Genomic DNA, 72,089 nt, shown 5'->3' with positions numbered 1-72,089 from the left:
AGTCCACATACAAGAGGACACACATTAAAAAATGAGCATCATTGTAGATAAAAAAAGAACAAATACCTTACCCACTATAAATTTGGTATGAATCCCAAGGCCTTAGCACTACTCATTCCATGGGACTACCATTCAAATCACCTATGCATATTTTAAAAAACCCTAAATGACATACACCAAATACAAGATGTGCAAGGTACCAACAAGGGAGGGTGCCAAACAAAGTGGTACATTAAGTTCGTAATCAATGAACTGCTAGTGCAATAAGACTTAAAACCAAGAACTCAACTAAATAGAGGGTTACATGGTAAAAAATAATTCATATATTGATAAAACTGCCAAACAAAATGCCAATCCAACAAAGCAATGTGTTGACATATAGAAGGTCAATGAAAATAAATGATGATGATGATGAGAATAATAAAGCTTCCTTTCACAATAATAATGTGCAACTAGATTAATGTTAAAATTGATAGAATAGGGTACAAGTTGTGCTCTTAAAGAGACTTGCTAACCTGACACATGAATTGTCTCCACTATATACAAAAGGTTGGCACAATATGTCATGCACTCAACCTAGTTGGAGTGCCTAATAAGTAACCTAATGTTCTAAGTAAAGCCTCATTTAATTATCAACTAGAGACATATCTTCTTGGATAATTCTAACACTATATGCGCAAAAGGGTTATTAATATTTATGTTGTTTCATGAAGGAAATAAAAAGGAAAGCATAAAAAACTTGGAAATGAAAATTGCATTATAAAGAATTGGTGTGGGTTACTTGAAAAGTGACTCAATAGTGGCTATGAGTAACACTATATTGACTTGTAGATGCCTAAAATTAATTAAAATAATATTTAATTAATTTAGCCTCTTCACATTATTAATTATATTAATTATGCCAATCCTCCCTCTTCTCATGCACGATAACAAAAGGTCCCTCAAGCACCCCAAAAAGTCAATTCATTGCCAAGTCAAGAAAAAGAAGCCAAGTCTGAAGAAAATCTTAAAATGTAGAAGCTTCTTGTACAAAAACCAAAAGCTCTTGTTGAAACAGTGAGTCTTTTTATATCATTACTGTGATTACCTATATGGTTTCAACAAAAAAATTGAACAAGAACCTTTCAGAACCTGTGCCCTTGAACAAAAGTTAGCTTTATCCCCAAAAATCAATAGGAGTGGTCATATTTCATTGTCCTACCTTCCTCAATGAGAGATCCGATATTGAGTAGCTTCCCATCTTGGGTAACCTTCCCTTTTTCATTCTTTATCAATTCATTATTTGATAATCATCTTCCTTTCATCCTTGAGGACTTAGCATATCAAATTTGATCAATCATTTAATCCAAATTTTGACTATCGATCATCAATCCTAAACCAAGGTCAACACTTTGCAAAGTATGATTTAGATCTTTATTATTCATTGATCCCTAATTAGAATGGTGCTTGAGAAACTATCTATCTCAATTACCTTGATCAATTAGTCTTGATCATTTGGGTCTATCCAAACCCTAATCCTTTGTCTAACTTTGTTTAGGAACTTAGCCTATCCTAAGTAGAGGAATACTTAACCAAATCAATTCCTAATTCAAAGATTTAAATTAATCATATCTTGGTTGTTACCTTACTCTTGGCTCACATAATTAATTCTTATACTTTGCCTAATCCTAATCTAAGGACTAAGGTGTCATCCAAATCCTAATCAACCTTGTTCTAATCTAAGGACCAACCTTTTCACCCTATCCAATCCAATCATATCAAACTAGTTCTAAATCTGCACTTATCCAACTAAGGTTACTAAGTCCTAGTCCTCATTATCATCTCACATCCCCTCGTCATTTCTTGAACAACTGTATTTATTCACTCTCAATCCATCTTCCATCCTTGTCCATCTTGAGGTTACCTTTGCATGGTCTACATGATCACCCAAAAGAAAAAGATGGCTTCCCAAAGAGATGAATGTCTTGATCCCAGCCCTCATACAAGAAGCCATCTAATCAAAATCTAAAACCCACATCTAAGAATCATGGGTTGGTTTGAAAAAATGGTTATGGAAGTTCAAGGATATATGTTAAACCCCATTCCTCAAACTATACCCCAACCCATCCAACCTATCAACCATGCCCATCCAACTCATGCATGCCTCAAAGGACCATCCCAATCCCACTTAGTCATGTCCCCCACTTCAATTCACTTTCCAAGTCAATCTCATAACCTCTGATCCACATACCATATCTCCCTTCATTATACCTCAACCAATTATATCCAATCACAATCCATCTCCCATTTTACACTTCCTCTACCTCTAACAAGGAAAGTCCATCTTATTCCTCATCCATGTCTTTGTATTATCCCTCACCCACATACCCCTCCCATCTAACATCTATACCTCCATCTTCTCCCCTAACCAAATCTCAATCCCCATATTTGTATAAGCCCTCCATCACCCCTACCCATAATCCAAGTCCATTACACTACAATACTCATAATCCCTCAACTCACAAGCCAATATTCTATCTACTCCCAAACATTCACATAATCCTAATCCTCCAAAATCCACATCATCCCCATCCTCCAAGTCCTTTCTTCATAATTTTATCCAAGAAATACTAGTAAAGGAGACTAAATCCCCACCTCAAACCATAGTTACCCAATCTCCCCAGGTCATACATCCACTTCCAACCCCTCCAAATAAAGACAAGCCTCAATCCCCTAAGCTTCATAATACTACCATCCTCCATATCAAAATCCATTTGGAGGGGATGAAAGTGGATGCATGACTTGGGGAGATTGGGCAACTTTGGTTTGAGGTGGACACTTAGTCTTTATCATTTCATCCACTATGTTTTATTCTTCTTTGATATAACACCACTTCATTATGCTATATTAAAGAGGGGCAAAATGTAGACACCTAAAATTAATTAAATTGATGTTTAATTAATTTAGTCTTTTCACATAATTAATTATATTAATTATGTTAGTCCTCCTTAAAATTAATTAAATTATATTTCAATTAATTTGGTCACCTTGGCCTTATAATTAATTTATTAAAATTAATTATATCCCATTCTTCTATATTATTTCAATTCTCAACCTTAGCCAATATTTCTTCTACATCCTAATTAGTTAATTAATTTCAATTAATTAAATAATGCCCTGATTCCTATAAATAACCTTCTTAATTCCCATTATTTAGCCTAACTAATCCTAGCCTAATCATCATCACCATTTTTCCTCTATTTTATATTCCTCCACTCATTCTCTCTCCTCATGTCCCATACTCCTAACTTTCTCACTTGCACTCAAATTCCTCATTAACTCACCTAATCACTTCCCCTAATAATTTTCACATCTCTAATCACCTTCATTCAGTATGGGTGAGCTATTCTCCATAAAAGGCTTTCCCATCTCATCCTCCAACCTTAAATGCTATCTACTTTTGTCTATCCAATGAATTTTAAATTCCTTGAATCTCCTCATACCCTCTCTTCCCAAGGAATTTTTAATTCCTTTATCCTTTATTCTCCCCATGCTTCCTCTTTCTTGGGAATTATTAATTCCCCTTGTCCTCTTCCAAGTAATTTTTAATTCATTTCCTCCCTTCCCAAGGTACTTGGGGAACTCTTCCCCATGTACTTCAGAAGTGTGGAGACAATAAATGCCTTTATGGAAAATCTCTTGGATCACCCACTTGTCCTATCAAATCCCCTTCCACTCACATTCAATCCTAGCCTTCCATTCCTCTTCAATCTTGTTCATCCATTCTAGGCCCCTCCAATCTATAAATTGGAGTCTCCTCTCCTCTCAATTCATCCATCATTTCCACATTGTCATGTTGTTAATTTGAGCCATAAAATCGTCAATTGCACCAACATTATTCCCAAATCTTTCTATAGCTAATTCATCATCCATGAATCTAATCTTATCAATTTGTTTTTTAGTGGAGAGCAATCCACATTCCTCAATCATAAGGAGCAAAGCAAGTGGATATCAAGGGCACACTTCCACTTCCTGCTCAATCAGAGGAGGTGAGGAAAGAAGGTATATCAAGGTTGTTTTGTATGTTTTAATGCTTAATTGTGTTTTATTTCATATTGTATGCATTTAATCTTGTTAACTTGCATTTAATTATCCTTATGACTCAACTAAGTGACTATATTAACACAACTCATAAACTAACCAAAAATAATTAAGAGAATAATTATAATTTATCTAATGCATGCATAAATGAAAGTAATCTAATAGAAAGAAAGGGAGAGTTACACTACCTCAAGTGGCCCTTGCTTAAGGAATGAAATCTCCAGAAAACAACAATATTCTAACTCGAAGTATAATAATCATTTCTTATTCATATTCATATGTTCATACCAATGACAATGATATTCAACTAATTTATTTTGTATCATTCATAAATGACTACCTACTAACTAATTTGGAAAAACTGTATATTCGAGAAGAAGAATTATCTCAAACAAAACTCACCTTTTAAAATAGTCTGAGAGAGTGGAGCATTTACTTCTTCAAACTAAGCCTAAAACATGTATAGTCTTTTATTTGTCAGTAATAAAAAAACAAGAACATGTATAGGTACATTGAAATGAATTTATGAGGCACAACCTCATCATTCTCCACAATGCTACATATTCTCTCTATATTTGTTTGACAAATAGAGTCAATAGAGACTCAACATGACCACACTTATTCTTGCAATCCCTTAATAGCTTCCACATGAACCATCACGGTGAATCTTCTTTTGGTTGCGGGCGAACAATGATCTCTTGAGTTGTGTGTTGGTTGTAGTTTCTTCAGCTACATGTTAATCCTTTAGAACAAGAATTCATCCACATAAATTATCATCTACAACATATTGATTATATAAATTATAAAAACACATAAAATATTTGTATATCAATATGTCATGTTTATACCATAAACAAGATGATAGTATGGTACAGGAGATAGTAAAAACACATAATAAATTTGTTAGAAATACTAAGATATAAGTAAAATAGGGACAATTATGGGACTCATCTTCCCCCAAACTTTACATTTTTATTGTCCTAAAATAGAATACAGCCTAAGGTTTAATCATAACTCATCTATCCTATAGTTTATAAAATCAATAACCCTTGAGAATTGTTTCAAGTAGAAGCCTTTATATCATATGATCCCCTTGCCTCATCATGAATATCACTCGCTTTCCTATCTAATGTGGTACTAGATAAAGAAGAAGGGGAGGATGAAAGATGAGTAGGATCTAGGATGTTTCATATTCTTCTAAGGCCTTCATGTACTCACATGCTCTTAGATCCAATGCACTAAAATGATGGATGGAGTGTGGCTCCCTCCTTTTTAGCTCTTAGAATAATTTTGCGCATCGGTTGTGGTAGTGACCCATAGTATTTTCCTTATTTCATACATAAAGGTTTTGAGAATATGATAATTATGTTCTCTGCATTCACAAATCTTCATGGCTACCTTTGGCATATTGGTCATCCTAATCCATTCAACCACAATATTGTTCTAGGATCAATTGACTCTACTCTAATCATCAATGGGTGTGACTTGTCCCTTTCTTGATAATCTTGGTTTAGTTCCCATCATTCCCAATCGGTTTTAAAGTATGATGTTAATTATTTTAGCTACACATCCCCTACATAAAGCAATGGATTCCACTCAATATTGTAAGGGATTTCCAAATTATGGAAATAGAAAATCCCACATCTAATCAATGTGTGTAATGGGTAGCTCTAGATTATACAATAAGGAATGACCTCAGTGTAATAATAGATATAAGTATATTGCTGAGTAATTGGCTAATCTAAAAATAAATAAAAATATTCTTGCAAGTAGAACACATAAACTCTAGCATGAAGTTGACAACTCCTGAGTTGATTGGCTGAATCAACCATCTTCTCCAAATTAATATTCAATTTATTGATCTATCCCCTTTGCTTTTGATTCTACCTCATAAGTATCCCTAAGTGTTTTCTTTTCTTTTTCCCATTGATTTATGTGCTATTAAAATTTCAAATGTGTCGTTCATAAATCAATGACAAGGGTGAGTACGGTGAGAAGTGCTTGTGTATCTTTCTCGTTAATAGTAGGGGACCCTTTCTTCTATAGTTCCATAAGAGCCAAAATGGCTAAATTATATAATCTCACCCCTTCTTTCTATTGGATTATCAATTGTGTCTCTAACTCTTTCACTCTTCCCTTTAATCCCATATCTCTCTATATTGTGCCAACTATTGCTCTAAATCCTTTATTTTTTAAGGGTTGCTTTTAACTCATCATTATTTTCCTTTCCTTCTAGGATGTGCTCTAGACCAAGAAAGATGTCATCCCTTGCACCAGTTTCATCATTGCCACCATAGTCCTCCATTGGAGGTATTCTCTCATGTTGTCTTGGTTTTGGTGCTTTAGTGTCCCTTTTCTTTCCAATGTAAGGGTCATCATCATCGATTTCATGCTTAGAATCACACCACTCTTGTCCTCATGCCTTTTTTCCCCTTCTAGTGTCCCTTCACCCTCAATAGAAGTCTAATGATTTCTAATTGAGTATTCTCTCTCTGAATCAATATCAACTTTTATAGTATCTTGTTTAGACAGTTCTTATTTAGATGAAGTCTCCTTCTTTGAAAGATGATTTGAGTGTCTCTCTAGTCTTTGTGGACCATGAAGCCCCTTTTCTTTTGTATTTTTATGTTGGGACTATTTCTCAACCCTTGGTGTTTCAAGTTTTTCCTTAGGTTTCTAATTTTATGACCATCTATTTTATTCTGCTTGTAGGACACATGCTTGTAAAAATTTACTTCAATATTTTGTTTCTTGCATTTTGATGTTGAAGAGGAGGTAGATTTTTTTTTTTCTCTTTGCAAGTGAAGTGGGTGACTTAGGGCTCTATTTTTAGGATGAAATAGGGGTTTTACCAAAGGTTTCAAGTGTCTTAACTAATGGTGCATGTAAAGCTTCTAGTTCACTATCATTGTCACTTCCGTGTTCCAATTATTTCTCCTCCAACTTCCTAGGGCTTTGGTTAGGTGAAGTTGAAGGCATTAAGCTATCCTCATTCACTCATGATTAGTCTCCTATGAGGGTTTCAATTTATTTTGTACCTCTTGTTTGTTATCCTTCCCCCTCAATTATACCAAATCCTTCAACCCTATCATCTACATTTCTCAAAAAAATTCTGAAGAGCCTATTGTAAATATTGTCACATTATTTGAATTACTACCAAGATTCAAAAATTGAGAAGATAAAGTCCTTCTTACCAGAAGATCAATTAGACAATTATGGGACAAGGAAGAGGGTTTCCTCATTTTTCTATAATAAATAGCCATTTTTGTCAACATGTGATGGAAATAATTTTGCACATTGACTAACCTATTGTGATAGAAATGACTTATTAACTTGAAATGCATAGTGTAGAGAAAAGAGTTTATGTCATCGTACGTAAAATACTTCATAATTTGGGATGCTACCACTATCCATGGTTGAGTTAGGGGAAGCCATTGAGTGTGTTTAGAGGTAGATTCAAAAATTTCATGAGGGTAGGAAAACTATACTCTTATTGACACCACATCTAGATATGTTGAGAATTCTTCTTTGTTTTATGGAAGAATAGATACTTTGAATATGGTGATCATTGATGCATCAACTCTTAGTATCTTGATAATGTCTTCATTATTATGGAAGGTTATCACAATTTTTGTTGTCATCTCGTCATTATAATCTATCAACTTCAAACAATAATGTACCTAGCCTTCTCTTTTAAATAATGACAAAGATTCTACATCTATAAGAAACATGGTATGATCTATGGGGTCTAATCTCATGCAGTCATTAGCCATTTTGCTTATTTACTCAACTCCTTGTTTCTTTTTGTCTTTTTGTTTGTCTTATTTGTAAATTATCTATTCCTCTTTTGAAAAAACTTTCCATTCCCCATTATTTTAGCTCAATTTTCTCATTAAATCCTTAGTTCACTTGGTTCTACAATTTCTTCTATCAACTTCAAATGTTCTTGCGAACCCAAGTCCCTCTAATTTCAACAATGCATGGGTAATTGTATGATTGTAATGAAAAAACTTGTTTACTCTATTAGCTAAGGTATATACTTTGCCACTAGACTTCATCAAATAATCACAAAAATTATTTCGATAAATTGCAAACAAAAACAATCATGACTACTACTCAAACATGAATAATCATGATGATACCAAAAAAAAGGTATGAATATTATGAAGATATCCCCCCAACTTGAGATATTAATTTATCCTCAAATTAATTTCAAAGGAAGTAGGGTATGATCGATAGGAGCTGAGATTGAGAATTAGGAAGGTGATATGTAAATATAAATATGCACATGTGAATTTTCAAATTGATTATAAAATAAATAATGTCATAAATGAAATTTAATTTGAATCATACATGTATAAGTTTCATTGAATGAATGAGAACATGCATAGTGAGTTTGCAGAGAACAATGTGGAAGATATGCAAATCAAGTGGAATGAGTTGATATAATTGATGTGATTTAAAAGATAGATATGATGATAGTCATACTGATGATAAAGAAAGAAAGAACGATGACACCACATGGAAAGATTTGAATTTCAAGGTAGAAAAATGGTGCATATGAATGGAAAGATGAAGTGATATTGCATGCATGTAGATGATTAAATGGTTACTAAGGCAATGTGCCAGTTCCAAACTATATGTCCTAAAAGGTTACTCAAGAAAAGAAAAAGAACATAAATAAAGATATGTGTGTTGGTATTATGGATGTGTTGTATTGGTTTTGTCATTGATGTCAACACTTGTCAACACTTATCAGCACTGGAGATCTTTGGTTATGTTCACCGGTGTGTTCAATGACTTATGTATAGTTGATGGTATTTGGTTCACTGACAGGTTACATTGTTCACCAGCATAGAGGATGACTTGTTATCATCTGGAAATTACTTGTTAATATAGAAGACATGGTTTGAACACTTGGTTTTGGTGATTTGGTTATTGGTCTAATCAAGTTTGCATATTTGTTGTTACCGACAAATTGGTCTAGGTTATGGACCGGCAAGCGTTATCTATTCCAGATCTGTTGGCATTTTTGAAGATGATGTTGTGATTGTCATTGATGGACATACACTTGCTTTGAGATCACTTTTTGTATGTATGAGTTATGCTCAACCGGTAATTGTTCCAACTGGTATTATGTATTATAGTCTTTAGACTATTGGTGTTTTGCAAAAAGTTTTTACCGATCTCAAGCGGTATGAAGACCCAAAGCGGTATGAAGACCTCAAGCGGTTTGAGGATCCCAAAGCGGTACAAAGGAACAAAGCAGTTGTTATCATTTTTCCTAGTCTTCATTTTGACAACCAGTAATTGGTTAAATTGTAATGAACTGGTATTTTTGTGATGAGTTATCATCCACCAACACTTTGGCAGTGATTTTGTGTCATGTTACCAAATGTGTCTAGATGTACTGAACCTAGGAACTTGCAATGTAATCCTATTGGACCGACATGAAATCAGATTCCTTTATAAGGACATCATGTCTAGGGTTTTAGGTGTTGTAAGGGTTTTAGAAGTGTATGAGTTTTTTGTATGTACGATTACAGAAGAGAAGATTAGGTCTATGTGAAGAAACAGAGTGTGGAGATACTAAAGACTTAAGTAATGCTAAATGTGCATTAACAATGAGCTATCAAGGATCTAACCAAGCATACTGTGCTAATATCTAGATCACTCACTTGTTGATTACTCACATCTTTGACAAGTCTGAAACCCTTAACCAGGTAGGCCTGGCAAAGCCTTTGTAAATCCTCTAACAAGGTGGTTCACAACTGTGGATCTGAAATCCTCTCACAAGGTAGTCTTTAATCGAACTTATCTCATAATAGAGATCTATATTCCTAATAGGATCTGTTCTTCTGAAGAACATTGTATGACCTTAATTGGTCTGACCTTAACTAGTCTGGTTACTATCTTGCAGATAGTTACTTGTGATTTTCAGCTCACCATGGTTTTTCCCATTTGGGTTTCCATGTCAAAACCTCTTGTGTTATGGTAATTGTGCTCTTGTGGGTAAATGGTTTATTTTCTATTTGGTTTGCATTTGTCTTAACTAGTTTGTTAGGAAATCTATTATACTGGTTAACTACTAAACTATTTAAGAGTTTAAGTTTAGTATTTTTGGGTATAGTAATTCACCCCCCCTCTTAGTATTCATCAATTGGTATCAGAGCCAACCTTTCTATAAGTTTAACCACTTGGAAGGAGATATGGGGGAATACACCATGAGGGAGCTTACTCATCATCTCACTCAAACTAAGAAAGCCTTTGATGAACTTAAAGTCAAATATAAAGCCTCTCTAGCAAAGAGAAGAGAGCATGTTGAAAAACTGATGGAGCTTACTGAAAATAGTTCTTCTGATGAAGCAGACATGGAAGCCCTAGTTGAAGAAGTTGAAAAACTGAATGAATCCAATGCTAACCTGAGAAGCGAACTACAAGGACTAACTTTCAGAATGTGTCAAGAGCTTGAGAACCAGAGGAAAGCTGAAGACCTAGTAAAAGATAAAGATCATGAGATCTCCAAGCTAAAGCAAGAAATCAGTGCCCTTACCGCTCATCTCCAAGAGAGTAAAGTGGAAAAAGAAGAAATGCAAGGTGAACTAAACATGGCTATTTCTGAGAATGCAACCTTGAAGGAATCCCATGCTTCTATTACCAAGGAACTCACTAAGTCAAAGGAAATCCTTGCCAAATTCAATCAGAGTGCAGCTAAGCTAGAGCAAAAGCTTGAATCAACTAAATCGGCAAAGAATACTAATGGACTTGGTTTCTCTGGATATGAGGAAGGTGAATCCTCTGGAGCAAAATATATGGCATCAAAGAAGCAACCAACACCAAAGGAAAAAGGTAAGAAAAAATTCAAACCTATTTGCTTTAATTGTCTCAAGGAGGGACATACAGCAATGTATGTAGAAATAAAGCTTACAACAATTTTCCTTATTTTCTAAATAATAAGCCTAGATCCAGTAGATTCAATGGAAACTGTTATGCATACAACAAGTTTGGGCATAGAGAATTTGAATCTAGGTTTGTTGTGCACAACACTGGTAGATATCCTCAAAGGAGTCAAGGAGTTTTTCCTGAATCCTCTGTGAACTGGAATCCAAACTGGTATAATGCCTATGACCATCAGTCAGGTGGTGGTGGCTATCAAACTGCAACCAGTTGGAGAGCAACCTATATGATCTGTCATGGTAGTGGTCATACTACTCTGACATGCAAAAGGAATAATGGAAATGTGAATAATGGACCATGGAGAGCACCTAGAATGGTATGCTATCACTAAAACAAACCGGGTCACACTGCTAGAATCTGTAGGATGGGAAAGAACATATCCGATGATATACCAGTCACTCTGGAAGGAAAGACTAATGTTGAAACTATTCAAGCAGATATGAAGACAACGTGGAAGAAGAAACCTGAAGAAGTGTCATAGGAAGAATCGGTTTCTGCACCTAGTGTGGAAATCTCTGAACTGACAAACTAAGCTTCATAAAAGCTTAGAGGGAGCAAATTGGTAAAATATTTTGAACCCCCAGTTTATATCGATAAAAGAACTTAATCGATATGTGTTACCTATCAATCGATAGAAGACCAGAAATGGTAAAAGGCAAAATTAGGGTTTACTCCCTAATGGTGGTGCATTTATTATGGTAGGTGAAGAATTTGTTTATAAGGGATTCTTAACATCATTTTCACTTATCAATTTGCAAGTGAAGAAATTTCCAAGTGCAGAGCGACTATAGGCAATTCATTTTGCGATTCAGAGAGATTTCAAAACTTTGAAGTAGAATTCGAAGATAGTATCAATCAGTCAAGAACACAAAGCGGTAATCTAGCAACCGAAGTGGTGTGTAGTGAAGCTGAATTTGCAAACCCTAAATTTCAAAATTCTAAAGGTATTTATCAAAATTCTTGTTTATCAGTTTATCACGGCTTTTGCATCACACTCTAGTTCTAGTGCACCTGTTGATTCAGAAGATTTTATCCAATGGAAGATGAAATACAATGCCCTATCCCAGATACCCGCTGGAGTTATAGTGGAAGATGATATTTCAGGGTACATTGATTGTAAGTTGGAAGACCTAGGATCTCTAGTGATCCATTCCCAGCTAGGTCTATTCTGCGGGGATGACAAAAAGATCAAACCAAAATACAACATCTCAGAGAGGAAGAAACTTCACAATGTGGTGTACTTTCTTGAAGAATTTATGGAAGATCACATCCACATCATTTTGAGTAGAGTGCATGGCGACAAGATGTATCTCGAGAGGACACATGATATTATACCTGAAGCCATTCATGTCATCACTGGTTTCTGCAACACTAGTGAGGTGCCAGTCCTAAGAAAATTCATCAAGACAGAAATGACTAAGCTCACCAGTTCTATGAGTGACCAACAAGGAATGACCATCAACACCATCAAGGATGATTTGGTCAAGTATGCTTGCATGGTGATCAAATACCGGACATTCTACGCTAGCATAATAAACTTTGTCTCTGTAGCTGTGGTGAATGCCGCCTACAAAATGATCATGGAAGATGCCTCATTTGATCTATGCACCTGTATGCAGAGGCAACTTCTGGTAAACCTGAATTCTATCAAACAGGACAATGCCTTAAGATTTAAATTTGGACAACTCTTGGTAGGTTTGTTTTTCTACTTTCAAGGCTATTTTTCGAGAGTCGGTGATATTCAATGGTCTGCTGACCAACTGGTTACCAAACAAATCAAAGAAAGTCTTCAAGTGGTGGGAATCAGATATCCTGAAGTCTTGAATAAATACTTTGATGAATTCAAGCGAAAGATGAGCCAACGGATGAGGATATTTGGCAACATTTTTAAGAAGTATGAAGAGGACATTTGATTTACCATTAGAGTAGATGAGTGCATAATGGAGGTGGTGGAGCCTAGAAAAGAAAAAGTTGAACCCATGGGATATGAGGTGATGTATGACATGCTAGATGGGTATGCCTCTACCCTACGTGCCTTGCATCTTGATCTGAAGAAGAAGAGAACCGACACCTACTTGGAAAGGATAAAACTAGTTGAAGAACCTTCAGTAAAGAAGGGAAAGGCAATGTCATCGATATCAGCACTAGTTACCTTAGCAAGTCCTAAAGTGACCAAGCGGTCACCTGCCAAGAAGAAATCAAAAGTTGCACCCGCCAAGGTCTTTAAAAGAAAGTGGAAGACTAAGAGAAAATCACCAGATTCTGAGGATATAGAACCTGAAGTGCAGGCTAAGAAGACTGGGCAAACAAGGAAGAAGGCAAAGACAACCAGCAATGAACTAGCATCGTCGACACTGGTAAATATAGACATTTCCTCTTACAAACCCTTGACACATTGTCAAAGGACTATCAAGAATGTTAGGAGAAAAGTGCTAAGTGATTTAATAGATCACTTTGATGATTTTAATGATAATGAAAAAGAGGAAGTTGAACAGGAAGTCATCCAATATCTATGTATTAATGATCGGTCGCCATCAAAAATTAGATCTGTGACACTAGATTCTTTATACAATTCTTTAGATAACAAATGATGCATTGCCATAGAAAAGGAACAAGAAATAAGAGAGGAAATATTTGCACAATATTTTCTTGATGTGTCAAATTCTGAGCTCTATGAAATCATGGATAAGTACAAAGGCCTCTTCTTCATGAGAAGAAGAAGACTCTTTTTAGTTGAAGGCAAAGTCTCTAAAGTGGTGAAAGATACACACTCCCATGCCAAAGCCGCTCTGAGGTTGCACCATATTTCCCAAAAGATACTCCAAAGGTTAGATCACACACTACAAACACCATATCAAAGAAACAATATACACATTCAAGGTTGATCCGACTTGGAATGAATATATCCTCAAATTTCCACAAGAACATGCTTCTGAAGTGTAAAGAACATGATCTAGCTTAGCATAAAGAAAGTTAAAGACATGAATAGAAGACCATCAAAGGATATCAAAAAATGGAGGAAATTGGAGCTCATAGAACTATCAAACACTACACAACCAAATATATCTCTGGAGCACAACATCCAGAGCACAAATTTTAGAGAACCAAAACTAGAATACAACAATCTCAAGTGATTACCACCAACATATTTGCAATGAAACAAAAATATGAAGCTCTGCAATCTTGAGAGTTATCAACTGACTACCACTAGACTGCATATCATTAAAGCATATACATCTAGAACATGAAACCAATTACCACAAATAACACCAAAAGTTAGACACTATGAGAAACATATCCACATACTGACACTACATAATTTCAAAGCAACAATCTATCGGAAGAGTATACCAACAACATACTTACAATGATCGTTGACTACCTTTCATACATACATACATACCTATCTTCCACTGTTCTACACTACCAATACTTTGCACACTTATCATATACTATGGATTGCAATATCCCAACCAATCTAGATCACCAGGATTGACATGAATGACAACCAATCAAGTATTTCTAACATTATTATGTGGTAGTGGTTGTCAAACTTGGTATTTTTTTATTATTCGGTAACATGATTCAATTAGGAGTTTAATATTAATTAGTATGTCATGTATTCATAATGAAACATCTTATTAAATAAATCTATAATGTTACAGGATTATGAATAAATTATTGTTGCATACTTGAAAAGGTAGTAGGACAAGTGGAAAAAATAAAATAAAGACTTATCTAGAGAATCACAAAGTCGAACCCTAGGGATATACATTATTTTAGCTAACCAAGTATGTGATGATTCAGGTTCAAAAAGTCAAACTATCAAGCCTCTAATCTTGTTACATAGCAAGGCCATCTTAGACTAACCCTGAAGGGATAGGTTAGGCCCTTAGATATTGTCCCTTGTAAATTACTATGAAAATTATTTGTTAGGTTGATGCTTCAATTTAAAATTTAGCTATGACACTTCAAACCAATTTTTTGATTTGAAATAATTTTATAACATGAATTGATGATTGCATGTTTAATTGTGTCTATATTTTGATGATTTATTTACATTGCAAAACAAAAAAAATTATAGGTCAAGTTTTAGTGGATGGTTATTGTGTTATGTGTTGTGTCCTTGTTTGTGTAGTAGACACCAAAAAATATCCATTTCATTTAAATCACCTAGTTCATATGATCATCACCTAGGTTCCAATTTCATTTAAGTCATCTAATCATCATATCACCTAGTACATAAATGACACCACTTTATCACCTAATGCCTAATGAATTAATTAAATAATTCCCAAGCTATTTAATTAATGCCATTCATAAATTTACCCCTTTTCACCATCTTTAATTAAATATTTTTATTGTTTAATTAATTAATTTATTTTCCCTCATACACATTGATTAAATAATTTTTAATTATTAAATTAATTAAATTAATTTATTTTGGTTCATAATAATTAAATAATTTTAATTATTTAATTAGCTAATATTTCCTCCACAATTGAATAAATATATTTAATTCCTCTTTTCATAATGTGTTTCCTCTAAAAATAAATAAAATAAATATTTAATTTATTTCATTGTACACTTGAATTAAATAATTTTAAATTATATAATTCTATGGATAAATCATCATACACCTCTAAAACATTAGTTCACACACACTCACTTTTAATATATTCAATAATCAATTTCACTATGCTAATCAATGCATTCAATTAACTCTTCGATTTAGCTTATCACAAAGATACATGTCACATGCACATTCATCAAATCCTCTCAATTGTTTTGATCCATTGATCTTCCTATTCAATATTGCTCATTGATAGATGTCATTCCAAATATATAAATCAAACTTCTCTCTCATCATTCATCAATCATTCAAACATTATCAAGGACTATCATTTAAATTTGTATCAAGGTATCATAAAGTATAAAGTGTCAATCTTGTATCTAGCAAACTATTTCATTATGCTAACAAAATAAGCAACCAACATATCAAAGACCAATGAAGATAAGAATGGTTTATGTGTGAAGATATTGAGGCTTTTTATTTATTATTTTTATTTCATGTATTTGTCTCATGCTTGTTGAACACAACTAGATGTCCGGGGGGGGGGGGGGGGAGGTGTGAATCAACATAAATCAAATTATAACTATTCATTAATTTTAGAAACTTTTAAAGAAAATTTGTAGAAGCAAAGAATAAAGCATAATATACACAACATAGGGAAACTAATACATTTATTTGGAAAACCCAACAAGGGAAAAACCATGGTGAGGATTAACTTACAATATATGAAACAAGTGATTACAAAGTTTATTTTAGGTTCACTGCCAGGGAAGCTCGTTGCTCCTTGAATTGAATTGCAAGCTAATGTGCACTCCCCTAGGGAAAGAAAATATTTGCAATGTGAAGATCACTTCTCTAGAGAAAGGTATAATGAGATTACAATAACATATATAATGTGAACTTTTGCAGAAGAAGCATCTGACAAATGTTGGTAGTGTAGTACTCTTTGTAGCCCAAATACTCTGTCATATAGATTATGCACACCCCATAATCATTTGAGATACCACTAATTTATTTCATACATATTCACATGAACTCTCACTACTCCACAAATGATTTGTTCTTCTATTAGAAACTTGAGTTGTGTTGCCTATGTTGCCATTGATGTTGAAACCTATCTAGCGATGTCCTTGATGTCACTATATGCGATTGTTGTAATTATTCAACTGTGCAGATGTTGTAGATGGTTCAAAAATGACTTCAAATGTTGTTATGACATCTGGTGGTGATTTTGAGTAAGTATGAGGTGTTTTTGGAAGGCTAGTTAGTGGAAGTTTTAATATGCATGAAATAATATTTAAATATTGTCACATAAGAATGCTCTGCATACTTGTAGTTCTTGATGATGGCCTATAGTCCTAGACATAATGTTTACATTCTATGGATGTTGCACTATCATATTTTTTAGGTCATCATTTTCTCAAATTATGTAGTTAGTAATGGTAGTTTATTGATAGTGAGGTTATCTATCATGAATCATCTCTAGAATGATCCACATTTCTCCACTATGTGGATTCAAATGTTGAATCTTGATGGACATGTTCCTATGGTTTATGTAGTGTTCTAGTTTAGTTTTCTAGTGTTGGTTTGATCAACTAGTGAAGTTATGTTGTTCTATGTTTAGTGTTGTCAATTATGTTGATCTCCGACTAACTCAAGTGGTGTATCTTATTTGGATCATACCTTTTTTGGTTTGGATATCCATTGGAGGTTGTGTTAAAATATTAATTTGGATCTGACGAATGACATGTGTAGATTTGAATTAGTATTTTACATTGGGTGATATCTTTGGACCAACTAATTAATGTGTTTCATTTTTGTTTTACAAATTACGATTGATGTTGATGTTGGAGAAAGTTCTAGTGTGTGTAGTTCATTGGAACTGATGTAGGAATACATGTTGTGATGTATATGGGTCCCCTTGATCTCCTAATGGACTACATTTTTTATTTTTGTCTTAGATGCTTGAATTTATTGTTAGATTCAATGACAGTCCCAAAGACATTGAGAGGGGAGGGGAGTAAATTAGTGTCTAACCAGTTGAATAAATATTTAAACTTATTTATAACTTTGCAACCCAAAACAATGTACTGGTAAATAAGAATAAATGCAATAAACACAAATAACAGAGACAAAATAGAAACACACCATAACACAAGATATTTTAACAAGGAAAACCAGTGTGGGAAAAATCTCGGTGGGATTTGTGACCCACAATATTTACTCACTAGCCAATGAATAAATACTACTTACAATAGGGGCCTGCACATGTAGGGAGACCAACAACCTAGAGCTCACTGCCCAATGAAGAGTCTCACTGACTAAAAAAATGGATAATTAAATCCAATACAATTTACTTCTCAAAACAACATCTCTAATGCCAGGTTCAGTACCGGTTTAAGCTCAGATAGATACCTTAACCAAAAACCTTTGCTGCCACTAAACGCTTATCTTCTACCATACATCTCTATCATTCCTTCATTACAAAATGATCTATAAAATCTCATACATATATGAGTCTTTTAAAATATACCAAGTTGGCTTACAAAAGATAATTATATTACAATAAACAGAAGTTCATCCCATGTCAGCCTAAGTGTCAGTATGCTTTGTTGCCGATGTAATCTAAATGTCGGTGCCAATGTCTATTGGTGTATGTAGAAACCTATTGTCAGTTGGTTTCCAATTGGTTGCCATCAATGACAACATCAACTATTATCATATGAGTGTAGAATGCCAACAATCTCCTCCTTTGGCATTGATGGCAACACTCATGAGAAAAATCAAAACTATTATCCCAAAACTGAAATCCCCCTGAGCAAGTGATCTCCTCTATGCATGCATTTTTCTCTCTACTAGTCCCCCTTTGACATCAATGACAAAGGATGTCATAAATAATCAAAAGAGTACAAAAATGCTACCTCAAGGTCTGTAACCAGTTGGGGTGAACTCACAAAGCTGGTTCCCACTTTTTGGTACATCCTGATTTTTGCTGAAATCATACATTTTTTGGAAAATATAATTATTTAAGCTTTAAGAGGTCCCATTTGAAGTAATTAATTGAAGAGAGTTAGATCAAAGGCTCTTAGATCAAAATTTCTTGGATAGAACCTCTCTACTTCTAAATCATACTTGCAATGGAGTCTCCTTTGCATCTATCAAATGCTGATGAAAAACCAATTTTACATTAGCTTTTGAGGGGTCAAATGAGTTCATTTAGAAGTTTTGTTTTCTTAAGGATTTAGTCCTTATTATAAGCTTTCCAAATAGTATAATTTTTAATATATTTAAGTTTATTAATATATTTTTATTTTATTTTTTATGAATGTAGGTTTTTCACCGAACATGAACTTCTTTGTTCAATGCATTGGGAAAAATAGCAAACTAATTCAAAAAAATTCTGAAAAATATCTATGCCCTAGGTATTGATGTCTTCTTTCTAACAAAAAAAATAAAACTTAATTTTGATATATATAGAGCAATTTATGTGTTCAAACGTACACCTATATCTAAATTATAATTAGTCGGACTTCAAAACTTAATAAAATAAAAAATATTCAACATATCACTATCAAACCAACTGCATGCCCTGGGTATTGATGTTACAAACCAAAATTTAAAAGAGATAAGTTTTTATCATTTATAGAAAAAAATTTATACATTTCGGGATTCACATCACTCTTAAAAAATGTTGTTTCCTGTAAAAAACTACTTTTGAGGGAGATGGAAAAATCAAAAAAAAATTATTCAAAAAAATTTGAAAAAAATATATTTAGAATCTACAAAAAGGATGTTACAAATCACTAGTTTACATCATCTTCAAATTCTTAACGATTTAAAAGATATAGGTGTCGGAAAGTGAAGGTTTTTTGCAAAATGTTCATCTAAGTGTCAAAGTTGGTCAAAAAGTGGGAACCAGTATTGTGAGTTCACCCGTTGGTTACTATCTGAAAAATGTCTACCAAAACTAGATTCAAACTCTGCATAAATTTGTTGATGTCAGTTAGAGTTGCCTCAGTCTACTGGATCATACCAGTGAGATAGTGCATTTGTTGCTCCGGTGATCATTCTCCAGTAATTATTGCCTTATTTCAGCTTTCTGAGTAATCAGACTATCTAACCTCAAACCAAGTTTATTCTTTAGTTCTTAGGCTTTGGACCTTATTCTTGCCTTTTCTTTCTCAAGCTTTTCCAACTTCTCCTCAAAAAATGTCATTTCCTCCTCAAAAACTGAGATAATTTCACATGAACCTATCATATTATCTACAATGTCATCAATTTCTTTTTATGTCTTCTTAATCTCATCATCAATGTCCTCTATCAAACAATGAGGTTTACATGCTTCTCTATATAACTCCTTATACTCCAAAATTGTAGAATTAAGTACCAGTAAAAGTGTGTCCAAGTGATCAGTACATTTCTTTATGGTGTTCTCAAAGAATGTATTTTCTCTTTGTCAACTCTCTCCTTAATAGTATCCTCATTAACCTTTTCCAGAATTATTACATTATCAGCAATGAATTTGGACAATGTGTTCAATTTACCTAAAGAATCATTAATGTGCTCTACTTACAATTAGGTGAAATCATCTTTAGGATAGGTAATGTGTTATCAATTTCCTTAAATGCTAAGGCATTGAAATCTATTATCCTCTTGATGGAATCCAATAGAACCTCTATTATGTTAGTAGGTCTAAATTCACCTGTAGATGTGCTTGGCCTGCTATGGGTTTCTTCTCAACAGATGTTTGTCCAATTACCTTTACTATATCCTCTTTATTTCCATTAGATGCATCCACTTTAGTTATATTTTCTTCCAGTGGATTTGTCTGTGTATGTGCCTCTTCCTTTGATGGTTTCTCATTTTGATTAAGCACCTCTACAATTGTCGGTTTCCCAGACTCAACATGAACCTCTGCCTCAGATTAGTTCTTAGTCTATACAACTATCGGTTTCTCTGATTCTGGTTTCCCTATGTTATTTGTCTTGTCCTCTATAGGTTTCTTAGTCTCTGATTGCTCTGCTTGAGTTGGTATCTCAATGTTCTGAGAATCAATAGTTTGTGATGGTATCTCAGAGACCTTGTTGTCTTTGATATCATCTGCCTTAACCTCTACAATTTATTTATCCACAACAATGTTTATATCTTGAGTATCTACACTCATGGTGAAAAGTATCTTAGACTTTGGGTTAGTATCATCATGAGTTATACCTTCAGTAGCCATATTTGGTGGATTGGTTGTATGAACTGGTGATGTTGAAGTTAATGGAGGAGTGTCTTGATCCGGTGGAGGGATGTTATCAGTTACTTTTATAGAAGGTACACCACCTATTTTACCTTTTCCCTTATCTTTTTTATATTCCTTGAATGTCTTTTCCACTTTCGATCTATTTCTTTCCTCTTGCTTTTCCTTCTCAACAAAAAATATGTCCCATTTATTTGCACTCTCATCTACAATTTCCTTAACCCTTCTAGCCATCAGGCTTACTTGCCGGTGTCCACTGACAAATACTGACCGATTAGCTTCAGATATAAGCTCATCTATCTCTTCCTTATAATTTACCAGATGTACAACCAAGAGTGCTTCAACTTTCAACTTCTTATCTAGTTCCATCATAGATAGCCTTTTAGCTTCTAATCTCAAGTATAAATCATTGGGTAAATCATCAATTACTTCTATCAAAAATTTCTTGTAGATATCTAAATGTAGAATAATGCTTTCTTCAATAGTTTTTTGTTATAATCCTTAAAAGAATTATACCATTTATTTACATTTACCAGATTACCTTCCTGTGCAATCTCATTTAGTAGATCATCTAGTGTAGGGGTAACCGGTGTCTATTTCTTCTTTGGTGTAAGCTTCTTCTGCAGTTCCCTAACTGCCTATTGCTTTTTCCTTAGTGTCCTTATTTTCTTAGGAGGAGGAGAAGGTATCGGTGGGGTTTTCCTTTTCCTTTTCCTTTCCACTCTCTTAAACTCTACAACCTTGCCTCTGTCACTATCAGAAGATGTTACAACTAGTGAAACATGTGCTTCTGGTTGCAGTCCTTTAATCTCACTAGTTGATATACCACTGATGTTCATGATAATTTCTTTAATTTCACTGGCCTTCTTAGAGGCATCTCTAATAAACTTGTCTCTTGTCTTCCTTTCTTTCTGCATAGATACATTACTTGCAATAGTTTCTGTATTACCAAATATTCCTTCAGATGGCTCCCTAGGTGCATCAAGTAGCGCTTTTGCATATATTTCCAGAACAGGTAGGTCTACCTCATAACCCATCTCAGTAACCCAAACAGTTCTAGGGCTTACTACTTCCATCCAAGTCTCATCTCGCTTAATGACAAAATAGATTTGCTTGTCATATTTATCAACTATGCTCTGTGGTAATCTCTCTCTTGCTCTCATCTTAGTTTGAAATGTTTTGAAGTAACCTACAATGTTCTTATCACAGTCAGTGCCCATATCAGTGAAAGCTTCCTATATCTATTTTCCTACCAAGATGTCATAACCAAAATCCTTGTGACCTATGTCAGGTATCTTTTTGGTAAAGTATAGCATTAAGCATACTAGTAGGTTCCCAAAATGGAAAGTACCTTTATTATCTCCCTTAATCTTCTTCAAAATGTCAATTAGTTCATCTTTAAGACATTCACAAACATCTATCTTAGCATTATTGTTCACCATTTCATATGCACTCTGAATACAAAGGCTAGAAACTGAATTCAGTCTATTGGCATGTGTTGCTTTATATCCAAGTATCATACTAATATATCTCACATTTGTATCCTTGACATCATTGACTCTAAGTGACCTGCTATAAAATGTGGCTCTAGTTAACTCCATAACCCCCTTGTTAGGTATTTTCTTGGTTTTATCACGCATACTACCAGTTGAAGGTAAAATAGTAACAACCTTAATTTCTTCCTTGGTTAACTTGCAAACTGACTCTAATCACATGAACTCTCCATGGACTCTGGTTTTATCATGCATACTACCAGTTGAAGGTAAAATAGTAACTACCTTAATTTCTTCCTTGGTTAACTTGCAAACTGACTCTAATCACATGAACTCTCCATCTATCTTAGCATTATTGTTCACCATTTCATATGCACTGTGAATACAAAGGCTAGAAACTGAATTCAGTCTATTGGCATGTGTTGCTTTATATCCAAGTATCATACTAATATATCTCACATTTGTATCCTTGACATCATTGACTCTAAGTGACCTGCTATCAAATGTGGCTTTGGTTAACTCCATAACCCCCTTGTTAGGTATTTTCTTGGTTTTATCACGCATACTACTAGTTGAAGGTAAAATAGTAACTACCTTAATTTCTTCCTTGGTTAACTTGCAAACTGACTCTAATCACATGAACTCTCCATGGACTCTAATCACATGAACTCTCCATGAACTAATATATCTCACATTTGTATCCTTGACATCATTGACTCTAAGTGACCTGCTATCAAATGTGGTTCTGGTTAACTCCATAACCCCCTTGTTAGGTATTTTCTTGGTTTTATCATGCATACTACCAGTTGAAGGTAAAATAGTAACTACCTTAATTTCTTCCTTGGTTAACTTGCAAACTGACTCTAATCACATGAACTCTCCATGGACTCTGCTCAATACAAGTCTTAAAACTTCCTTTGGAAATTCAGGAATGTTCAGTATTTCTACAAAACATAAATCTTCCACAATCTTATGTTTATTTTTAATCACACCTTTTTCACCGGTGATAACCTCATTAAACATTCTCTTCAAATCCCCAGTCCCTAGGTTTTCTATGTTGCAATGTATGTAGATTCTAGGGTCTTCTACAAATGCTACACCCTTCAGAATTTTCAAAAAAGCTCTGACAAAATCATCCTGTTTTGCAATCTCAGGGATAATCTTAAATATGGGTCTAGGGTGTTTGATGTTTTCAACAATGATAGGTTTTACAATAAACTCAGGAATAGAAGATGAGATTGCCATTTTGATAAATACCTCTTAACTGAAGTTCTCTAAATGCCTAAAAAATCACTTCGCATCTTCGCATCTTCGCCTTACGATGCCTTGCTCAGTTTTGCGCTCTCTGATTGTTTGAATGCTTGGTGAGTCAAAATGAGGGTTTTTCAGTTCTTTATAGCCAAAAAGGTTCTTTAAACCACATTAAATGCTCACCGATTAAGAGAAAACTTAACACATCTACTGATAAAGAAGAAATGTATCTTCTCACCATCAACCGAGGGTAAAATGCATGATTTTCAATTTGCTGCAATACCCCCTAAGGATTATTCCTTAGTTATATGAAGAATCTCCTATCAGTGGAGGGTTACTTTGTTCTACCAGTGCAGAGATAGATTCATCAACTTTCTGATCTGCCTTCTTAATCCATTGTTTTGAAAAATCTTGCTTTATTTCATTTACCTTTTCTTTTCCCTTCACATTAGATCCTTTATTGTTCGCCAGTATAGTCTTGATTCTACAAAATTTTACAATATGTCCAATCTTGTTACATGAATAACAAGTTACATTATTCCTCTGAATAGCTTTTCCATATCCTTGACCGGTTTGTGATTTGCATTGATTAGATAAATGCCCAAATCTACCACAAACATAGCATTTCACATTCATTTTGCAATTTTCTAAATTATGACCAACTTTGTTACATTTGGAACATTGACCAGTGGGTGAGTTTGTATTCTGATTATTTCTACATCTACAATGATTTTCTCTATGACCATATTTATTGCAATTGAAACATTTCCCATTAAATTTATAAGCATTAGGTTATCTTACCAGTGTGTTCAGATCTTGATTATTTGCAGTACCATAAATTTATCCAATTTCAAATCCAAGTCCATCATTAGCATATCAATTTAATGACTGAGTCTCAGATTTTCATTTCTTGCATCATTAAGTCTCCTAGTCAAGTGTTCTTCATTATTCTTCCTATCTTCAATATCCTTACATAACCTCATAGTCATATCTTGTATTTCATTCTTCATATTATTGTTCTCTTGCCTTAACTTATTTGCAATGTCTCTAAGAGTTTCATTTTCATCATCATCATTCTACATTTTCTCATGAAGTTCCTTGCTCTTATTTTGTGCTATAACCAGGTTCTCCTAAATTCCTTTAATGAATTCCTTAGAAGTCCTCAGATCATCTTCAAATTTGATATTCTTCAATTTTTCTGCATCAAAATCTTCAATAGCTCCTTCCAACTATTTTCTTAAGCTCTCCATCTATACTGGTTTCAGAATCTTCCTCAAGCTATTAGGATTTTGCAAATAAAGGACCAGACTCTGATACCAATTATTAGATTCAATGACAGTCCCAAAGACATTGAGAGGGTGGGGGGGTGAATCGGTGTCTAATTGGTTGAATGAATATTTAAACTTATTTATAACTTTGCAACCCAAAATAGTGTACCAGGAAATAAGAATAAATGCAGTAAACACAAATAACAGAGACAACATAGAAACACACCATAACACAAGATATTTTAATGAGGAAACCCGGTGTGGTAAAACCTCAGTGGGATTTGTGACCCACAATATTTACTCACTGGCCAATGAATAAATACTACTTACAGTAGGGGCCTGCACGTGCAGGGAGGCCAATAGCCTAGAGCTCACTGCTCAATGAAGAGTCTCACTGACTACAAAAATGGATAATTAAATCCAATACAATGTAGTACTTAAAACAACATCTCTAATGCCAAGTTCAGTACCCGTTTAAGCTCAGATAGATACCTTAACCAAAAATGTTTACTACCACTAAAAAATTATCTTCTACCATACATGTCTATCATTCCTTCATTACAAAATGATCTAGAAGATCTCATACATATATGAGTCTTTTACAATATACCAAGTTGGATTACAGAAGCTAATTATATTATAATAAATAAAAGTTCATCCCATGTCGGCCTGAGTGCTGGTATGCTTTGTTGCCGGTATAAGTGCCTGTCAGTGCTAGTGTTTGTTGGTGTATGTAGAAACCTATTGCTAGTTGGTTGCCAGTTGGTTGCCAGTTGGTTCCTAGTTGGTTGCCATCAATGACAACATCAACTATTCTCATATGAGTGTATAATGCCAACATTTATGTAATTCATGTATGCTTTATCTATGGCCAACCTAGTTGAGGGTTTCAATGTATGATCTTTGTATAAATGGAAGTGTAGATGTGAGATTTGGAAGTGAGAGTTTTTGTAAATTAGAGGTAATTTATGTGCAAGAAAAAAAGTGCAAATTTTAGTTTGTGATGAGATTTGATGAGCATATCTTTAGTGTAATAGTATGTTGAGATAGTGAATGAAGTCAGAGATATTTTTCATGATATTGTTTGCTTGACATAGTGGTTGAAGGACAGTTTCATGATCAAGAGATATTATTCATTAAAATTCATTACTCCCTATACTTGTCAAAAGACAATGAGTTTTTTAGTAGCCTATGTAGTTCTTTGTATCTTTCCCTACAACAGTGTACTTTAGTAATGCAAGTCCTTTATATCTTTCCCTAAGGTTATGCACTTTAGTTTTGCAATTCCAATTAGGTGCAATGAGCTCCTTGGACTTTAGCCTAAAAATGTGTAATCAATTATTCATATTTGAGTGTGATTATCACCATGGTTTTCCCTCCTTGGGTTTTTCATGTAAATTTGGTGTTCCTTTGTGTGTTGTTCTTTATGTTTTCATTTTTTATAATTGTAGAGATAAGTTAATTGCAATTTGAACGTTAAAGGATTATAAGTAAGTTGTGTCAAGGTTTGGACTGATTTACCCCTCCTCCTAGTCTTGTGGTGTGTTCAATATCTTCCTTATATATCCTTTGCATCATCCAAAAATATCAATTAGGTTGGCTCAAATAGGACCTAACAAATAGAACATGTGACCTAGAATAGGTCAGCTCCAAGCATATACATCAACCATAAAAAAGGTTGTGCACAAACCTAGGACTTAACTTATCCTTAAACATATCACAACACATCTTTCAAGGCTAATGAAATAGGTCAAGATCAACTAAAATTGAAGGAACATACGTTGTCGACCAAATATCAACACCATTGTCAAGATTGCTAATTTTATGCACCTTTTTATCAAGGAACTGAATACCATCTACAACCTTCCTACAACATATTATGAATAGATCAATCATCAAGTGCAAGTGCAAAAGAACATCATCATTGAACTAGTAAATACTATGTAGACTAAACATACTACATGAAGTTATCATAATAGAAAGCATGCACTGAAGCACCAACAATCCTAAAACTCATATCACTGGTCTAATACACTATCCTTAACATCTTCCCAAAACCAAAAGGTCATATCAATTGTAGTAGTAGAATTTAAAGAATTCTAGTGAGCCTAATTGAAACACTTTATGCTAACAAACTGTGATCTAGAGTTCAAACTCATGACTTTCTATGTACATTTGGTCAAATCCTACTAAAAATTAGAATGGTTCCTAACATACTTCATAGCTTGAGTCCAAAACCACACACCCAAATCATGCAAAGTAGAAGAATGAAGAGAAAAATACCAACACACAGTCATAGGGAAATAGAGTTTTCTATACTTAGATAAATTTCCTCCAACAACCAAACATATAACTGATCTCAAACACCATAGTACTGACTTCTTGAACATGTGAAATTTGACCAAGATGAGTACAACATATAATCAAGTTAGAAATCAAGTAAACCAATACATACCATTTACTCCAGATTAGTATATTGTCATTAGATGGTTCATTAGACTGTCTTTGATATCTCTGACCAATGACACAATTGGTCTCAAGCACCTTCAACAAATACACATCACCAAATTGCATCAATGACCTCAATGCATACTCCAACCATCTCATCAATGACAATTTATACCATTAGACATTAGGTTGACATTAATCACAATACATATTTCAATAATCTTCCTCCTTTTCATTCATGGAAACACCATATCTGCATCTGCAATCTATCCCCCTTCATCAATATCTCTCCTTCATGCACAATCTATACACTCCCCCCTTTGACATCAATAATAAAGGGAATAATGTTTTCCTAATGAAAAATGACTTTGTACATACTCCCCTTATCAATGTGCATCAATTTCCCCCCTTTAGGTGGAGATCCCACATTAAAATTGATATTACATGCAAAAATCTTTAACTATACATCTACAACTATAAAGTTGTACACAAACAAATCTTACCTTATCTATGCCTTTTTAGAATGTGGGATGCTCTTATATCTTACCCTAAGTTTGGCCAAAGAATTATCCCATTTAGCCTATGCTAAGGAGAGGATCTGGTTTTAACATTCAAATTACATGTATATATCCTCAATAATATCCACATTATCTAGAGTCTTCATTTTTTGTTTTGCTTCTCCCAAAATGTCGACCAAAGAAGTCAACCTCAACTCCACTACTTCCATTAGCATACAAAATTTCTTTTTAATTTGTTCTCTTTTCTCTTATATAAAAAATATATGTACATTAAGTTGATCTATTTGGGCTTTGATGGAGCCATCTTTATCTTTTCCTAAATCATATGTGCCAAAAAATTGAAAAATTTATGTCTCAATTGAATTACTCTATCCTTTTATTCTTTTTGTGTGGTCTAACCACATTAGATAAAATTGGTATAATGTTATAGATTCATCAATAATATCCTTAAACTTCTTCAAGTTCTTCTATAGTGTGATGTGTGCATTAGCACACCAATGAAAGGCCTCAGCCATTCTCTTATCATTGAACCTTTTAGGGCTTATTCCTCTACTTTATTTTTTAAATGAATTGAATGCTCCTTAAAATAATACATTAATAATTTTTACTATTGTTTTAGAGCTAAGGATGCATCAATATCTACCTTCGATAAACCCTCATGAATAAACTTCACTACATCATCAATTCGACTAGCTTTCTTTACATTCTCATTCAAAAACTCCTTCCTTGTTGATGCATGTAGTATGCCACTTAACTGAAACTTATGAAGGTGGTAAATTATTGAAAAAATAATCTACCCCCCTTGTGCTAGTTGTTAGGGTTTCAAGAAGATCCGAAGCAAATATGAACTAACAATTATATGTAGATTTAAATACAAAAGATAAAGAAATAAAAGAGGACACAAATAACACAGAGATTTAACGTGGTTCACCCAAAATGGGTTACGTCCACCATACACAGCTATCCAATCTTTCTTATTATCCAGCAAAAATAGTACATCAACCTTACAATACCTTAAGCATCCTAGCCGCTTATAACATGCATTTTTAGGGCAACAAACAAAGTCGGCCTTTTTAGAGTTTTATTACAATGTTGGTTTTCATCAACAAAAAAATGGCAAAAAAAAAATTTCTCAGGGGCTATCACCCCTGGTAAGGATACATGTTGAGTGTACAGTACTTTGCTGATCAGTCACCACATTTCAATAATCTCCCACTTGGAGACTGATCAGGCTCCAGACCGAACAATCTCCCACTTGGAGACTGAAACTACACGACACCATTGTACATGCAACATTCCTTGGAAAAACACTAGGACTCGACTGGTATACATTCCACAATTATCAATCAAGAAGACCAACAGAAACTGATGAAGAAATCAGCTTCTCCTATGGAACTGCCTTCGTGAACATATCGACAGGATTCTCACTTATGTGAATCTTCTCAAGCCGTAACTGACCCTCCTCCAAAACAGTTCAGATGAAGTGGTACCTAAGCTGAATGTGTTCTATCCTTGAATGAAAAGAAGAGTTCTTTGCAAGATGAATGGCACTCTGGCTATCAGTATTCAATGGGCGATCCTCCTGTGTTTGACCCAATTCCTCCAGAAAACATTGTAACCAAATCATCTCCTTGCTGGCTTCTGTAGCAGCAACATACTCAGCTTCAGCGGTTAAAAGTGCATTGTAGCCTAGAAATCCAACTAACTACAGGTCCCCCTATAGTAAAAATATACCTTGTAGTACTCCTCCATGAATCAACATCACCTGCTAGATCAGAGTCAACAAATCCACTCAGAGCTGCATTAGATCCTTTGAAACATAATGCTTTCGTAGTAGTTCCTTTCAAATATCGAAGAATCCATTTCACAGCATTCCAATGTTCCATACTCAGATTACTCATAAACCTTCTCACAACTCCCACTACATGTGCAATATTTGGCCTTGTGCATACCATTGCATACATCAGATTGCCAGAGCCTGATCAATCTCCAAGTGGGAGATTGTTGAAATGTGGCAACTAATCAGCAAAGTACTGTACACTTAGCATGTATCCTTGTCGGGGTCCAAGGTCGGGCCTGGCCCCGAGCGAGGGTTTGGGGGCGACAACCCCCAAAGTGGGCGAAGCCCACTACGAGGGTTTGGGGGCGGTAGCCCCTAAGAAAACTTTTTTTTGCCATTTTTTTGTTGATGAAAACCAACATTGTAATAAAACCCTAAAAAGGCCAACTTTATTTGTTGCCCTAAAAATGCATGTTATAAGCGGCTAGGATGCTTAAGGCATTGTAAGGTTGATGTACTATTTTTGCTGGATAATAAGAAAGATTAAACGGCTATGTATGGTGGATGTAACCCATTTTGGGTGAACCACGTTAAATCTTTGTGTTATCTATGTCCTATTTTATTTCTTTATCTTTTGTATTTAAATTTGCATAATTGTTAGTTCATATTTGCTTTGGATCTGCTTGAAACCCTAACAATTGGTATCAGAGCGAGGTTTTCTGTAAATTGGCAGTCTCTTTCAGATTTGAGTGGGAGCAATGGAGGATTCCAAATTCAAGGTTGAAAATTTTAATGGTCAGAATTATCAATTATGGAAAATGCAGATGGAGGATTACTTGTATCAAAAGGATTTGTGGCAGCCATTAGAAGGAAAGGCAAAGAAAGCGACCACAATGTCAGATGAAGAATGGGACATTTTAGATAGAAAGGCACTAGGATCCATTCAATTATGCCTTGCACCGTCTGTAGCTTTCAATATAACAGAAGCAAAAATGTCTGTAGATTTGATGGCGACATTGGCTAAGCTGTATGAGAAACTCTCAGCTTCGAATAAGGTATTTCTTATGAAGAGTTTGTTTAATTTGAAAATGAGTGAGGGAGGATCTGTAGCGAAGCACTTAAATGAATTTAATACAATTACCAATCAATTGTCTTCAGTAAAAATTACCTTTGCAGAAGAGGTTAGGGCTCTCTTGATTTTATGTTCTTTGCTAGAAAGCTGGAATAGCTTGGTTATGGCTGTAAGTAACTCTATCTCTGGTAAAAATACTTTGGTATTTGATGATATTGTTGGTGTTATCCTAAGCGAGGAAATGCGAAGGAAAAGCACAGGTGAGACTCCAACATCATCGGGTAGTGTCTTGAATGTGGAGAATAGAGGAAGATCAAAGGAAAGAGGAAAAGGCCCTTGGAATGAGAAATCATGAGGGAAGTCAAAGAAAGGATGCTCTCAATCTAGAGGAAAGAAAGATTGCTGGTATTGTGGAAAGCCTGGTCATCTAAAGAAAGATTCTTGGTCTTGGAAAAACAAAGAAGGCGACAAAAATGAAAATGACAGTAAGGAAGCTAATATTGCAAGTAATACTTTACAAGATGCTTTAATCTTATGTTTGGATAATGTTAATGATTCCTGGGTAATAGATTCTGGGGCTTCATTTCATCCTACACCCCATAGAAAATATTTTCTAGATTATGTTCAAGGTGATTTTGGATAGGTATATTTGGGTGATGATGAGCCATGTCAAATTTTTGGAAAAGGAAAGATAAAGATCAAGTTGCAAAATGGTAATGATTGGTTTTTGCAGGAGGTAAGACATGTTCCTAACTTGAGAAGAAATTTAATTTCTGCAGGGCAACTAGGTAGTGAAGGTTGCATAGTTACCTTCTTAGATAGTATCTGGAAGGTCAGTAAAGGATCATTAGTAGTAGCTAAAGGTGCGAAGGTTGGCACATTATATTTGTGTACTAGCCCCAAACCCCGACAAGGATACGTGCTGAGTGTATAGTACTTTGCTGATCAGTCACCACATTTCAACAATCTCCCACTTGGAGACTGATCAGGCTCCACACTGAACACTAGTATTTACAATAATTGTGTGGTCACCATAGGTTCAAACTACATATAAAGATCTAATAGGTATTTAAAGGATCAAAAGACCCCTTTCTAATGTTTGTTCGACTAGAAGAAGCCACTTGCTTCTTAACTGTCTCTATAGTCACATTTTGTTCATTCTCTGTAGTAACTTTCTCAGGATTGTTTTGTCCTTTTTCCTTTTCACCACCAACAATTGTTGCATCAACCTTCTCCTTTTCTTCTTTTCCTTTAATATCCATATTTCTTTCAATGCTATGATTTACTTCAGCACCATTCTCCTCTACATTTTTGGTATTCTTATGAACATTCTACTCTATTATCTAGGAGGGACACACTCCTTATTTCTGTTCTTAGCAGTAAGAGAGTCAATATCAAACTTCTCTTGAGGATGAGTCTCCCTAACTTGTTAAACTCTATCATTTTCTCACCAATCTCTATCAATAAAGGATAAAAAATAGATGAGTCAATTTATTGTATATAGGGAATTTATTTCAAGTCATTAACATCATGAGAAACTTGTTATTCTATAATTATTTCCCCTTACTTCATCTCCTTTAATATTTTAGTAGTAAATTTTTTTGTCTCCTTTTGGATTCTATTTTTATCTTCTTTAATTATGTTCATTAGGGTGTTCACCATCTACTTTGTTCTCATCTCTTTTGATTACCTTTGTGTGATCTTTGTAATTTCATCATTAGTCAAAGTGGGACCAAATCGCTTAATAGCGTCTTCTCTTATTTTGTCTTATATCTTGACAACATCATCTCTCTTGTTAATTAATGAATTTACAAGTGTTTTTGGAATTTGTTCAAGAATGTTGCTCAATGTTAAGTTGGTTTTCATTCATCATATACATAATAATAGCTTGCTCAATAATATTTTGGTTATACAATGATTCATTTGGATGAAGTTTAATATTTTCTTCCAAAGCTCCATGGCATTAAAATGCATTGAGAATTGTTTAAATATTGAAGGGATCTTGTTCAGGAAACTCTAGAGGAGTCTTTTTTGTCTTCTTGACCTTCACTTTCTCCTCTTCTTTTGGAATTTGCTTCCTCTTCATGCTTTTTTTTAATCTTTTTTCTTCTCTTCAATTCACAGCCTTCATTTCTTCTTCTTCTTCTTCTTCTTCTTCTTCTTCTTCTTGTTCATTAATACTGACATTTATTTTTTCTCTCTTTACTTGTTTCTTGAACCTTAGTTTATTCTTCTTAACTAGATTTCTCTTCTCTAGTGCTACAATAGCAGATCTCTTTCTACTTGGAGGGGTTTGTGCAATTAAGGAAGGTGTAGGAAGTGTTGCAATAGTAGTATTTCTTTTTCTTGTAGGTGGAAGGGGTGATTGTGGGGCATCTATAGTATCTCTAGATGCCTTAACAATACTCTTAGATGGTATACCAAGATTCTCCTCCAAATCACCTTTCATTCACCTTTTTTCTTCTTAAGGTATTTGTTATCTCTTCATAGGTGTCAAATATTTTTGCATTAGAGTTTATGGGTTTCTTGATCAATATGTCTACATATTCAACTAATTCAAGTTCGGGGACCTCATATGGTAACTTAGGAACCCATGAAGCCCTAGGATCAATAAACTTCATGTAATAGTTGTACATATCAATAATGAATGTGATCACCTATTTATAACCTCTCTAGGTATCATGTATCTCATATTCATTTTATCTTGAAAAGTCTTGTAAATATCACAATAGGAAGCATCACTAGCCTTTCCATCTAGAAATATATGAATATTATTTCCAATCCGAGAGCCTATTGATATATCATTTCTCCATACAATGTTATTAACCCCTAACAATTCTCTCATGAAATAAAGTATTAGATAGATAATCATAGATCCATATTTAAATGGGTACCTTGTCTCCTTAGTCTTGTGTGAATTCTTCATTATTTTTTATTTTAAAATCTCACATAGATAAACATCTTTACATCCTTTCACCATCTAATGGGATATATATTGGCAGTTGAATATGCAAAACTCTCTCTATTAGTAGACTAGACTTTATATACAATCTCCATGGAAGCATACCTAACACCCCAGTCAACAATGTCATTCATGGTAAGTGCTCTTTTATCAAATTTATCTCTTTAGTAGGGACTTCCCTAGTGGAACACAAACTAGTAACCTTCATTATAGCTTCCTACTTATCATATAAAGTTTGTCCAGTTAGATGAATTCTTCATGTGGAAAACAACTCCATATATCAAAAATTTTCTCACCCACACCAACATACTCTATTTTTAGCATAAATTCATCATCTTGCAAATTATCTTCTTTGAACTGTCATATTTTTATGTGATCATACTCTTTTCAATGAGCATGAATGTACATTTGCGCATCCATAGTGTGGAGAACATTGATAGGCACTTCAGAAAATTCCCTGGCTAGATCATTTATGATGGAGTTGAATAGACATTTATTGAATGGGGGTGTTGTATCATCCATAATATCTACAACCCTAGGAGTAGCCATTATCAATTTTTGAGCTTAGGATTTGTAGAGATACTAAAATAACCTAAAAACACTAGCTAGAGTTTGCACGACAACACTTGCACATTTTATTCACTCCTTAGCTCCTTAATCACTCTTCAAGACATCCAATGGGGTTCAATTGACCAAGTTTGGTATATATACCTCTTCGATCTACTACAATAAATGTCTATTAGGTTTAGTAGCTTTTAACCTTTCTACAATAATAGGGATCCCATGGGGGTTTCACTTAGTGAGCCTAGGTTATTACACATGCATTAATGGCTTACTAAAGAATCCCCCTATTTTAAAAAAATATTGCCCTAAAATCCTTTTTGGTCACCCCCTCCTAATACACAACCCAAATTAAAAATCCCCCAATTTTCACTAGATATTGTATTTTTTCATGGCCTGAATTAAAAACCCCCTATTTTCACTAAATAGGCAATATATTACTATTGATAAATTTTTTTGAGATATTAAATCCCCCAATATGAATACACATTATATAATATTTCCTAGCTAGTGAATCCCCCATGAGGGATCCATGAAACACTTCACAAACTTGTAATGGTAAAAATTAGGGTTTCCATCATTAGATGTAGTAGAACCACTAATTTTTCTTAATTACCATCACATTAGGGAAAGATAAAAATTTGATAGATCTAAACCTAATATATTTAGATTCCAATCATATTCTAGGGATATGAGCCTCTTCTTTCCCTTGAGTTGAATAGAAATATTGAAGGTATTGAAATTAGGGTAAATATGCAGGAATTGATGTTTTACACATGAAAAGTGAGGTACAATTGTCAAATTGAGCCACAAACCTGCTTGTGCCTCCCTTAAGATTTCAACATAACTCTATATTGATGTCTTAAGGAATCTTATAAGAACAAGGATACCCCCCTTCAACACCAAGGAGATATCCTTTAGGTAATAATGTTCAATAATCTAAGGTAAAGAGAGAATACTCTTATAATAAAGGATAGGATAGTCAAAAAAGAGATATCTTGCAACAAGTGTAAAGAGGATCTTTGGAGGAGAAGAGATCTTTACTCAAAAGACATCTACCTCCAAGAGAATTTTTTTGAACAAACATAATATCTTCTACCAAAAGAAGGGGAAAAAGAATGCATACCTTCCCCCTATTGCTAGATGAAAGGAATTCTTGATGAAGGACAACACACTTTTGACCTAATTTGAGGAATAAGTTTATAATAGATATACATTACCAAGTGAAAAAGAGGTTGTAGCTAAGGACTTACACCTCTTCCATAAGAGATAATTTTTGAGAAAACAACAACTTTACACAAATAATGACATCAAATCATAAGAAAACACCACTCAAAAAAGGAAAAGGGGATCCTTAGAAAGGACAAGAGAGAGAAATAATTTCCCTCCAAGGATATGGACAATGAGAAGAATTACACAGCTTCCAAAGAGAGATTATTCATAAGAGATGTACCGTTTCAAACAAAGAATAGGTCCTAAGCAAGGAACACACATGTATTCATATGAAGGATAATTCCATGTAAGAAAGGACTTAAAGTTATGAAAAATACAACACAAAATAAAAGGCAATCCTTAAAAAGGAGAGAGAGAAGGAAAATTACATCCTTGCCCCCCAAGAAAGAGGACAAGGAAAAATTAAGAAGAAGGATCACACATTTCCTAAGGAGAGATTATTCATGAGAGATGTACCATTTCAAACAAGGAATAGATCCCAACCAAATAATACATATGTATTCACATGAAGGATAATTTAATGCAAGAAAGGACATGAAATTGAATTCAATCCACAAAGGAAATAGTGAAACCTTTGAAAGAGGAAAAATAATATTCTTTCCCCCAAAGCATAGAGACAAGAATAAATAGACTATTATGTTGCTCAATAATTATTATTGCGCCTAAAATTTTACCACCATGAATGATAATGAGCCCCCAATAGGTAGGCTAACACTGTCACATAATGAGGAGAAATATAATAGAAACTTGAATATTATTTGAAATTCTTATAATAAATATGTCATTCATTGTCATGTGTTACTTTTATTATAGATAAATTAATATAATGTTGTATTTTTATTTTCAAAGCTTTACACTCATTAGTCAAATGGCCATGAATTTGATGATACTTGCAAAAAGAATAATTTTCAAGATGTTGTCTATTGGCAATTGACACTCAATTGGTTGGTTTCACTATGTTGTCATTGATGGCAACATGGTATCTTATTTTGGCTTCATGTTTTGGTTCAGCTGTGTACCGATAGGCACTTCACAGACACTACATCGGCACCGACATGATATAAGGATTTCTTTGGTTACTGACATTATAGGCCAGCATGGTTAAGAATAGGGTTATCAGTATTGGAGGCCGACATCGACAATTATTAATGATATTTATGTATTTATGTTATCTAGCTGACATGTAATTTGATATTGTAATTATCTTTGTAAGCCGACATAAGGCATGATAAGTTGTATAGGATATATAGGTCAATTGGATTAGATCATTTTGATATGATGATGAATGATAGAGGATAGATATGGTGATGGATATGTGAATGTGATCTAATGCAAAATATATCAGAGAGATTATGTATGTGAGGATATTTATTTAAGGGTTATTCCAGTAAAGGGTTTAGGGTTTCAGACTGGAACAAACAGAGCTTAAACCAAAACTGTGTTGTGGCATAGAAGATGTTATCTTAGTAGTTCAACACTTCTCTGGATTGTAGTCTAGATTTATATGTAGTCAGTGAGGCTCCATTTGTGATTGATCAGTGTGCTCTAGGTTGTAAGTCTTCTTGCAAGTGCAGACCCCTTATATTTTTGTAATATCTCTTCATATGGCCAATGGATTGATATTGTGGGTCACAAATCCCACCGTGGTTTTTCCTCTTTGAGGTTTTCCACTTATAATTTTGTGTGTTATGATTCTTATTTATGTGATTGGCTTATTTGTTGCTTTACTTCTTTCAATTTTGTATGTACCGGTATACTGGTTGGTGTATGCATGTTTTAATAAGGATAAAATTGATCAGTTTGGTATAACACTGATTCAACCCCCCCCCTCTCAGTTTTATTGGATTCCAACAATTGGTATTAGAGCCTTGTGCCTTGGAGGAAGTTTAACAGCTTGAGGAGGATCCTGAATCCACACTAGTACATTCAGAGCTGATTTCCGATGCCCGATTGTCGGATTTGCGACTAATTTTCATCAGAGTGCCGAGAAAATTACCCATAAAAAACTTGGCGTCAGATTGGTCGGCGATGCCATGCTCGTCAGAAATACGACAATCCCATGGACTCTACCAACGGTGAAAAAAGTCATTAGAATCAGTAGATTTCATCGCAAAGGCGATAGTGATTTGGAACTTTGCACCGACTCTGATGTTGTTTGTCCAATGCTTGTGTCATCAGTCCATTCAAAGACATCGATGACCATCTGAATGCGAAGTGTTGTCGCATGTACAACATCCTTGTCAGATGTTTGTGTGGTTTGAGTTAGAAGTGCGACTACTCTAGAACATTTCACCGACGAGAACATTGTATGTCCAACGATTACATCGTCGGTCAAAAGCTTGGTATTTGTCATAATTCCGATGATGATAATTTTTATCAAAAAAAAAATATTATTATCCAGTCATTGATATGTACAGTGAATGATATTCTATCCCCACCACCTACTAGTAGGGGCATAGGTTTGAGGCTAATATGAGGTGCATGGTTTCAAGATAATATGATCAGGTGCACCATGGTTGAGATGGTCCAAATCCCTAGTCTCACTCTACAACTAACCTCATGCCATATCTAAATCAAAGACATCTCAAATACATCATCAGTGGAAAGCTGCAAAATGCCATTTTCATACATAAGCAAGACATACACAATTGGGCACAATCACCAAGAGAATAGTAAAAAGTGTGTTTGAGATCATTGTCCTAATTGTGGTGTGGTCACGAAGAGATCACCATATATTTGTCAACCTCTTTGTGACCACACCACAATTAGGATAACGATCTCAAACACACTTTGTTCTCTTGGTGATTGTGCCCAATTGTGTATGTCTTGTTTATATATGAAAATGGCATTTTGCAGCTTTCCATCAACGATCTATTTGAGATGTCTTTGATTTAGATATGGCATGATCTTAATCATAGAGTGAGACTAGGGAGTTGGACCATCTCAACCATGGTGCCCCTGCATATGTATATAGTTTTGTGTATTCATTAAAGATTTTCATTTAATTTTGAGCATTTTGGTTAGCAAATCAGGGGTGCACTTTAAATTCTTGTTGTTATCCAATTCACTTACTTTAGCTCTATTTCTTTCTTCAGATTTGGGGTCTAGAGCTCCTCCCTAAGCAGAGATTGTTGGTTTTGTCTCCCCTACTTTGGTTGGAGAGTTTCTTGCTATCTCTGGTAGTTTGCCCTCAGAGTTCAGCTTCTTTATTGGTCGGATTGCTATTTTCCCTACCTTCTTCTCCAAGTACTCCTCCTCTTGTTTCCAATATTTTTCCTTTTCCTTCTACTCAATGGCCCTTGGTTGTGCCTTCATGCCCTCTTAATGTCTTCACTGGGTTCTTGTTTCCACAAGGACATTTCCTCCCCCAAAACTGTTTGTTTTTTAAATGGGGACACCTTCAGAATACAGGGACTTGGATGGGATGTCCCCCTGCCGCCCTAGTGCAATCCAATGCCATCATCTTTGAGACATCTTTATGACATCCTTGAGATGTTTGAGGGACTCCAAAGAGCCTCCTGACCATCCCAACAACCCATAAATGATTTAAAAAAAATCAAAACTTTTTTCAAACTCCATGCCCAAGGTCAAATCGTCACAACCTATGGGCCCCACCCAAATCCCACCAACTTTATAAAACTGCCTCCTATTTTTGTTCCAACTCACAAAAACAAAGAGCAAGAAGCTGACAACTGTGAATGTGAGAGTGAGAGTTGCAGGTGCCAGGTGAAAAAGTGAGAGTGCAGAGCAAGAGGGTTGAGGAGAAGTAAGAAGAGAAGTGATGCCAAGTTGCCAATTTGTAATGGTCTACCCCTGTTTTGAAACCAATTTCTTTTGCACCTTTTCAACTATGCTTCTTGACAAATAGTTCACTTGAGTGCTCTACTACTAATTTTCAGTTTGTCTTTCTTGATTTTGTGAATGCCAATGTTTGTTTGCTGATACTTTTGAGATGGCATTTTGGCAAACAACATGCATGCATTGAAAGGGTTTCAATTTGGAATTGATAGTGCAGATATCACTTTATAATAATCAAGATTTGCATTCACTGAAATAATTTCAATCAACTAAAGAGCAATATTCATGACTTACAAGTAATAAAAAAACTTACAAGGATGAGGCATATTCATTACTTACAAGTAATAAAAAAACTTACAAGGATGAGGCATATTCATAATTTTTGCAATGCCACCTTGGATATCAACACTAGAAGCCACTCATATTGTTCGTGTACAGGCAAGACAATATGCGAGTTCATTATACCCAAAAACTTGTGGTGTTGTTGTTCATGTTGGCTCTGTTGGACCCTGCAATTAAGATTCAATATAGATTATTCAATAAGATTAACTATGCAACATAATGAAATATTGAAAAGTGTGTTATCTTGTTGAGCTTCGCTTGGTTTCGAGAATAGTTTAATATTCTCTACTTAACAAGGCCAACCACATGAAGGTGGAAGCTGATTTGGCCCCTCCTCCCCCCCCCCCCTAACATCACTCTAAATTCCCTATTAACATCTTATAACATTCATTCATTCATTCTTTCTACCATTAATAAAATATAACATTCATTCATTAATATCACATAATGTTCATTAACAAGTAACATTGATTAACATTAATTAACACACAACATTCATCAATATTAATTAACACATATCATCCACAACCATTAATTAGCACATAATTACATTCACTAACACATAAAAATCAATCATTATCAAATAAGTTAGATTACAATCATTTCTTTCTTTGTTTTTTCTTTGAATCTATGAAAAGACTATGTGGAACATCGGTTTCTTCATCATTTCCCCCCTCTGTAGATGTTCCACCAACTGCTCGTGATCTCTGTGAGATTTTGCCAAGATCAAGAGGCAATGGAAAGCACAAATAAAAGAGAACAAAATAGATGATAAAAATAAACTGTATTCTATCAAGATGAAAAATATGATTGTAGCGTCGTAAATTGTACGCACTTGCTAGGGTGGTACAATTTCACACCTAGTTTAGCACCTGCCTTGGTGCATTTTACATTTTGCATTGCATTTCTCCTTTAACACTTAATTAATCAAATTAATTAGGTCTAAGGTCCTATTTCATCGTCCTCTACATCATAAAGTTGGGCCCTTTCGTTAAAGTGTGCCCTCTTCGTTTTATTCCTCCTATACATCATTCAATCAAAAACCCTAATTCAGTCCTATTTTGAACTTGGGGGCTTGGTTTCGGGGGTCAAAACATCTCGAAATCACCTGTAACTTCGGGATTCTCTCTAAAATCATCATATCCGACGGCCCTGAAAATTTGGTGAAAAGTTGTCAGGACCGTGGCGCTCAGAGTGCACATGGTCCCGGACATTTTTCCCAAAATTTTAGGAGCACAATCCAATCATAAAATAAAGCTTAACCCCAAGAAATTGGCAGGAAATTCAATCTCTAGGTCGGCCAAAAGACGAAATTACAACCTAGGGTTTCATACATAAGAGCTCTCTTTCTTCATTTGAAGGGATCGGATTTTTGTTTTCAGGAACCTCATATGCAGCGAAAGAGCAGATCTTTGAAGACTTCAACAACATTCAACATCCCTCTATCAAGCATTTATCAATTTCATTCATCCATTTAGGGCTTGGAAGACATTGAAGAACAATAGGAGATTACCGACTGAAGATTGGCTTGTACCTCTCCCTTGGGGTTGGGTATGATTTCATGTTGTTTTCATGTCTTTGCATAAGCCTCAATACATCACTTATTCATGCTTTAGATCACTTTGCATCTTGATTTAGAGCATTTACATTATCATTTACAAGCAATTAGGGTTTACTTTCTAGGTTGCTCTAGTTTGCTTGCTTGCATTTTAGGATCTTGCACACACACAAGGTCTGCACACACAATACATTTTACAATACAACTTGGCTATTCATGGAGGTGGAAATCACTGAAGCAGGGGTTTGACTAAGGCAAAACCCTATATAGCCGCCCACACCCTTTTCAAATATAAGTGCAGGTTTCGGGACTCGGACGACGCCGCAAGTTACAGATTCGGGAAAAGCAAGTCGAGACAGCACTCCACACCAAATTGCAGAGCAAAAGACTTGGATAGGGGCATGGGGCACCCTGGTCCTGCCAGGACAGGGGCGCTGGGTGCCCTGGTCCCTGGGACAGAGGCGTTGGGCACCCTGGTCCTCCTGACAGACAGCATTTCTGACAGTTTCCAGAGTGCAAGACAGTAGTTTCAAGTGCAGTTTCCGGCACAGTATCAGGACAGTGGCGCCCGCGCCCCCATCCCAAACATTTTCAACCAGATTTTGACTCCGGGTATGCATCTGCATTCTTATTTCATCCTTGTATTTACAGCTATTCATTATTTAATCTCAATTCTGTGATCGTGTTATTAGTTTATACATGCATTTTGGGATTAGGACTTGAACTTGTATCATTTTATCTTTCAATTACAACAAAGGAATAGAAATCCTAATAGGTAGCCTGTGGCTCTCTCTTTCACGAAAAGAAGTAGCCAATTGTGTGATACCTCTAGGCTCTTTCGTATTCTGTAATGTGTGTCAAAAGGTAGGATTAGGGCATGTTAACCTAGTCTCACTTTTTCCCCTACACAATGATCAACTGGATCATTAAGCATTACATACAATAAATATAAGTTTGCTTATATAGGCAAGGCTATATGGATATGTGAGCACACAAACATGACATGTGGCTCAATAAGAAACAAGGGTAGGTAGGAAATAGGTGTGGGTAGGTAGGAGAAATAATATAATAGTTCACATGAGGTGGATCACCCACTGAATGTGGAGTGTAACAACAAGATCGACACCATAAAAGGTGGAAATTCTCCTACACACACTATCCCAATGTGGAACAAAATAGATGATAAAAATAAATTGTATTCTATCAAGATGAAAAATATGATCAACCATTAAGCATTGCATACAATAAATATAAGCCTGCTTATATAGGCAAGGCTATATGGATATGTGAGCACACAAACATGACATGTGGCTCAATAGGAAACAAGGGTAGGTAGGAAATAGGTGTCGATAGGTAGGAGAAATAATATAATAGTCCACATGAGGTGGATCACCCACTGAATGTGGAGTGTAACAACAAGAACAACACCATAAAAGGTGGAAATTCTCCTACACACTATCCCAATGTGGCACAAACACCCAAGTGTCTCATACCCAAACTACTATGAAATGCATTTCCTAAGTAAACTTAAGTATAGTGTAATAATATCCATGATGAATAATTATTTACACCAACACCCCCCCTTAAGTGCAACTTAGGGGAATGCACTAAAGTCTACAATGCAACTAAGCAATGCAAGATGGGTCCCAGCTACTAGGCCATGTTAGGTACCCATGTACAAATGCAAATGCATGAAAACCAATGCAATGAAATATCTCACAAAGTGAGGAAAGAGAGAAAAACCCAATGGGAAAAAACCCTCCCCCAAAAGAGAGATGAAAGCTATACAAAAGAACTCTCATAGAAGAATGTGAGGAACAAAACCCCATGTGAGGAAAAAGTCCCCCCCATATGAGAGAAGAAGAGAAGCTAGGAAGCCCCCCCTCAATGTGGAATCTACACCAATGATAGAAGATCGATGTATGAAGAAATTGCTCCAAGAACGTCGAACAATATTCCTCCCCTTAGGAAGAAACAAAAACAAAGGTGTATCCATGAAGTCTCCCCATTCATGAAGGGAAGATGTATGAAGAAAACTCATGATGAAAGGAATCTCTAAAAACTAATCAAGTGTCCCCATGTCGATGCTGAAAGATACCCCCTTCAAAGATGGTAAATTGTGCCACACTGCTGAAAAAGGCACTCCAAGATCTAGTGGAGATGAATGTAGAACAATATCCAAAGACTCACATGTCTCCTCAAAGGATAAAGAGACCTCCTCCAACTATTGTACATAAGTATCCACAATCATGTCAACCTCAAAAGAATGATCATGTAGAGAATGAACAAGAGGGTAAGAGTGTTCCCTTGCAACAATCGAAGAAGAATCACCTTCATCAAAGAGAAGATGAATGTCATCAATGATGTCTCCCAAATCTGCAATGTAGGATTTCATAAACAAACCTACAATTTATGTCAAGTAATCATCCCATGAATCTGAAGCTGGAAGACAATGAATATCCTACTGCACTGAATCACATGAAGGCAAAACTGTCGCACTATCTGCATCATTAGGTGCAATAGGTGATGTGATATCAATATAAGGAGATGAAATACAAGACTCAAGAATGGGTTCACATGTGAGAATCCCCATGTTCAAGTGCCCAAAGTTCTCCTCAAAATCTGAACCATCACAAGAAGTGTGATCATCATGTGTAGGATCATCAAATGTGAAATCATCATCATCAAAAAAATCTAAAAAGGAGTATAACCGAGATGCATGATCAACCAACCCAATCGCAATGATAGCTCTAGTCTCCAAGTCTCTAATGAAAACTGACTTAGGTTTGAACTCCACAACTCTCTTAGTTACGCCATGTGTGATTTGATAGATGGAAAGGAGATTGTTTGTCAAGTGGGGTATAGACAACACATTATTGAAGGAGTTATCCCCAATGTCAATAGATCCTTTCCCAATCACATCCATGTATGTATGATTTGCCATCAGAATCTGTAGCTTGGTGCAAGGCTCAAATGTAGAGAACATAGACTGCGAAGATGCCATATGATGAGAAGCCCCTAAATCTAGAAGCCATCTCTCTGAATCATGACTGGTAGTAGCACAAAGAGCTTTTCCTTTTCTTGTCCCAAAAGAGTGAGTCTTCCCACTTGTAGAAGCCATGAATGCTTTCCCTTTTCCTTTTGAATGTGAGGAAGTGGAAGTTGGTGAATCATCCTTCTTGTAGACATTAGGCAAATCAATGTTATTTTTTTTTATGATATGTGTGAGCTCATCAATATTTTTAAAATGGCAACGATGCTCCTCATGACCAAACTTTTTACAATAGGCACAAGAAGGTTTCTCCCTCTTTGGTGAATTATCCCTCTTGGAAGAGGATGTATCTCCTTGTTGTGGAGAAGATGGTGCTTTGTCCTTAGGCTTTGATTGCCATTTCTTCTTGTTTGAGTTGTCCTTTCCTTGATTTCCTTTGTTCCCTTGATTTGCCACTAATGCTTGAGACTTAAAAGCCTTAAGAATGCCCATTCTTATCAACTTAGTTTGTTCCATCATCAACATTTCATTGAAAGCATCAAATGTAGGCATTGTGTAGCTTGAACCCATTGTCATCCTATGGGTTTGGAAACTAGAAACAAATGTTGCATATTCTTGTGGAAGCTTGCCTATCAAGTTGAATATCAATTGAGTATCCTTCTTATCAATGCCACAATCTTTGAGTTGTGCCCTCAACTCATTTGCCTTAGTGACATAATCATGTATAGTATCAAAGTTCTTGGGATCTAACATGGTGAGATCACTATCAATTTGATATCCCCTAATCTCATCAACTTGACCATACAAGCCTTGAAACTTTTGCCAAGAATCCTTGATTGGAGTACACTTCTCAATATGAAAAATGAGATCCTTTGATACATAATTTCTTAAGGTACCGATTGCCATGATGTTTTTAGTAAGCCAATCCAAGTGACCAACTGGATCAACCTTAGGATCAGCGGAAGAAACAATAGTTCCATCAATGTAATGAGTTAGTCCTTTTTCCATAAGTTTACTCCATGCATCAATTTTCCAAGTAGCATAGTTATGAGGAGTTAAGAGAGGAAACTTAGAAGAACCCATAGCAGCAAAAAGGAAGGAACACAAGAGCACAAAGCACAAGAGACACCCCCCCAAATTCACTCAATCAAAGTACCCCCAAAAAAATGATGATTTTAGCACTTTATATGTAGTGTGTGTGCAATATGCCACTTGCAAACAATGACAAAGTGGACTTCTGGTTTAAATTAATAACTTCTCAAAATGAGATCTAGGAGACTTCAACAAATACTACTAGTGATCTGAACTGAGATCCAAGCAAAATGCAAGTACCAAATATGCCAAAAAATGGCCAAATACTGAAAGTACAATTTCTACTTAAAATCACTATAAATAGATGGTATATTATGAAAGTAGATGAAAAAATATGCACTTTAAAAAAAAAAACACCTGAAAATGAGTACATATGAGCCCAAATGAAGCCTCCAAAGTTGTAAAAATTGGGATTTCATGATTTCTGAAACACGTGTATCCAAAAATTAGACAAATCCTATACCATTGTATAGATCATGAAATTCTACCCCAAAACAAAAAAAATTGCTTGTAAAAACGAGTCCGGATGAGTGAGATATCGCTATTTAAAAATTGCCTGCAAAATTATAATTTCTGGAAAATTTTCGCCGCAGCGTCAAAATTCAAATGCCTCTAGATTTGGCCTCCAAAGTCCAATTTGGATGAAACAAAAGGCAAAACTAACTTTCTTGGACCTCCTCAATCCAATGATAACCTCATATTTGACCCATCAAGCTTCAATAAAAACCTGCAATAGAAAATTCCAAAATGCAAACCCCAAATAGCATCAAATTTCTCTCAATTGGCAAGCCAATGACACTCTAATGGCTCTGATACCATGTAAGATTTTGCCAAGATCAAGAGGGAAATGGAAAGCACAAATAAGAGAGAATAAAATAGATGATAAAAATAAACTGTATTCTATCAAGATGAAAAATATGATCAACCATTAAGCATTACATATAATAAATATAAGCTTGCTTATATAGGCAAGGCTACATGGATATGTGAGCACACAAACATGACATGTGGCTCAATAAGAAACAAGGGTAGGTAGGAAATAGGTGTGGGTAGGTAGAAGAAATAATATAAAAGTCCACATGAGGTGGATCACCCACTGAATGTGGAGTGTAACAACAAGATCAACACCATAAAAGGTGGAAATTCTCCTACACACACTATCCCAATGTAGCACAAACACCCAAGTGTCTCATACCCAAACTACTATGAAATGCATTTCCTAAGCAAACTTAAGTATAGTGTAATAATATCCATGATGAATAATTATTTACACCAACAATCTTGATGTATGCCTAGTCCTATACTAAGGACGAGGACGCTAAAGCAAAGGGGGGTCCTCTGCAATAACAAAGAAATGGATTAAATTTAAAAAAAAAAAAATTATTGTTACAAGTATTTCATTAATTTAGAGAACATAATTGTTGTTCTCTTTACCTAATGGGGCCACATCATTTTGTGTAGCCTCAACCTCAACATGTTGAACACCCTCTAGATCATCTGGAGTTGAAATACTAAAGGTTACATTAATGTTGAACACCAATTGCAATTATATTTATTTAAATAAATAACAATGGTCTTCTTTACCTGAGTGGGGAACATCACATTCTTGATGTTGTGTACCCAGATCATGCTCCACTTGCTCACCACCAACTACATGCTCTAAAATATTAACAAAAAAGGTTACATTAATTACTACTCTAATTACAAAATAAGATGTTTAATTGTATTAATAGCTAAATAAATAAATTTTAATAGCAAATGACTACCTCCACTACTGGGATGCACATCCAGACCTTCATGTGTAGGTGGTGTTTCACAATTAGCAGGCTGCATTCCAATGACATGCACATTGTTATCATTGCTCGCTTATTTAAAACAAGTATAGTCACTTTATGTTGGAACTCAATATCAATTAGATTATTGGTAAAGTATTCAATTTGAAACAACTTCCATTTAGCATATTTACCTGTGTGACGGATGCACTCGAATGTTGTGTATGCCCACTCAATTCTCATAGTTGATCAACCACGACTGAATAGCCTTGTTGGTAGGCAATTCTCTTGTCATCTTCTATGGGCGCTCTATTAAATTCAGAGTCCTTTATTTTTTCTTAGTACCGTGAATTTTTCTTTCATTGGTTGATTAAAAAAAAACGTTTGCAATTTATTAATATTTTGATGCAATATTTTGTTTACATGAGATACTTACAATTCGTGCAGCAAGTTTCATGTAATCACCAGAGCCGAGTTTGTGTTGCCCGTGCTTTTCTTGCCTTGCCTTGGTTGCCTTTGACGTGTCACTCAATCTATTAAAAGTTTGAAATATGTTAGATTATATAAATATAAAGAGTAATTAATTAGTACATTATTACATTCTTAATAGTATCTCGTACCTTCTTCTAGCATCTAGTGGTGTATTTCCTTTTTTCCTTTCAATTCTCTCCTTGGCATCCAAAATCGGGTCCTTCCACTCCCTCTCTGGAATCATCGGGGGATGCTCGTACTTTAGGTTTCTCTCCAAATGGGTCCTATTTTGGTCTCTCACATACTTTAGATATGTGCTAGCTTTTTCAAGGAGCTTGGTTTTGTCAAAGGTGTCATTTCCAAACCACTCAACCATTTGGTTTGTCAATTCATCTTTTAACCTTTTTTCTTGGTCATTCCACCTTTTAAAGCAAAAACAAACCTGCTAGATTCAAAAATGAATTGAAGCTACATTTATTACACTTCAAGAAATGGATCAAAGGAAAACTATTCTAGCAATGATATGAAATCAAAAGTGGATTAGGGTTAGTTCACATATGATGTACCACCTTTTACGTATGGTGGGCCGAAATATCTGCAATGCAATGTCACTAAGATGTTTATAGAAAATATCATTGCCTGCAAAAAATTCATGGGATCATTAGTCCAAAATGAGTGATCATAAAGTAAATTACAATTAGAGTATATATAATAATAATTTTAAAGTACCTAGAACCTTTTGTATCTTTAAGGGAATCATTTCTTTGTCGCTCACCACTAATGTGGCCTCCAACGTTCCCGTACTAGCAATACGAGAAGATCCAGGAAATGATGGTATGCTATCAGCAGTAGTCGCCTCTGGCACATCCTCATGTGCATCTTCTCCTACAAAAAATGAATCCACTATGAAATGGCATTAGAATTCAAGAAAGAAAGCTTGAAGGGAAATAAACACATGACAGAAGATAGAGCAAAAGAGGGATCTACCAACAGTGGGTGGGCCAATATGACATGCACTAGAGGATGTCTGCATGCTACGTGTTGCCGACATTGCAGTTGGCAATATGGGTGAGGGTAACCTCTGATGAGATGACGATGACATTTGCATAGTAACATTGACAACACCTAAAGAATAATACATTAAATATATGAAAAGTGCAAGAATTGTAAACAAGGATGAACCTTTATTTTGAAAATTGATAGTATCAAGTATGATGTGTTTTGGGTACTCAGAGTGATAAGCCAAGCAAGTGATAATACAAGAAAATCATCATCACCTGAAGATCCTGCAACACCCTGATCGTGGGAACAACTTTGATGAGGGCTGATAAATTGTTGTAAAAACAATACGTACATATTTTAGTTAATGACATAAAAGAGAATAAAATATAAACCATTATTGAACTTTTGTTATAATTAAAGCTTTCATTACTGCTTACTTGCAAGTTTTTTGTTGTCCAAAGCAATAATTCCACCCTCTCTCGTATCTCATCAGTGATAGGATGCACGACTACCAAAGCAACAATCTCTTTTCTAATTTTTATAAGAGGCATTTTAAAGAATTTCATAAGGTGTGTGGGATCTTCAGGGTCATCATCGCTTAACCCTAATGATTCCACATCCCTAGAAAGGTGCTCAGGTACTCCAATTCCCTTTCCCTTTCCCCAAACATCCATTTGTGTCAAGAATATCATTAACAATTACAAAATTAGTATAAATCACTAAAAAAAAAGAACATAATAATGTAACAATTTGCTTCTATCTAATTTATACAATTACAATGAGGTTTACCTACTCAGTAGAAGTGTCGCAAGCTACATCCCTGTTTGCGATATGTGATGGATCCATGTCGGCCCGCGACAAAGAAAAAATATAAAAAACGTTAGCGAAATTAAACCAATAGACTTAGAAAAAAATTCATAATAAAATGGTATATTGGATTTATTAATTGGAGGTTGGTTAATTTAAATGGTATATAGTACGTACCACCCTCATGATATTAACTTTGTTTTTATCTATACGATTCAAACTGTAATCGATTAGAAGCTCTTCGCCTGCACTTATTGATTTTATCGCACATTCAAATACACGATTTCCCTCGTGCACCTCAAATATGCAATTGGGTTGTTTATTAGTTGAACCAAGTCACGTACTATTTATAAAACCTACAATATTACCTATTGCTTTTGGACAATCATCAATGTATACAGCCACTCATTTACTTTGATCATTATCTTTCTGTTGTATATAATTTGTTGACAATGCATACCTATGCATACTTTTTTATATTTAACAATCTGCATCCAATTATTGTAATTGTAACAAGGTCCAACAAACTCCATCAATTCAGCAACTATATTGTAACATACCTTTATGTTGTCCATGGAAAATAAGACTAAACCATGTAACGAAAAAGGTGCTATGCAATATATCCTATTGTTAACACAAAAATCAGTGTTTATTGGAGGAAGTTCCTTGGGCACCCATTGTTTGTGTAGATGTTTGTACCTTAGTGGCACCTTAATGTCACCTTTGGTCTCATCATCATAAGAACATGACCCCCCTTGAGCAAGGAAAAATTTCATGCCTTTATTGAATTTTCTTCTAATCTTTTGACCTCTTGTTGATCTCCTTATTGTAGACCTACTACATGTGTCACTTTCATTTTCTATTACTGCACTTTCCTCACTTGACAAAGATAGATCTAACAAATACCTATTTGGGGGTACTTGCACTCCATGAAATGAGAGAGTTAATTGGTAATGAGAGAGAAATTTTGCAAATGAGGGTAATATTGATGAAGAAGTTAACCTTAAAGTTGATTTTGGGATGAAAATTGGAATAAGTCCAACTGGGGCCTCAAGTGTTGATAACTGTATTAGATTTACTACTAATATCAAGGTTTGAAAAACTGAGGAAGTTTGTTTTCCAAGTAATTTAAAAAAAATAAACTATTTCTATAGGGTGTATTGAGTAGTTATACCTATCCATCCATGAGACTGTGCAGGATCCTCGTCAAAGGGGTTCAGGGTTTTGTACAATGTAATTCAATTATCTTATGTTAGCTAAAAATTACATAGTACACAACATGAACAACATGAACTTTGTAGACAAAAAGAGTATTAAATAATAAAAAGATGTTGTCATCAAAATCATTGTAAATTTTTTAATTCCTTACCTTTAATTTATGTAGACTATGCAGGATCCTCAACTAAATGGTTGACAATGTCTATAGTCAACGACCTGTTCCCACCAAGGGTGACAACATCACACAGGGACTATACCTGAAATCAACACCATCAATTGAGAATCATAAGCATTACTACATTTGTAAGTTGATAAACAATAAATACATATGTATCATAAGCATCACAAGCATCACATGATGTGTCATCATATATGTAATTGAGCATCACAATTAGCATCACATATCATGTGTCATCATAAACATGTAATCCATCACATATGTATCATAAATCACCATCCATCACATAGGTAATAAACAATCCACGTTCTATAAATAAACACAAAGTTCAAAAAATGTCACATGCATCATCATAAACATGTGATCCATCACATATGTATTTTAAATCAACATCCATCACATAGCTAATAAACAATCCAATTTCCATAAATAAACACAGTTTAAAAAATGTCACATAAATAGTCACTCTCCCTATCTCCATCTCCATATTAAAAGGTGCATCATGAATAATTATGTAATGGCATTAGAATTTAAAACATAATGAATTGATTATGTAAAAAAAATTCTATCAAGAAGTCAATATTAAATAGATAATATACTAATCGCATACCTCATACATTTCATTCTTCATCATCATGAACATCAAGGTCATCATCGCCAACATCATCATCATAATCATCATCATCATCATCATCATCATCATCATCATCATCATCATCATCATCATCATCATCATCAACGTCTTTGCCATCATCATCACCATCACCATCACCACCACCACCACCATCACCATCCCCATCACCATCACCATCATCATCATCATCTTCTTCTTCTTCTTGTTCTTCTTCATCGTCATTGAGAAACTGTTGATTGTGATAATCATCCACTTCATCTTCTACTTCTTCGGTATCTTCTTCTTCCATCACATTATACTTTATTGGCCTTCCTCTTGGATCATGTCTAACAACAAATGACCAGCCTGGTTTATGTGGAACCTCTGAGTAAAATAATTGCTCACATTGTCTTGGAAGAACATAGGGCTCATCCCCAACTGGTTCAAATGACCTTGTATTTAGCATTATAAAACCATTATCATGTTCAATAACAGTTCTATCATGATCAATTTTATTCAATCGTAGGTTGTACCATTTGATGATGAACAAAACTAATTTGAAGGAATTAAAGTCACACTCAAGTATATCATCCAAAATGCCATAGTATCTATTTTGAGACTATTGAGGATGTATGCCATTTCTTGATGAAATATTTGTCACCTCAAAGACTGCAGTGATGCCAGAATCACAAGTTTTCTTCATTTCATCCAACTTTTTTATGCGAAATTTATGACCATTGCAGCACATAGCATTATGGTGTTTGACCTACGATATGTCAAACAAGTAAAATTTATTGCATTGTGAGTTGATAAACATATGGGTGATTAATAAATTTATGCGTACCTGTTTATCTCTTAAACCATATACTAAATCAATTTCCCTTTGTGTAACATTGGCATCTCCATTACGATGTACTTCTTTAACCAATGAAGCCACACCTTCCCATGTTAACGTGCATCCAGAATGTTGACAATGTTCAATCCATACAATCATCCAATCAAAATTGTTTGCAATATACAAATGTAGTGCATCCCACTCTCGACCAACTGTATAAAAAATAAATAGATGTCTTACAATTGATTTATTTTGAAGACTAAGAATTAATTAACTACAATAATATCTTATAATAACCTCTCACTTTCCTCAATCTACCTTTCCCCATCAAGTACTCCCCTTCGAATTCGTTAATGGTGTTGGGATCCCAAATGCGATCCACGTGGATCTTTGTTGCAAACTTAGGAAGATATTCAAAAATGTACACCATAGTCTAGTATACCATATATCCCTCCACCATAGAGCCCTCAGGATGTTCTCTTTGTCAAACCAAAGCCTTAAAAAATTTCAAGTGCCTCTCAACCATGCACATTGACCTAGTGTGTTTAGGTCCACACAATTCAATCTCCTCAACTTGGTGTATGAGGTAGTGTTCTTGTGCATTGAAAAAATCTAGAGGTAGACACTTTTGCATTTCACACATTAAATGAGGAATTTTTCTCTTCCAATATTTTATATCATCTTTATTGATTTCTTTACATGGCAACCACCTAAAAGATTTTCAAGACGCAAAAAAATATATTACATAACAAGTAAAACAAATCGCAAATATAATATCTATACAATGAACTGAACAAATATCACTACTTACCTCATGTATTTTCCAAGATCATATATGACTTTCTTGACATTATTGTCGAAGTCATCTGGGAGAGATAGAGGTAGAACATACTGCAACAATTATAAAATTATCTTTTCCTTTTTTGTAACATAATGAAAAGTACATGTATGCACAGTACTTAAATACATACTAAAAACACAAGAACATGAATTACCTTAATGAAGGTATGCCAATCATGCATTTTCATCCCTGGCTCAAATTCACTTTTCTTTGATATGAGATTGTTTATGTTCACAGCAAATCCTGTGGGAAATCGAATTTTTCGTATGACTTCTTTTATAGCACTGCTTTGTTGGTCCGTTAATAACCAAGGAAGCTCACTTATATTAATCTGGTCTCCATGGCTATTTGATTGAATGACATTTATCATTGCATAATTGGAATCCTGAATGTCACTACATATTTTGACAATTTTTTCTTTGTCACGCCTTCCAACCAATATTTTCCACACTGTCTCTATTATATTCTTTCCAATGTGCATACTATCAAACAAATGAACAATTTGTAACTGCTCATAGTAGGGTAACCTACTAAATTATCGGGGATAACTTTTTAGTCCCTTAGGAAGGTGGTCATTTATGCCTTCATAATCTTCATGATCATCAATCACATCATCAGTAAACAAAACAAAATAGAAAATATGTTTTATGACAAACCAATAGATGGAATGTCATTACCTTGATGATTAATTCTATTATATTCCACCTTCCACAGGTGAGGTGTCATTCTTTGTGGCTTTTATGTATTCTCTTCTTTCCCATTGAAAAGATGTTTTTTAGTATTTCGATACTTATGATTTTTGTGGAGAAAGTTCCTATACTCATCAAACACCTGCTTTCCTAAACTTTTTGAATGATGAGATTTCATCTTTGGACCACAAACAGGACATGCAAATTTTCCCTTTGTTTGAAGACCTACAAGATAATGTATAATTGGATTCAATATGATAATTTTTTTAATTATAATGTTCATGCACAACTTAAACACTATAACATACCACGAAAATGTGTTAGCCCCGGGGCATCGTGTATTGTCCATAGAAGCATCACATGTAATTGAAATTGTCTTTGTCCTATTGGTCTAGAGACATCATACATAGTGACACCATTCCATAACTCCAGCAACTCGTCGATAAGAGGCTTGATATATACATTCATATCTTTAACTTGGTACTTACCTAATCGAATGAACAAAAACATTACATAATTATTATGACCATTTTACTACAATATTTATAATTAAATTTAGACGACTATATTTAAATGAAAAAATACCTAGAACAATCATTGCCAACATTATGTGCTCCCTCTTTATTGACATCCATGGAGGAATGTTATTGTTGATAACAAAAATAAGCCACATTGAGTAAATAGATCTCATCTCTCCAAATGGATTGACACCATCTGCTGCCAATGAAAGCCTGAGATTACGATGTTCTTCTTTAAAGTGTGGCCACTTTTACTCTATGTCCATAAATGTTGAACCATCTGCAAAAATTTGAATAATGTCATCTCGACTTCTATTGCATGCATGGTAATCCATAAATTGTTCCAAGCTAGTGCACTTGAATAATCGTTGCATACGTGGAATAATGGGAATATAGTGAAGAACCTTGCGAGGAACCCTTTTTTTTATTTGATCTATTCGATATCTACTGATATGACATTCAGGGCATTCAATTTGAAATTCATGTTGTTTGTGATATATAATATGATCATTGGGACAAAAATCTATTGCTTGATACTCCATTCCAATATCTTTCATAATGGCAAATAATTCTCGGTATGAGCGAGGTAGAATATTTGATGGTGGTAACAAAAACTCACCTATCAAATATAATTTGTTATAATATAGAATATTAATGGTACAAAATGATTCATAGTTTATTATGACATATATGACATACCTTAACATACGTGACATTGTTATGTTGGATAAACCATTCATAACCTTCAAGTTCACAAACAACAATACAACAGAGAGAAGATTTGCCTGCGAGCCTTCGTAAAGGGCCTCAGATGCCTTCTCAAGTAGAGGGACATCATGAACAACATCAAGGTCATATTCATCATCATGATTAGTTGCATGAGTACTAAATGAGTCATGGATCAATGTATTTGTACCATCATCTTCAATTGTCTTTTTTGGCTCATGATCATCATCTTCCATGGGATCATTATCTCTAGCTTTGATATTCACACCTCCATGTTCATCCACTTTGAAAACCATATTCTCAGGGTTGTGTTGATCCATACCATGTGCTTCAAGGTGCTCGACTTGTATAAAATTGATAAACATAAATAAACCTTCATCATGATCTCATCATCATGTGATTTATTATGTATATAAATTGTCAAAATGATATAATGAAAAACTTACCAATGGATGATAATTATGTCCACCATCAATGTGAGCATGCAGCCTATAATGTTTCTTTGTTGTTTTGATTAGAAGTCTTCTAGTCTTTAACCCCTTACAAATTTTGCATGGACAATAACATTTTCCATCACCTTTTCTTTTCAAGTTAGACCACAATCTAGCAATTGTCTCCTTATTTTGTTGTTCATTGACATTGTCTGACATGGTCTTTCTTCACAGGCAAGAAAATTGGGCTATAGAAATAGTTATATAGAAGTTGAAATGTTAGTTATGAAATCATGTTTTAGTATAATATACTAAATCAAATTACTTGAAAATAGAAATTATCATCATCAAATTACTTAAAAATAGAAATTATCATCATTGAACAAAGCAACTTATTGAATTTAGATTTCTAGTTTTCTTATGGTACATCACACAATGTGGAAAATAAGAAATACTCAATAAATAATAGGATTCATTGATCTAGTATTATCACAATTTGCACTTGGCCTTCAATATTTTCTCCTCCTAACACTGTTTATCCATTACCTGTCAAGTACAAAACTCTAAAACCCATGGCTATTAAAATACATAAGACAACATTGTAGCATCTTATAATCATCTGTTATAAAACCAAAGCACTTGGGAGTGATTCTTTTGTTTGTCACAGTCCAAGAAAACAGTGTCTACTGGAGCCTTGAATGACTGACTAGAAAGATTTTTAATTCCTTTTCTTTTTCCTTCTAATTTTTTCCCTATCACTTCCATCCTCTGAGTTAGATACCCTCGTCCTTTTCTTTCTTCTTGTTTTTTCATACTCATTGTCATGCTTTGAATTATTTTTCTTTCTTGTTGACTCCTTACTACTCTCACTGTTAGTTTCACTCTCAGAATCTGAGTCTGATGTATCAAAATCTGACAAACCTAATGAACTACAAGAATTGTCATTAGAGGTAGATTCATCTGACTCGGAAATAGACTTTTGCTACTGCATTACAATCCTTGTCATATTCTTCAAATACTCACGTAAACTCTCAGTGATACCACCAAGACCAATAGAAGTAAAGAAATTGATAGAAAATCATGAATTTTTGGGATTGTCCTTTGGAAAAATTGAATCGAAAGACTCCTGCATTGTTGGATCGTTCAACCTTTCATTAAGCAACAATATACCAAGCTGCTCTGCCAGCTCCTGGAAGAGAATCTTTATAAAAATACGTGAAGAGGAAGTAGTATCTTCCTCTGTTAGATGTATATAAGCAAGACAATGCCATGGAAGAGCATATGTGCCAAGTAAGTGGGCAAAAAACTTTGCAACATTACACAATTTATTTGTTTCCAGTTTGTGTATCATATAATACTATTGTACAAAACACTTATCAAAAAATTCCTCATAAATTTTATTGATCATACAGAATCTTTCTCCAAGAAGACCATAACAATGAAGGTATGTTCTCTCTTGACTACAGCATTCTAACAACATGATGCCTAATTCCATCTCTTGACCAAGTTCAAGCTTGATCTTTAGTAGCTTATGACCAGCTTCCTCAAAATCAACACTTGACATGATTGTCAAATAAATTGTACGTCTTAAATTGACCAAGTTTGTCTTTGTCTCATCCTGTATTCTCAGTGCTTCCTCACCTTCCTCTTCATCATTATCATCATCATCTGAATCATCACCTAAATCATTCTCCCCTTCTGCTTCATCTAAAGAAGTATCTCCAAGGATATCTTTCTTCAGTTTTTCATAGGTTGCTTCATGCTCCAAGAAATCAGGATCTGGGTTGAAAACATCCAAACTAGCTTCTTGATCAAGTTCATCTTCTAGGAAAAATTCATGTCTTAACTGATCTTCTTGCTCTAAAAGGTCCAATTCTGGCTACACAACTGGATGACCCTCAAACTTAGCTTTGCGAATTGCAAAAAGGCCTTCAATTAAAAACTGTACTCATTTGTCAATTTCCCCCTCATAGAGAATACCTCTAAATCTCTCAAAAATTCCATAGAGACCTTTGGATGAAAGGTCTTGCAACAAAGAACCACATTCTTTCACTAACCCAACAACAAACTCTACACTATCATCTGTGGGGTTCTCTAGTAAAAGGGTGAGAAGTTCCAAGGCAATGATCTCATGTGCAACTTGTTGATTCACTAAATGAGCTATGAATTTGGTTGCTGCTACCAACATGTGCTTATCATTGTGTTTATATGCCCTCTTAAGCTACAAAATAATTCTTCACAAAAGCAGATTGCCAACTTCAAGAAATTTTGTATTTACCACAACAACCAACGCAACAAAAACATCTGTAAATCCAAGGGATGCCATTTGGGATTTCATACAAGACCTACAAAATAGACCCCTCCCATGGATGAGATTCTCTGCAAACAACTGTGGAATTATGTTCTTGATGTTAGATGCATTTACCTTGTTTACTAACCCATTGATACTCTTCCAAAGGGTATCCCATGTCATGCACTAGTATTCCACACTGCTCTTGTCTTCCACATCTTTCATCATTTGAGCCAGCTTAAATGGGGGAATGTAAACACCCCCACTTCTTCCAACACCCTTCTCAGCTCCTCTTACAACACCTTTTCCATTCCCATTCTAAGATGGACAAGACACAACACCAGAAGTTTTCACTTCCACTGCTTCTTTGTCCCTCTTGTTTCCAGAAGCCCCTTTACCACTTAATTCATGCTTATTTCTATACATAAACCCATCAGGAAGCATGATTTTTTGCATATAAGCTTGCCCAAATATTTTATAGTTATTTTTCATCAAGATTCCCTCAAGAGCTGGTAGATCCTACTTCCATACTTTAATTTTGTTTTCTCAAAGGACAATCCTAAAAATCCATGCATTGCAAACAACTTTTTACACCTTTGTTGGTTGTGGTGGCGCCACAGAGAGTTTACATCAATAAATGAAGAACATGCCAATGCTTTTAATGCAGTAGTAGAAGTCTATCTCTTATTCAATATCTCTAGTGAAACCCCCATGATCTTTTGTTGGAGTAGAATTTGTTATATTCTAGAAAGGGTCTTGTCCTTTGTTGATGGGATATTCATCTACCTCAAGAAATATATGTTCTTTTCTCCAACAAGAAGTGGAACTAAATGAAGATCTAGCACCATGAAATGAATCCTCAAAAGGATTACTATAGTTAGTTTTGGTAGATAGTGATTTGGGTAAAATACTAATGTGGCTTTAGGAAACATTATGTACTAGCTTAGCATACTCTAACAACTTTGGTGCAACATGATACATCCAATTAAGTCTCCATCAGTATCTCTATTGTGTTTATGGATTGGGATTCAATGTAATCTTTTTATACATAGATTTTACTTTCAACCGAGGAGGTTTGTATGTACTTACTTGTCTTTCGATTATATCCCTATTTCAAGAATTTCTTCTATCAACAAATCATTTGTTGTAAGTTGTACAAGTGGAAGCTTGAACATGCCTTTCATGCTAGCCTTGTTGATATGTTCAACACCATCTTGTGCAACAAATCTTTAGAACTCTACTATTTCATTGAAGAGTGAGTAGTAGGGACAATCTTGGACACTTACAGAGGTTTTGCAAGAGAGATAAATAGACCTAAATATTATGGCTTAATAATGATCAATAGGTAAATAGATAAGAAACTCTCAATATCAAAATGACTTTCTCAATTGTCTTTACTAGAAATGGATAGATTTGCTAATAATGGCTTTATGACTGTATGTCAACTTTAGACTCAATCCAAGAAGAGCTAGAACTAATATGCGATATCTAGATTTATCATCTCTATAATATAATAATCCCATAATTATGTTTCCATGCATCTATACCACAACACAAAAATCATGCTAGTGTTCAACCATAGCAATTGATATCCTAATTATAGAATGTGAAATATGCACATAACTATGAATAAAGATTAATAAAAACAAAGAAAGATGCTTATTGCAAACATAAATGACTAATGGACAAGAATTGAATTCATTGTAGATAGTTTTGAATATCAAATTCACTTATTTGCGTGCATTTAGTAACTCATGTACTTGTGGCCAACTATTTATCTCTTTCATAAATTAAACACTTATTAATAACATTAAATGGCTGAGTAATTATATTTTAGTTGAAATTGAAAATAAAATATTTTATTTCAGGACAACTCACACTATTCCCTATCATATTTTAGACTCTTGATTTTGTTAGTAGTGGTTTGATGTCTTTAGAGCTGATCATTACATTTCTTTAGTTATGATTGCCAGCGTACTCCCAGCCTATGTCAAAATGGGAGCTTTGGAATAGGGTATGGACATCCATCAAAGTATAAAAGATAGAGGAATTTTGTCGGATGTAGTTGCAACTGCTTTGTTAGACATGTATGCAAAATGTGGAAGCATAGATAAGGAACGAGAATTGTTTGACGGATTGCCTCAAAGAAATGTGGTTTCCTGGGCTGCAATGATTGTCAGATATGCACAAAATGGATTTGTTGAGAAGGCTTTAGAAACTTTCAAGCAAATGCAATTGGCAGGTGTAAAGCCAAATTCCACGACCATTGCTACTATCCTCCCTACCTGTGCCAAAATGGGAGATTTGGAATAGGGTATGGACATTCATAGAAGCATAAAGGATAGAGGAATTTTATTAGATGTTGTAGTTGCAACTGCCCTAGTAGACATGTATGCAAAATGTGGAAGCATGGACAAGGCATGTGAACTGTCTGATAGAATGCCTGAAAGAAATGTTGTCTCATGGACTGCAATGATTGGTGGATATGCACAAAATGGATTTGTCGAAAAGGCTTTAGACACTTTCAAGCAAATGAAATTGGAAGGCATAAAGCCAAATTCCACAACCTTTTCCAGCATGCTCCTTGCCTGTGCAAAAATGGGAGCTTTGGAACAGGGTATGGACATCCATCAAAGCATAACAGATAGAGGAATTTTGTTAGGTGTTGTACTTGCAAATGCCCTGCTTGACATGAATGCAAAATGTGGAAACATGGACAAGGCTCATGAATTTTTTGATACGATGTCGCAAAGAGATGTGATCTCATGTGAACAATCAACATGTGCATATACGGGAGGAAGGGATTGCTGCTACAAAATTGAAATCTCACTCCTCAATCACAGTTCTATGGTTTTATGAGATTGACCAATTTGCATTAAAAACTAGGGCAATTAACCACCACATGTATATTTTTTGCAACATTAAATTAAAAACTAGGGCAATTTGAATCTACCTCCTGCACGGGATTGCAAGCAATGCCACAAATACCTTCGACACGGGTTTGATGTTCTTGGGGGTTGAAGTCACCACGGACACCTACGCGAGATTGTGATGCACAAATGAATTCCCCTCTTCTTCTTTTTTAAGTAATGGCCATTGTCATCGGAATTATGACGAACTCGGGCACTTTTTTGGAAAAAAGAAAATTCTCATTGCTAATACCTTCTTCGTCGAAACCAAATGGCAAATGTACATCGAAATTACGACAAATTCGGGCATTTTTCCAAAAAAAAATCTAATTTGGCCACAATATACCTTCTCCGTCAGAAACCTTAGTTGGAAATCTAGTCCAAATGTATTAGTGCTAGACCCCATGGACATTGGTTTGGAGAAGCAACTTGAGATGGCACTTGAAGATTATGATGCTAAAAGGTTGAAGAACTTAAAGCTACAAGATGAATTGAATTTTGCTAAGGAATTAATTTTTGTCTTACAAGAGATGCTATCATTTGTTAAAGATAGGAGGAAGGAACTTTTGCAAAGTCGGGATGATGAAGAGAAAGATGCACTTAAGGAAAAATATCAAAAAATTGAGTCAGGAGAACATGGTTATGAGAAATGAAATACAAGCTATAACTATGATAATGTCTAAAGAGATTAAGGACCAGAAGAAAAAGGAAGAAGATATTGTTGTATCCCTGAAGAACAAATTTGAAGAATGTGGTAGGTTGGTTCATGAGAATGACATGTTGAGAATTGATTTAGTACAATCTCAGAGTAAGAACAAGAACTTGAGAGACAAATGATAATTTTGAGAGAAGATCTAACTACTGCAAGTGATTATAAAGAAAAATTTAAGAGGTTGGTTCATGAGAATTGATTTAGTACAATCCTAGAGTAAGAAAAAGAACTTGAGAGATAAATGATAATTTTGAGAGAAGATCTAACTACTACAAGCGAGTATAAAGAAAAATTCAAGATTAGTTAAGCACAACTAGATAATTTGTTGAAGAGACAAAGACAAATTGGAGATTCCAGTGGACTTGGATTTGAGAAAGGACAAAGTTATAGTACTACTAATGAAGATCAAAACCATAAGGCATTGGTAAGGCAATTTAATGGTAGATGTTTTGTTTGCAATAGATTTGGTCACATGGCTAGGTAATGTAGAAACATAGCAAATAAAAACCATGATTCTGCTCCCGATAAATGTTGTAAATGCAATAAGTATGGTCATAAGACAAAAGATTGCAGAATGAATGTTAAATGCTATGCATGTGGAAAATTTGGTCATATGGCTAATCAATGCAGGTCAAGCAATTTCACCGGTTTTACCAAAGCAATTCAGAGGAACAATGTTACATGTTATGCATGTAATGAGGTTGGACATATTGCTGAATTTTGTAGAAGCAGAAATCCACCAATTGGTAATGAAGGATCAAATGAGAAAGGGAAAGAAAAGGTTAGTGAAATTCAGTAAGATCATACTCAGAGATGGGTTATGAAGATTGAAGAACAATCATCAGATGGAAATGCACCAGTTACTTATTCGGTAGAGGAGGTTTCTCTTGAACCAATAGATAGCTCATCTAGTAACTGAGGCAGATGCCTTAGGGGTAGGAAAAATTCATGAAGATGTTGCATATGCTCTGGGAAGAGGTTCTGGAAGATGTTCTAGACATTGGAGATGCTTATCTGACATGGATATGTTATGTTCAAGATCTGGTATCTTTCACCGGCAGTCACTAATGTCAATGGAAGATTAGGGTTTTTCTTTGAGGATAAAAGGTCAAATTCACTTTATTATTGATCACCTTGCATTCAGAGAAATTTTAGAGTGATTAAGAGAAACTAAGAGAAATCAAAGGAATTTCAAGGAAATCAAATTTCTTCTTGAGCGATTTCAACGATGACTAGAAGAAGACAAACACATAAAAAATTCAAGAATTGTTATCTGTTTGTATTTCTATTACTCCAGAGGAATTGGATAGGGCACTTGAAGTGGTAGATAGAAAATTCTTTAATAGCAAACATAGAATAACCAATTTGATGCTAGGAAGGGTAAATGAGATAATAAAAGAGACTTAAAAGGCATGGGTTAAGTTCTTTGAAGAGAACAAAAGTTTTTTTACTTTACCGGAATCAAATAAGGAAACTACAGACAACCTGATTGAAGAAAAAGGAAATGGTATTATGGGTACTTCACCCTCAGTTTTGAAGAACATTAAGATAGTGGAAATCAAGCCCCTGGTAGATACACATTTACAGACAGATATTGAGACACCAGCTAAAATAGAAAGTGTAAAGGTTGATATTGTACATGATACTAATATTGAGGATAACAGTCCTCTAGATACAAATGTACAGGTTGAGGTTATAGTTCCTAGAGAGGAACCGATAGTTATAGAGACTGCACCAAGTGGCAAAGCCATCGGTGCAAGTGTGGAAGTTATAAAGGATAAATCATCAAAGGAGAAAAAAGGGGAATCTAACAAGGAACTCGTAGTAGGTCCATCATTGTTGTCAATTGACACCTCACATGTTGTAAACAAAAATATAACATAGATGAGTCCTACTGAACACATGATGATGGCAGAAAAAAAATTAATGAAGGAGGGATCTATAGATAAAGGTATTATTGATCAGTCAATCACTGTTCTACATAGACTAGTCCCAGAGTGCACGATTGACAATGAAGCGAGTCCATCCGACAACCCTAAGAAAATTACTAAGCACATTTCAAAGGATTTCCAATCCTTACAGTAGATTTCAAACTGGTAAGCACTGGAGAGGTTCACTCAGGTTAAAAGAGTTGCATTCGATCAGGTGATTGAATTTGAGAAGAAGAAGATTGATGAAAAGCTAAAACTAATAGATAATTCTCTGAAGCAATGTACAAATATTTATAGGGTATGTTGTAACACAGATATACTTACAGTTAATGTGGATAAGAAGATAAAAGAATTCTAGGAGAAAATTGCAAATATAGCTAATTCTTTTGATGGATTGACTTCATTAACTACATCCATTGATGGTCAAATTTTGATTTTGGAAGCCCAAATTTCTACTCTTGAGAAGGAAAGAGACAAAATCATAAGAGCTAGAATTCTGAGAGGCTTGGTGAGTCCCTAGTTGGATTCACTCAGTGTACATAAGAAATAATGTATGGATATGGTTGGAAAGCCCACACCGAAAGAGATAAGTGAGAAAGAGTCATTTGCACATATACTAAATGGTCTTGTATCTATATATGACACTTTTAAAACTAGTTGGGATACTTATCTTGAGCTATTAGAATAGGCTTATCTGGAAATTTTGAAATTTGTTAAGCTACGGTAAGATAATTTTGGGATATTCATTGTATAGTTTTTTTTTTATATTTGACATTATTTTTGGAATTTTTGATGGCATTGATGTCAAAGGGGGAGTGGTGTAGATGTGAAAAAAAAGAATAGAAAAAGAATAGAAGGAGTTGTATACATTAGGGGGAGATATGGAGATATGGGAGGATGGAGTATTTTGCATTAATGACTATTCAGCTTAGGGGGAGCAAGCAGGATGAAACTGACAAATGAAACCTTGACCATTTTTCACATGAGTGTTTCTATCAATGCCAAAGGGGGATGTTGTTGGCAATTTACACTCAGTTGGCTGGTTTCATTATGTTGACATTGATGGAAACATGGTATCTTGTTCCATCTTCATGTTTTGGTTTAGTTGTGTACCGACAGACACTTCAGAGACACTACACTGGCACTGGTACTAGCATGATAGAAGGACTTCTTTGGTTACCGACAATGCAGGCCGACATGGTTATCAGTATTGAAGGCCAACATCTCTTGGATCCACAATCGGCAATTGTTTTTTATATTCATCTATTTATGTTATCTAGCTGACATGTAATTTGATATTGTAATTATCTTTGTAAGCCAACATAAGGCATGATAAGTTGTATAGGTTATATAGGTCAGTTGGATTAGATCATTTTGATATGATGATGAATGATAGATGGTAGATATGGTGATGGATATGTCAATGTGATATAATGTGAAATGTATCAAAGAGATTATGTATGTGAGGATATTTATGTAAGGGTTATTCTGGTAAAGGGTTTATGGTTTCAGACTAGAACAAATAGAGCTTAAACCGAAATTGTATTCTGGCATAGAAGATGCTATCTTAGTAGCTCAACACTTCTCTGGATTGTAGTTTGGATTTCTATGTAGTCAGTGAGCCTCCATTTATGTTTGAACAGTGTGCTCTAGGTTGTAAGCCTTCCTGTAAGTGCAGGCCTCTAATATTTTTGTAATAACTCTTCATATGGCTAGTGGATTGATATTGTGGGTCACAAGTCCCACCATGGTTTTTCCTCTTTGAGGTTTTCCATGTATAATTGTGTGTTATGATTCTCATTTATGTGATTGTCTTATTGGTTTCTTTACTTCTTTCAATTTTGTATGTACCAGTATACCAGTTGGTGTATGCAATAAGGCTAAAATTGATCATTCTAGTATAACACTGATTCATCCCCCCCCCCCCTCTCTCAGTGGTATTGGTTGTCTACCTTTCCTTCTTCTTTTAGGCCAAAGAAGAGAGATTAAATTACAATATAGAATATTGGACAAAACATTGTCTTATTATGTCATAGTACTATATTTGAATGAGAATATGTGGATTCAATAGACAATGGAGGAGGTGATGTTGACAAAGGAAGAGGTTGGAAACCTAACTTTCTAGTATAAAAGTTTGATTTCTCATGATTTTTAAGACTTTTTTACACACATCCTAAAACTTGTCCATTGTATCCATGTGTAGGATCAAGAGAGGGTTTACCCTCAGGTGTAATTGGATTAAAATTTAAAGAGGCCCAATCAATATCTAGAAATGTGTTGGGATAAAAATTGAGTATCAAATTCAGACATCTTAGATTTTCTACAAAAAAGAGGTGTGAAATCTAATGACCCCCAATCATCCTCCAAGAGTTCTTCTTTAGGATTTTCTTTAGTAGGAGATGGTATATTTATCTAAATTGGAGAAAGTATTATAGGAAATAACAAAGTATATTGTGCTTCAATTTGTATGTTCTCGTTAGTTTCCAAAGAAAACACTTCATTATTATATGTCTAAGGTATTGCATGATAAGCAAGAACAATTTTTGGTTTTTGAGGGACATCTTGATCAAACTGGACAACAACCTTTGGATTCTCAGCAATATTAATGGAATTGATTTGATCTTTGTCAGGTTCTTCATTTTTGGGAGAGAAAGCATTGGAAATATTATAATGATGAGAAGTGGTATCATCCTCTTGTTCTAAAGTATCATCATAAGGGAATTTTTTGGAAAGGGACCATCATATGTCATTAATGCTTCATCTCTATCAAGAAGATCTTGAAAAGAAGGTATGGTATTGCTAGGAAAAGTAGCCACAATATTATCATCTTGCACCAAATAATCTTTATGTGGGAGGTACATTTTAGGAGAAGGATGTGTTGGTGTTGGAAATAAGCCACATGCAGACCAACGATGTACTAGTCCAAGAAGGGCCAATAGCTCAGTGGTAGAACACTCCAACAATGTATGGAAGGTCCTAGGTTTGAGTCCTAGTTGGTCCATGTCTCAACATGGTATCAGAGCCAAGTCCAGGCTAGGAGCCCCAAGCACATGAGAGGTGTGTCTTGAGGGGGTGTGTTGGTGTTGGAAATAAGCCACACTCAAACCGACAATGGAATGGTCCAAGAGGGGCCAGTAGCTCAGTGGTAGAGCACTCTAGTAGCGTATGGAAGGTCCTAGGTTCGAGTCCTAGTCAGTCCATGTCTCAACAAGATGAACATCATTATCCAAAGATTTATCTTTAGGAGAGAGACCTTTAAAAGAAGTGTTTATATTCTCTTCTTGCACCAATGTGTCCTCATTGGTAGGACCAATTTTGGGAGAGGGTAAATCATAGCTATGAATGAAAGTGAGAACTAAGTTATCATCATATGCATGAAAGGGAACACCGTGAACATCTTTAATGTAACTTGAAATTGAATTAGTGAAATACGATAAGAACTCCATATGCTCTTATGATCAAACAAGAAATTCATATGTCATGTAGCCAAAGTAATGTTCACTCAATATGTGCATGAAAAATTGAATAAAGGAGGAAAATTTTGAATTTCAAATTTGAAAATTGTGATTAAACAATACAATTTTTTCTAAAAGTGATTAATTAACCAATTAATTCAGGAATTTGATTTGTGAATTTGAAAGATAAATGTCTCTAAATCATATCATAACATATCATAAAGATCATATCTGAAAATGGATTTGAAAAATTATGCAAACCCTCAAATACATTTTAGAATTATAAATTAGGGTTTTGTAAATTCAACCACTATATTTATTTAATGGTTCATCAAAATGTAATGGTGAAAATCAGGGTTTCCACCATTAGATGTAGTAAAACCACTAATTTTGCTTAATTACCATCATATTAGGGAAAGATAAGAATTTGATAGATCTAAACCTAATAGATCTAGATTCTTGGTTCTAGGGATCTTGAATGAGCATCTTCTTTCCCTTAAGTTGAATTTAATTATTGAAGGTGTTGAAACTAGGGTAAATGTGAATTGATGTAAAAACACATGAACGGTGAGCTACAGTAATTGGATCGATTCATAAACTTGGACCCAAGGATTATAAAAGTATTTAGACCTATTCCTAGAAAGAGCTCCTGATTTCTCGGGACCATGGTGGTGGTCGCCTTGGTCCTCACACTTTTGGCATCCAATAGGGGATCGATTCATCATTATAAATAAAGCCAATTATGAAGATCATAAATTTGTACCTATTCCTCTACACAGTAAAGAAGGGAAATAGGTTGGGAATAAGGGTTTGCCTAAGTCAAACCTCGGTTTAGGAATTAACCTTGAATGAAATATTGCAAATACAAAAATAAACAATGGAAAGATATACCTCAGATCTGCAATGACTACTAATGATGCTTTGCTTCTTGAATGTAATCGCATACACACACATGCTTGCATATGAATGATGTAATTTACTCCACAATGGTTGAATGAAGGAAATGCATCCTTGAAGGTCTCTTGAAATGTTTGATGATGAACAGTTCAATGCTTGAATTCCTGATTGCTTGAATGAAATTTCTAGTTATGAAATTAGGTTGATCAAATTTGTTTATATATGATATCCTAGGTCAATTTACTGATTAGGTTGACCTCCAACAATCATATAGAGCCACCAATTTCATTTCTCGCCAAAGAGAGGTCACATCCTCCACTTAAAAATTGGGTCCCATTGAGGAGTACCTCAACTTATCCCTAAGGAAAAGGACAATACCCTAGTCCTCCTCAACCAAGGACCTCAAGTTAGCCCCAAGGGGAAGGACATAGTGATAGATTGGTTGAAGGGACCAAAATATTGAGAGGGGGGGTGAATCGGTATTCCCATAGATTCTAAAAATTTCTCCAAATCTTAAATCTTTGTTGGTATATCAAACTCATCAATTAAGCATATCAAACATGATATATTAAGTGTAGAATAAACATGAAACACAACCACAAAAGAAACATTGGATTTTATACATGGAAAACCCAAATGGGAAAAGTCACAGAGAGTGTTAACTCTCAAGATAAAATAACTAGTTATATAATGTTTACAAAAGGGTTGTCGCACTGCGAAAATTACAAAAATGACTCGACTACTCACTACAAGATTACAAAAATGGTTTACTATCGGAATGCTCACTGTAATAGGTATGATTGAACTAAAGAAAGTTGCATCTCCAAATGCATGTGATCAGTTCCAAGTTAAGCTCATATCACAATTCACAAATCCTACAAAATATCTGGTGAAAGATCTCTATTCAACTATCCTTAAGTACTTGCAGTAGATTTAGTGAAGGATTACTTCAATACTGTCTGCACTCTGATTCTTCACCAACTACCTTCGCTGTCTACAACTCACACTTCACACTCTATTACTCATTTCTTATTCTTTTCTTGATTACACTCATTATCATCATACAAACACACACATATATATACTGGAAGACTCACACAAGGATAATATGTCAGCCTAGCTCAACATGTTATCCAATAAAGCCTTGAATATAAACATGATAACCAAGATGACCTCCATAAGATCTCTACATGCTTCCCTTTACATAATTCATTCATCAATGCATATACCTCAATTACTGGAATGGGACAGGGGTCATTCGAACCCATAGAAGCTGACCCATAAACACAAAATTCCAAACATAATGACTCCAAACTCCAAGAATACAGATTCTATGTGTATCATAGATATCGAACCACAAGACATGAAAGATGCATATGCCATAACCAAAATAGTTGATGTCAGAACACATAACTAAATATTTGATGGCACAAATCAGAATTCTAGGTATAAGGATCTTTTGGAAATAACTCCAATAGATCAATCACATCTTGAAGCAATACCAAAATTCACATCACCCGCCCTTTACTGCACACACCTACTACATACAATTGCACATAACATCTGAATTAAATCGGATAATTGTCTTGACATCAATATACTACATATACCATCTGGACCAAACCAGATAACTAGTTTGACATCAATGAACTTCTAGACTAAACCAGCTAACTGGCTTGACATCAATGGCAACAATATTCACATAAGTCTAAAAATATCCCCCTTTATAATTGATGGCAAAACATCTCAAAAACATATCTGCATTCAACTCAACTCCCCCTAACTCATACATCTCCTTAATTCCAAAATCCATAATCCTTTCTTCCCCTTTCACATAAAGGACAAAGGGTTCCTTTGATGAAAAGAAAAGAAAGAAGAGGAATATATATATAATCGCAAAATGTCAAAAAACTGAGTGCCAAACCAAAAATAACCTTTAACTGCTCTTCTTCAAAATGATAAGCTTGTGTTTCTCCTTCAATTCCAAAAGAAGAACCTCCCAAGAATGCACAATCAGTTTAATATTGGCTGAAAGACTCTTGCACTCCACTAGCAATTTAAAAGCATGGGGAAAACTATCCAAAGCAGATCGATTCTTCTCATACTCAATTGCACTACCAAGCAATGCTAAAAAATGCTCTAACTTTGCCTCAACAATGTCTTTTACTTTCCAAAACATATTTACAAAGTCTTCTCTCTGCCTCTACAAATATAAGAATTCAGCTTGAAGATAATTTATTCTTTTTCTCTTCTTACCATCCTTGTCATCCAAAAAATAAAAGGATTTACCCAATTAACTCAATTCATCTTCAATAGCATCAATTTTAGCTTTATATTTTACTGCAACTTCTAGCCATGAGATACAATATTTGTAGATTCTGCTAGCACTATGGATAAAATCTCTCATTTCCTCAATGCATACGGATAGAGCTTTCTTTGCATCATCACATTCCTTTAACAAATTTTCCATATCAATACCTTTCTCCTTTGAAACTCCACCCTCAAATGATTGCTTAGATATCTTCTCCTTAAGAATTTTAGAAAGAGACTCCAGAAGAAAGTTACTAATATCTCCAATACTATTACTATTATGGACCAAGAGATTCAACCACATCTTGTCAATTTTCCTGATTCCATCTATGCTGCCAACCATCTCTAGCAATTTTGATTCATCATCCAATTCTTTATCTTCCAACCCTATAATAGTCGATTCTCCTTTAGCTACAGGAGACTCTAGATCCTTAATTACAACAATTTCTTCTTCTTTCAAATCCTTCTTGCTTTTCTTTGATTTCAAGACACTCATAGGAACAAATTGTCTTCTTTTCTTCTTTCTAGAGGAAGAACCTCCAGAACTAGTAACAAGGGATACCAGACCAACACTCCACATATTCAAGAAAGATTTGAAATATAAGTTGCATGCTTCCTCTTTACTATCTAAACTATTCAAATATCTTAATATTTTCCTTGCAATCGAGACACCAGATTCCCATATTATATTTTCTTTGGTCAGAAGGGATCCCAGACAATATATGACCAAACAAACAAGCAATGATCCAAACCGATAGGGATAATTCTACTCTTGTGACATCTTGATATTTTCCAATTACAATTCCCTCAATAATTCACACAAGTCAAATGATTTGTTTTCCATCACAAGCATATGTGTCATATACATATCAATTACCAAGGTGGCACCTTCTCTATTTCTAAAATAGACCTTATAAGAAATGTCGTAAGCAACATACCTCATAACAGGTTTGATGATCTTAACAATGATTAGTGCTTGCTAATCACCTTTTATGTCGGTCAGGGTTTCCATTTCTCTATTCTTAATTGAGTTCTTTGCCAGAACATCTCTATTGTTGCATAAGTTAGTGATAACCAAGATAATCTCCTTCGTGATAGGACAAGATTTATCCAACATGATGTTGTCATTCTGCACCTGGCTAAGGATCACTTTGATAACCTTTGCATCATCAAACCAAGGGAATTTAGTCCATATATTTAGACCTTTGTGCTCCACTTATTTAACTCTTTGCAACTTAGAATTACTTAGACTGGTTTCTACATTTATGATTTTCTCTAGGTCAAATTCATCTAGGAAAACTCTTTCCAAAACCCGAAACTCTGCGCTGCTTGATTTTCTGACAATCATCTTTCTTTCCATGTTCACTTACTCTTCTCTCTTTGTTTTATGCTCTTCTACTATCCACAATATTCTCAAACACAAATGATATTATAATGAAATAATAAATCCAAAATATTGATACTTATCTTGCCAAAAATCTCCTTTAGGGTTTTGCTACCAAGAAATGTCTTGTCAATGATGTTAGCAACAACCTTCAATTACCATCCACTGTAGAGGAAATACGGCTGCAGAGCGAAAAGGAGCGGGAATCCCAAATTTCAAAACTGGGAATGGCGGACTTCCTAGGGAAGGTAGTTTTTCTAGAGTCAGATCTGGCAATCAGGCAAGAGGACAGGCATCTCAAGGGACAGATGAGGACAAGGAAATAGTCAAACTAGGGGAGGACAAATATTCTTCAAACAGGGACCCACATGATAGAGGTAAAGGTAAAAAATGTTCTTTGCTCTTTGGAGTGAAGCCGTTGGATAAATCCGGACTCCCAGAAGTTACAAGTATCTCAGATCCAGTTTCAGGGCTGGCTGCCATTTCTATTTTGGACAAACTGGTAGATCTGACTGTAACAGGTTTAACCATGACCTTAGTGGGATGATTTTCTGGCTTTAGGCCTAACATTGATGTTGTTAGGAATTTCATAAGTAGGAAATGGATTTTAAAAGGTCAAGTGGATGTGGCAACACTACCTAGGGGTTTTTTTCCTTTGCTTTTAACTCTAAAGAAGATATGAATAAGGCTCTATGTGAAGGCCCATGGATGTTTGGCAAATCAACTTTGGCTCTTTAGAAATGGGTCCCGAACCTTGCCCTTGATGATTCCTTCTTTGTTTCTACTCCTGTCTAGACTCACCTCCCAGGTCCCCCGCTGGAATTCTGGAATGAGGAAGTCTTTAAGGGTATTGTGAACTCTTTTGGAGAAATTCTTT

General features: G+C 34.8%; 1 pseudogene; it reads right to left on the bottom strand.

The window, feature by feature from the left end:
* Positions 1-31,743: 31,743 nt before the first annotated feature.
* Positions 31,744-57,884, bottom strand: LOC131857929 (uncharacterized; annotated as a pseudogene).
* Positions 57,885-72,089: the final 14,205 nt, after the last annotated feature.

This window comes from Cryptomeria japonica, chromosome 1 (genome assembly GCF_030272615.1).
Source record: "Cryptomeria japonica chromosome 1, Sugi_1.0, whole genome shotgun sequence".
Taxonomy (NCBI): Eukaryota; Viridiplantae; Streptophyta; class Pinopsida; order Cupressales; family Cupressaceae; genus Cryptomeria; species Cryptomeria japonica.
The sequence above is the reverse complement of the archived record's forward strand: the minus strand, read 5'-3'. Positions and strand labels throughout refer to the sequence as shown.